This window comes from Pelodiscus sinensis, chromosome 1, assembly GCF_049634645.1.
Source record: "Pelodiscus sinensis isolate JC-2024 chromosome 1, ASM4963464v1, whole genome shotgun sequence".
NCBI classification, from domain to species: Eukaryota; Metazoa; Chordata; order Testudines; family Trionychidae; genus Pelodiscus; species Pelodiscus sinensis.
In genome coordinates, this window is record NC_134711.1 from 1,760,747 (window position 1) to 1,829,558 (window position 68,812).

The 68,812-nt window shown below is 56.5% G+C and overlaps 3 protein-coding genes across 3 annotated transcripts in view; 1 reads left to right on the plus strand and 2 right to left on the minus strand.

Moving 5' to 3' along the window:
• Positions 1 to 6,927: 6,927 nt before the first annotated feature.
• LOC142827862 (uncharacterized) lies at positions 6,928 to 48,677 on the plus strand. The gene is made up of 10 exons (XM_075924033.1): positions 6,928 to 6,968; positions 8,059 to 8,137; positions 9,494 to 9,630; positions 10,847 to 10,984; positions 12,442 to 12,556; positions 13,511 to 13,565; positions 45,126 to 45,579; positions 45,856 to 45,993; positions 47,241 to 47,355; positions 48,364 to 48,677. The coding sequence occupies exons 2-10, from the start codon at positions 8,071 to 8,073 to the stop codon at positions 48,429 to 48,431; spliced, it is 1,287 nt and encodes a 428-aa protein (XP_075780148.1). The 5' UTR covers positions 6,928 to 6,968; positions 8,059 to 8,070; the 3' UTR covers positions 48,432 to 48,677.
• Positions 25,964 to 33,818, minus strand: LOC142827937 (C-type lectin lectoxin-Thr1-like). The gene is made up of 5 exons (XM_075924564.1): positions 33,034 to 33,818; positions 31,429 to 31,565; positions 31,040 to 31,177; positions 29,499 to 29,613; positions 25,964 to 26,251 (listed from the first exon to the last, which is right to left on the minus strand). The coding sequence occupies exons 1-5, from the start codon at positions 33,185 to 33,187 to the stop codon at positions 26,184 to 26,186; spliced, it is 612 nt and encodes a 203-aa protein (XP_075780679.1). The 5' UTR covers positions 33,188 to 33,818; the 3' UTR covers positions 25,964 to 26,183.
• A 15,473-nt stretch (positions 48,678 to 64,150) lies between the features above and the next one.
• The window catches only part of LOC142818229 (C-type lectin BfL-2-like), a 5,549-nt gene continuing 887 nt past the window's right edge, over positions 64,151 to 68,812 (minus strand). The window contains exons 2-6 of the mRNA XM_075918956.1: positions 67,999 to 68,077; positions 66,637 to 66,770; positions 66,272 to 66,406; positions 65,445 to 65,559; positions 64,151 to 64,488 (exon numbers count right to left, since the gene is read on the minus strand). Coding sequence (XP_075775071.1) covers positions 64,418 to 64,488; positions 65,445 to 65,559; positions 66,272 to 66,406; positions 66,637 to 66,770; positions 67,999 to 68,065 — 522 coding nt within the window. The 5' untranslated portion in view covers positions 68,066 to 68,077 and the 3' untranslated portion in view covers positions 64,151 to 64,417. The remainder of the gene's footprint in view (positions 64,489 to 65,444; positions 65,560 to 66,271; positions 66,407 to 66,636; positions 66,771 to 67,998; positions 68,078 to 68,812) is intronic.

The following is a 68,812-nucleotide window of genomic DNA, read 5'->3' on the forward strand; positions in this document are numbered from 1 at the left end:
GCTCCTTACAGTCCCCAGACTGGTGACCTCTCCAAACAGGCCACAAACCAGTCCCACAGAGCACTTCAGCTGCCGACCTGAAGCCTCCCGAGCAAAACCCCTCCGACACCCCAGCAATATCCGTGCCCCAGATGGCCCCGGGCATGGATATTGCTGGGGTGGGGGGGTCCTAGCACCCAATCCCACCTACCCCGAACAAGTTCTGTCCGGTTCCAAGAAACCAGCCACAGATCCCTGGTCAATTTACCCTCTGGACCTTACCCACAAATCACGCTGGGCCAATCCTTTAGAATCTAAAACTAAAGGTTTATTATCACAAGAAAGAAAAGCCTGAGAGTCAGGTTGTTAAAGAATAGTACGTTACATGCACCGAATCTCCCAGTCCTCGATGCAGGCTCTAGCAGAGATGTTACAGCTGCTGGTTTAAAAGTTCTTGTTGCACATCCTACGATCAGGATGGGTTCACAGGTCTTCCAGGCTCTTCGATCCCTGCAATGCTGCCTCTGGGATGAAGTGCTGAGCTGAGAACAAAATGGCATCAACCACATGGCCTCTTTATACCCCCTTCCTGGCCTCTTCTAGTATGTAGCAGGTCACCTGGACAGAGGCCAATCCCTGTGTTTCCTGCTGGCTGCTCTCAGGTGACAGCCCCCATTCTTTAGGTGTGTCCATAGCCCATTGAGAGCCATTGTTCCACAGGGCCTCGGTAATTAGCATGTCCACAGGCTCGGCCCTGCCCAATGCTTAACCACATGCAGGGAAATCTTCAGTGTCCATACAAGTACATGCTAATAATTGCACACACAGACATTATACAAACACAAGAACAGCATACATAGGACTATCAGATAATAAGCTTCTATTCAATACCTCACATGGCCCCCTACTATACCATTTTTGGGGCCAACACCCCCACCTATGGGTGCAGCAGTGATCTGGCTGCTCCCCTCAAGATCATAGAATCATAGAATAATAGGACTGGAAGGGACCTCAAGAGATCATCGAGTCCAGCCCCCCGCCCTCAAGGCAGGACCAAGCTCCGTCTACACCATTCCTGACAGATGTCTGTCTAACCTGTTCTTAAATATCTCCAGAGAGGGAGATTCCACCACCTCCCTTGGCAATTTATTCCAATATTTGACCACCCTGACAGTTAGGAATTTTTTCCTAATGTCCAATCTAAGCCTCCCCTGCTGCACTTTAAGCCCATTACTCCTTGTCCTGTCCTCAGAAACCAAGAGGAACAAATTTTCTCCTTCCTCCTTGTGACACCCTTTTAGATATTTGAAAACCGCTATCATGTCCCCCCTTAATCTTCTTTTTTCCAAACTAAACAAGCCCAGTTCATGAAGCCTGGCTTCATAGGTCATGTTCTCTAAACCTTTCATCATTCTTGTCGCTCTTCTCTGTACCCTTTCCAATTTCTCCACATCTTTCTTGAAATGTGGCGCCCAGAACTGGACACAGTACTCCAGCTGAGGCCTAACTAGTGCAGAGTAGAGCGGCAGAATGACTTCACGAGTTTTGCTTACAACACACCTGTTGATACAACCTAGAATCATATTTGCTTTTTTTGCAACAGCATCACACTGTTGACTCATATTCAACTTGTGGTCCACTATGACCCCTAGATCCCTTTCCGCCATGCTCCTTCCTAGACAGTCGCTTCCCATCTTGTATGTATGGAACTGATTGTTCCTTCCTAAGTGGAGCACTTTGCATTTCTCTTTATTAAACCTCATCCTGTTTACCTCTGACCATTTCTCTAACTTGCTAAGGTCATTTTGAATTCTGTCCCTATCCTCCAAAGAAGTCGCAACCCCACCCAGTTTGGTATCATCTGCAAGATCCAGCCAACGTGACAGGAAGGTAGGGGTGTAACAGGGGCAGACGGGAGGAGACGCCCCAGCCGGCATGTCGGTTGGGGTAGTTGTTGTATGAGGCAACGGCTGTTGGCATGGCGACCGGTGGTCAGCCGAAGGGGTCCGTAGGCCCTGAGGCAGGGGACGCCAAGCCAAGGGGCCCAGCCAGGCACAAGCCAGCGGCACTGCTGTGTCGGCCGGGCAGCAGGCCCCCCACGAGTCCTCAGGGGGGTCCCGAGACATAAGACAAGCCAAGAAGGAGTTTGAAGAGTCGCGAGCCAAAACCTCCAAAAGCAACAGCAGAATGTTCTCTACGTCCATCGGAAGCAGGAGCCGGCTCGACAGCCAGCGGGGCCCTGGACGCTGGAGATGCTAAAGGAGATGATCCAGTCCTGGCAGAGAAGCTAAATGAATTCCTTGCTTCGGTCTCCACGGCTGAGGTGTCAGTAGAGGAGGTTTTGGACCGATCGATAAACTAACAGTAACACGACACCGGGGCCGATGGCGTCACCCAAGAGTTCTGAAAGCACCCAAATGGGAAAGGGAAGAGAACGTGGCAGCCGAGGCCTCAGCATGAATCCGTGACTAACCCGCCTGCCCTGAGCTGGGGGGGACGGTCTGACGCTCTGCACCCCACAGCAACACCCCTCGACCCCGGCCACCAGGGCAGGAGGACTGTGGTGTAATTCTGAGGTGGCTCGCGCAAACCACGTCCTGCCAGGTGTCCGGAGAAGGGGACGGTTCCCTGAGCAGGATCCTCCTGTTGGGAGGCAGGTGACGTGGCTGCCAGGGGATTTCGGCCTGTCGCCGATGTGCCCGTATTTCCAGTGTGTTTTCTCTTGTGCAAAGTCTCAAAGGGGGCCTGGTAGTCTGGGAGGCATTTTCGACCCTTCGGATGCTCTTGGCAGGGCTGGGTTTCCTGTTTTGTGCTGCGGTTTGACTTTGTGTTTTTCCATTCCTGGCCAAAGGGCCGTGGTTTGATCTTGCAAGGTATTAGTAATAGTAATAATATTATCTGAAGTGATGGCTTGCACACGTCATCGGAAAGGCTTTGAGCTGCCAGAACGGCCCCACATCTCAAAACGGGGTGGGCTCAAGTTGCTTAGCCCCCTCGATTCTCCCAGGCTGAACCCTTGAGCTGCCTGCCTCAGTTTCCCCCAACTGTTTGGCAGGTCCCAACAGGGGAATAGCCTTTCAATCAGCTAAGAGCCATCGAGGGAAGAGAGCGGGAACTCGCCCCCAACCACTCGCCTGTTTTCTTTGGGGATCATTGAAATAAGTGTGAACACCGGTTTGGGGTGTTAATTCCTGTTTGTTTCTCTGAAGAGACGCCTTCAGTTTGAGAGTTTGAAGTGGAGGAGAAGTGTAGCGCACACACAGTTAATGACAGTGCCTAGCCAACGCCACAGTTTTAGTTTTGAAATTAATTCTATTCCACTTAAGAATATCAGACTGGGTCAGACCAAGGTTCATTTAGCCCAGTTCCCCGTCTGCCCTCTGTGGTCAGAGGGAGGGACCAGAACATAGAATCGTGAAGTGTTCCCTCCTCTGTCGCCTATTCCCTGCTTCTGACACACAAAGGCGAGAGAAGCCATTCCTACCATCCTGGCTAATAGCCATTGATGGACCTAACCTCCATGAATCTATCTAGTTCTTTTTTGAACCCCATTAATGGTCCTCACAACATCCTCTGGCGAGGAGTTCCACAGGTTGACTGTATGCGGCATGAAAAAAAATCTTCCTTTTGTTTGTTTTAAACCTGCTACTTACTAATTTCATTCGGTGACCCCCTAGCTCTTATATTGTGAGAATAAGTAAATAACTATTTCTTGTTCACTTTCTCCACACCACAGATCTCTTAATGGTTCCCTGTTCTGTTCCCTCCCTCTGGGGCATCTGGCACTGGCCACTGTCAGCCGACAGGACACTGGGCTGGATAGACCTTTGGTCTGACCCAGTCTGGCCGTTCTTATGTTCTTATGTTCACCCACCTGCAGAGGTGACTGTAAATGAAGTGGGGAGCAATATCTCCAGACACTTCAGGACAGAGGCTAAGGTGATGGGCACAATGAAGTGCAGGTGAGCAGACACCCAGAAAGGCACCTACATGGGGAATCAGGCTGCTGCTGTGTGAGGTCCATGGTAGCTCTGGATGGACAAAGGTCCAAGGTGGCATCATGGGGCATTCTGGCTGCACAAGCTGGCTCTGAACAGCTCCTGGACCATCAGGAGACAAAGGCTTTTGCTCTGGCCACTGGACTGGTCGGCGTAGGGGCCTGGGTACCACGGTGACGGGCACTAGAGAGAGACGTTCCCCCAAAGGGGCACCCAGAGACACTCTGCTCCTGGCGAAATCGGCGGTGTCAATGCCTGCACAGGTGCAGCTCAGATTAATAAGGGTTTGTCGGGCTGGGATGTGGAATGTTGCGGGTCTCGCTCTATCAATGTACAGGTGGAGGTACAGGCGCTGGGATTCACAGTCACTGGGAAAGCTTCAGTGTAAATGTTGATGCCGGCCCATATATGGAGGTTGGTGGAAAGGGGGCGAATGCACCTCCCCTCCCACTCCCATGGGGCTGATTCTGGATCCCCTCCCCGATGCTCCAGCCGGCCGAGGGAAGACTGGGGCTGATCTCCCCTGCCCAGAGCAAGGCCAGGGGTGGGGCTAGGCCCTGCCCCCTCTGCAGGCTGCCAGCCACAGGGGCCAGTCAGAGGCGACAGAGAACGGCTCCCACCGCCAATGCCCGGCTGGCACTGAGGGGAAGGGCCCCAGCCCTCTGGGAGCTGTAGTCCCCCCCTCGTCCCCTGCATCCTCCAACACGGGGAGGGAAGCAGGAGAGGCAAAAAAGGACTCCAACTCCCAGCATGCCGTGCAGCTCTCCTGTGGTGCGTATGAGAAGCCTGCCCGGTGGGTGGGATGGGGTAGGGTATGGACCAGGCCTGGGCAAAACCCCCTTGGCCCGCGGGCGCAGCGGGGAGCCCCAGACAGACTCCTTGCCTGCTCCCCTCCTGGCGCTGCTGAGAAAAGCTGCAGTGGGGCTTTGTTTGAGCCACCGTGAGCCTTCCCACACTGCACCCACCCCCAGGGGTCTGGCCAGTGGGAGCTGCCTGTTATCAACTGGCACCTTGCAAAGCCCCCTGCTCCCTCCCCTCAGGCTCGTAGCTGCTCAAAAATCACCTGGCCCCTGGGCCAGGGCAGGCAGGGGTCTGCTTGAGAAGGCTGCTGGCTGGGAGTCAAGTAGGTAAGGCTCCCAGCCAGAGCCTGCCTCTAGCATCCTAACCCTTTGCCCCCTACCCCACAAAACCCCAAACCTCTGCCCTCTCTTACCCCCATAGCCCACCCCAGATCCTGCACCCCAATCCCCTACCCCAGGTCACAACCCAAACCCTTGCACCTCCTCCTGCACCCCAGTTCCCTGCTCCAGGTCACAACCCAAATCGCCCGCTCCCAAACCGTCTGCCACCCTCCTGCACTCATATCTCTTCCTAGGTCCTGCACCAGGGTTCCCTCTAACATTTTCCATCCATGAGCGGAGCGGGTTTTGTCTTGTGCACCAATACTGAGGTCATGGGCGCTTGTTCATCCCCCCCCACCCATAATAGCCAGATGATTCATTTATATAATTAAAATGTGATGGAAGGAAGAACACAAACACAGGGATCGTTAACAAGGTGCAGGACTTTCAATGTTTAGTTAATATGAAGTCAAATCAAAAGAAAACGCTGCCGAGTTGTCAGCGCGGTCGAAGAGCCGCAAAGCTGCTCTGAATCTGCTCTGTCCACACTTCCAGGGGACTCCTAGGGGGCCAAGAAGAGCCAACGGCAGCATTGCTCAGACTGTGGCAGCGGTGGCGCGAGCTCCAGGCCGGTTGGAGTCACTGAGGGGACGTCTGCACTGCGGCGCTATTTCGGGATACTTCCCGAACCCCCAGAGAGCGTATTCTGCGTCTTAACAGCGCCCGGTATTGGGAAATACCCTCCGAAGTAACTGGTGCGCTATTCCGACGTCCCTGTAAGCCTCGTTCCATGAGGAGGAAGGGACGATTCGGAATAGCGCTCTATTTCGAAACGCGCTCGAAACGAGCTAGGCCATTTGCAGAGCCTCACTGGAGGGGTGCGTGGGAGGGTGGGGGACGGAGGTAAGGGTTTGCAGAGCCTCACTGGGGGGGGGCATGGTAGCTTGGTTGCGTGTGAGTAGAAAGTTGGCAACCTTAGGCAGGCTCTGGGCCACTGCATCTTCACTGCTTATTTCTGTTCTTCCATAGAAGCAACAGCAGGCCTGGTTATATTTTCCTGAGCTACACACCCTTGGGCCTGCCGTCCAGCCAAACCCCTAGGCCTGGTCTCCACTACCAAATTTTGTCACCCAAACCTGCCTTCAGCAACAAAACAGGGGGACCGTTCGCACTGCGATTCGATTGCTGTTGGGGAAATGGCCGGTTTTGGCGACAAAATACTTCCACCCTACGAGAGAATTTTTTTCTTTTCCACTCCCTTTATTGTCGACGGAGAGCCAGTGTGGCGTCCGCTGTTTGTTTCGTGGGGAGAATTGGTTTCTGCCAGTATCCCACAATGCCTGCCTGAGCCCTCTGCTCAGTGTTCTGTGACCTCTGCTGCCCTGCAGGCCTGTGCCCCTCCTCCCCTTTCAAAGCGCCAGGAAGTATCAGTAATGGCCAGTAACTACCATTCCCCATGCTGTACTGTACCCCCTGGGGTCTGATGCAAGTAACCCCAATAGGTCTGACCAGATAGTCCCCACTGGGGTCTGACCCCAGTCACCCCAATAGCACTGCCCCATGTATCTCAACACTGTCAGGGGGAGATAGGAGGACCAGCTTTCACTGTTTCTCTTGGCTGAGCCCTGACAAGCACGTCCGCCTGGCCACAGCCCAGTTGGCGGGTGGATTGTGGCTCCTCTTATCTCTGCTTGTGTAGGCAGGACGTGACTGTATCTGCCATCTTCACAGATTTACATGTTCACTATTGATAACTGCTCCCCTCTCGGCCCCTCCCCGACTGGTCTATAAATGCCCAGGCAGGGCCAGTGCCCCTTCAGGCTGCACTTGGACCGACCCGGCACCAGAGCAGCTCCCCAGCAACAATCAGGTGAGTCCCCGGCTCCCTCCCGCGTCTCCCCCCTGCACTGGTGGCTGGTGGCAGTGGGGCCATTGCTGGGCTGGTGCCTTGTGTGTGCCAGGAACCCCTCTGGGTCTCACTGCTTCCCGTGAACAGCGAGGCCCAGCCCCTGGCCCCGTGCCCAGTCCCTGCTGGACCAGCACTCCGCAGGGCGGCTCCCCCATTGGGCCCTTCTCCCCGTCACGGTGCCAGGGGGATCCAGCCCCTCCCCGGGGCGCAGCAACTATCCCCCCTCCGCTCTCCTTCCCCACACACACACATGGTGTCGGCTTCCCAGACACTCAGGGTCCATGGGGGGAAATGAGTGTGGTTCACACACCTGTGAGGGGGAAAAGGCCCCGGGGGGGGGGGGGGGGGTCAGTGGGTGTTTGGTGCCCCGGGCGCTGGGTGGAGACAAGAGGCTCTGTGCTCCCGGCACTCACCCCGCTCTCTGGCCAGAGGACTGTGGCCGAGGGGCTGCCCCTGCTGCTGCCATTCCAGCCATGTGCACACAGACCGGCCCCCCGCCTGGCCCTGGGGCCCTTCCAAACTCCTCCCTCCCGCCGCCTGCTCCCCCCTCCCGGTCCCATGGGGGGGGCTGCGTGGGGCCCTGCCAGCCCAGCACTGGGGGAGGGGCAGCGGGGGATGGCAAATGCCCCTTCTGAGAATCACTGTGCTGAGGATCCGGTTCCTGGGGCCCCTGAGTGATCCCGGCCTCCCTGCTGCCCTCTGGGGTCCCCCCTGCAGCCCTGGTGTGGGGGTCCCTGGCCGTGCGGCTTGCAGAGCCCAGGCCCTGCGGAGCTGGGACCCGGCTCCCTGCTGGGTGTCCGGTTCTGTCCCTGGGGCGCGGCTCAGCGAGGGGGAGAACCAAAGGGCCCTTTGGAGCCAGGGAGACGGGCTCTGAGCAGGGACCCCGAGGCTGGGGGCTGGGATCCCCTGGGGCCCTTCAGCCTGGCCAGGCTCCTTAGCGCACAGCCCCACCCAGAACCTCTCACCGGGAAATGCCCCATGGGGGGGGTGGAGTTTTTCCAGGGGGGTGTCAGGCTCCCCCGCCCATCCCCCTTGTGTGTTTTCTCCCCAGGGAAGCGAGACAATGGGCCCAGTTGCCTTCTTCAGCCTCTGCCTCCTCGGCTGCCTGATCTTTAACCCCTCGCTGGAAGGTGAGTCCCTGCCCGGCCCCTCGGCCTGGACACCCCAGGCTCTGTTTGCCCCCATGGGACGTGAAGTCATTTCACTCAGGGGCCCAGCCCCACCGTGGGGGAGCAGCCACCAGAGCTGGGTCCCCCGAGATCCTGCCCCACCCGACCCATCGATCCAGACCACGGCCAGAGCTCAGCCCCTGCGTGGGGAGAATGCGCCGTTGCACCTTTAATATCGTCTCTTGGAGACACGGCCAGCTCTGAGGAACTCCCTTTTCTCCTCGACTTTCCTCCCATGAGCCCTCACCGGCCAGTTCTGAGCTTATTAAATAAACCTCGTTCAATGCCATTGCTGTTGCTGCCAATGCTCACTCCTTCCCTTCCCTCCTTCTGTGCGTTCAGGGGCACTTTCTCCTCGCTGCCTTAAAACCTCAGATCCACAACCAATTTCTCCTTGTGAGTCAGAATTAACCCTGAGGTGACTGTTCCCCTCGGACCTTCTTCCCCTTCGCTCCTCATACGGCCCAAGGACATTGTGAAATGTTCACGTTTTCCCAACCAAGAGCCGGGAAACTGGAGTCCCCCCATTCCGACCGGCTCCTCTGCTTTCTATTGATAGGATATTTCTGTGAATATTTCTATAGTTTCTCCTGGAAATACCTCCTGTGGGAGTTGGCATCACTGCTGTCACAGTTTCCCCCTCTTTTTAGGGAGCTCCTCCTTGCATTGGTGTGCAGACGTCTGAGAGGCCGTTCCCGCACGGTTCTCCCTCCTGTTGCTCCCTCCTTCCCCTCCTCCCCTTCTCCAGCTTTTGCAGTTTTCTGTTTCCCACCCCACACGTACCCTCTGTTAAGGTCACCTCTGGGATTTTGCCACCTGCCTCTTTTCAACCTAGTTTCAAGCCCCGTCCCTAGGTTGGCAAACGAGCACGTGGGGTCCCTTCAGCCTGTGCTGTACCCCTGTGCCCCAACTTCCCTTCTGCTCCCTGCCCCACCAGTGTCGCCCTGACACCCAGTGCTCCCCACCCTCACCCCACAGTCCCTGTTTACTCTGACTCCACCGCCTTGCTTCCCCTTTGTGTCGACCTCCCCAGCGCCCTGGCACAGAAGACAGGAGGTGGCCATATTCCTTGATGATACCCCAGGGCATGTCCCCTGGGGGAGGGGACACCGGTCATTGTCGGTAGCGCAGCCTCACTGCCACAGGGAATGGGGGCGAGGGGAGGCAGCTCTTTTAGCTGAGGGGTTTCAGCCCTGCTGAAAGCAACAGGAGAGAGGGGCCATTTTGGAAAGGGTGAAGTTTGACAGCGTTTTTGGAAGTCTGGAGAAGCTGGACGGGCGGGTACTGACAGCTCCGCGCCCTCTCCCCCCTCCACAGCAGCCTCTCCCCGACGTGAGCGCTCTCTCTGGCCTGGATCGGGGATAAAAGCTGCAGCCTGTCGCCGTGGCTGGTTCCGCTACAGAGACCACTGCTTTAAATTCTTCCCTGAGCAGGTGACCTGGTCAGCGGCTGAGGTAGGAGGCTCTTCTGCAGGATCCATGGGGCGGGGCAGGTTAGTGGGCAGGAGCTGAAGGGGTCTGGTGGCTGGTTCTGGGAGTGGGGGTTGAAGAGGTGGGGGGGCCGAGATGAATTGTTTGGGGCCCGGCCATGGGGCTCAGGATCAGGCTCCGAGAGGGGACTCTCTCTCCTCTCATCGGCCCCTGCCCCACTGCAGCCTGGAGGGGCAAGGTCCCACACCAGGGCAATGTAGGGTTACCAGGTAGGCTTAAAAAAATATCAGACACACACCATGGCGGGGGAGGGCGGCTGGGAGGGGAGCGGTGCTGGCCAGGAGGAAGGGGGGGGCAGGAAGAAGAAGAGGGACTGGGAAGCAGAGCTGGTGGGGAGGGGTTGGGGGCTGGCCGGAGGAGATGAGGGGAGAGGCGGCCTATGGGGAGCAGAGCTGGTCTTGGGGGGACGGAGTCAGGGGCTGGCTGGGTGAGATCGGGGGAGGCGGCTGATGGGAAGCAGAGCTGGTCGGTGGGGTCAGCGGGTCGGGGGGAGTGGGGCTGGTCGGGGAGTATCGGGGGGGGGTGGCCAGCAGGAGTGGGGCTGGCCGGGGGAGCTCAGGAGGAGGAGGAGAGAACAGGCTGCCGGATGCAGCGCTGGTGGGGGGCGCAGTGGGGCTGGCCGGGGAAGATCAACCGGCTGGCAGGAGGTAGAGCTGGTGGGGGCGGGGTTTGGGCACAGCGGGGTTGGCTGGGGAAGGTTGGGAGGAGACGTGGGGGAGACCCAACCGGCCGGCCCCGAGGGGACGGGGCGGGCACAAATCGTCCAGCGGGGAGCAGGACTGACCCGGGCAGTGCAGATCCCTGGGCGGTCTCGTCCCCCGCACGGTCCAGCGAAGCGTGAGTCAGTCCGGCTGCGGCTCCCCCAGGCGCTTCACCAGCGCGCAGGAGCACGGACTGGGCTGCCCCTCCTCCCCTTACACGCAATCAGGGCCCCCAGCGCCAATCAGCCCCCACCTCCCAGCCCCTCCCCTCGCCCCCGCCAGGCTTCTGGGCACGCAGCCAGAAAGCCAGGAAATACCGGACATTGCACATTGCACAGGTCTGGTATTTTCTGAATTTTTTTACCAGACAGAGCCCAAAAAAACCAGATTCTCCAGTAGAAAACCAGCTCCCTGGCAACCCCTGGGGCAATGAGCATCCTCCCCCAGAGTGACAGGCCTGACCCATGTCCCTGCTGCAGGTGCAGTGTCAGCGTCACCACCCGGGCGCCCATCTGGCCTCAATCCTCAGTGACGCAGAAAGGGACGTAGTGGCCGACTACGTCACCAAGTCGACCCCCAAGAATCATGTCTGGATCGGACTCCACGACCCCAACAAGGTGAGCGCCCGGCCCGGCTTGGCCTCTGGCAGCTGCCCCGCCCCACGGCTCTGGCTCCCAGGGGCTGGGCACATCCCAAACCCCACAATCCCTTCTTGTGGCTACCAGGGTCTCCCTCCCCCACTCACGGGCACCAGTGTGTCCCCTCTGCACTGCCCCTGTCTCCCCTGCCCCCTGCTCCCTTTCCATCCCCATCCTACTGTAACCTCCCCCTCCCCTCTGGCTTCTGCCCCCCAAACACAGCCTAGACCTGGTCCCCCCAACCTCAGGCTGACCTTTGACCTGCACCTGCCTCCTCAACTACTGCCCCGTCTCCCTTCCCCCTCCCAGCCCCTACCAAGCCCCCCCACTGTGCCCAGTAGCCCCCACCCTTCCCCCTCCTAGCCCACACACTGTGCCGAGCCCTCTCCCTCCCTCCCACAGCCTGTGTCCCATCCCCACCCCACGTTTTCCAGCCACTTTTCCCTGCCCAAGACTTGAGCCTCGGAACACCCCCGACTGCTGGTCGCTCCCTCGGCCTGGGGGTTCCCGCCCTGGCCTGGTTCTCTGTAGGGGAGCCCCAGCTCCACCGGGCAGGGAGAGGCAGGGGGACCCATCACCAGCCAGGAAGGAGCTCAGGCAAGAACCTCTGGGGGGGGGGGGCACTGAGCCAGCCTGGGATCTGGCCGGCAGCCCCCCCACAGTTCCCCTGTGTAACCACATCGACCGGCATCCGAGCTCTGCTCCATCCGTTTCCCACCCCTGCTCAGCGTGGTGCTGGGCCAGTGGGGGGCTCCTGGGCAGCTCCCGCAGACTCGGGCCTTGGCTCCCTGCCCCAGAGCAGAGGCTGGGCCGGGCCCCATGCGGGAGGGGGAGGCGCTGTGAGCCGTTCTCCAGCCTGCTCAGCCATCCAGCTCCCCCTCCCCCGGCCCTGCATGGAGCTAGTTCTGTGCCCCCCAAACCCAGCCAGTCCCCCGAGAGCCGAGGCCAGGCCAGAGCCAGGCCCCTAAAGTGACCGGCCCCTTGTCCCCTGCTCTGAGTGTCCGGAGCTCCCGGTCCTGCTGCCTTGGGGCCAGGCTGGCGCTGAGCCCTCGAGAGGGAAACGGCCCCGAGTCCCCTCCCCCGACCCCCAGCGTCTCCATCACAGACACACGTCGATTTTGCTCCCACCGGCTGAGACCAGCACAGGAAGCCCCCTGCCCCCACCGGCAGGCCCTGGCCCCTGGTGACTGGCCCCCCCGAGTGACTGCAGCTTGGTGCGGGGATTTGGTCCGTCGGCGAAGGGCTTGGGGGGCAGAAGGGAAAGTTGAGGGGCTGAGCGTTACTGTGACGTCCGTGTCTCTGGGCTGACCCTTCCCCCGCCCTCGCCCCGGGCTGAGCAGGGCCCTGCTGTATGCGGGTTTGGTGTGTCTACGGTGCAGCATCACCAGGGTCTCTTCTGCCCGGCTCCCCACAACCTTTCTCCCCTGGCTCCGCAGGACAAGACCTGGGTGTGGACAGATGGCTCCGTCTATTGCTACAATGCTTGGAATGTCGGGGAACCAAACAACAGTGGAGGCAGGGAGTACTGTGTCGAGCTGTGGACTTCCACTGGTAAGGCAGAGTCTCAAACACACCTGCACCCAGAAAGGAGCCCCGTCAGCCCCTGTGCACACCACAGAGCCCACTTAGGGCCTGGCCTCCTGTCCCGTCTCCCTGCCTCTCCCCCGGCTCCCCCAGCTGATCTCTGTGACACAGGAAATGTCTGTTTCCATGGTAGCATCTCTAAGGTCCAAGTAGCCACATCCAACTAGTCTTCCCTCTAATTCACTGTCCATGTGCCTCCCAGCCCTGGCCGGTCCTACTTGTCACTGGCCAACTGCTCCCACACGCCCGGACAAGTTCACTCCCAGCCGTTTGGCCTGGGATTGTTTAACCCCTTTCTGGCCACGGCTCACCCGTCCGGGAGAGGGGCTGTTCTAATCCCATCACTTCACATCAACAAGTGCCACACGGCTGCCAAAAACAGAAAACCTCCTTCTGGGCGGCATGAACCGGAGTGTTGGGAGCCAGACCCGAGAAGCGATTCTTCTGCTCTGCTCTGCCCCAAATTGGCCTCAGCTGGAATAGTGTGTCCAGTTCTGGCACCACATTGCAGGGAAAATATGGACAAACTGGAGAAGGTCCAGAGCAATGAAACTGATGAACCTTCTCGGACACATGAGCTGGGAGGGAAGGTTGACAAAATGGGGTTTGTTCCTTGTGGAGAGGAGAAGACGGAGAGGGGGCAGGAGAGCAGCTTCCAAATACCTAAAGGGGGTTGCAAGGAGCAGGGAGAAAACTTGTCCCCAGTAACCTCTGGTGGCAGGACAAGAAGCAAAGGGTTTGAATTGCAGCAAGAGACGCTCGGGCTGGACAATAAGAAAAACTTTGTCAGAGGCTGGGAGTGGGTGACACTGTCGTGGGGTCGTCTCTCCGCACGATGCCATCGGGGGAGGGGGCACTGCCAGGGCAGGCACCACCCACTTGCCCTTCCCCCATCCCACTGATTTCTGTCTTGCCTTCTAGGTTATAAGAAATGGAACGATGTTTTCTGTGATATGAAAAGGCCCTACCTTTGCAAGTACAGATTCTAGCGAGGGGGCCACTCGCCTGCGCCTGATGGGGAGCTCAGCGCCTGGGCTGCAAAGAACCGGGCCCCTCGGGCACAATCAGGCAACGTCCCAGACTTTCGGCTGCTTTTCTGCATCAGGGGCCAGTCCTGTCCCACCCTGAGGGACTGACTCTCAGGTTCCCAGCTGCAAACTACCTCCCCCCCCCCAGTGTCTCTGTACTAGCTACACCCCTGCTCCCTCCCTCTCTCCCCCTCCACGGCTGCAGCCGCTACAGCAATAAACTCTCCTGAGCATGCAGGTCTGTGTGTGTCTCCTCTGCCCCATACGTGGCCCCACTCGAGGGGAGGGAGGGGACCCCTGAGGGAGGCAGGTTGGGCCTAGGCTTAGGGGCAGGACTGGGTCTCCACCCAGAGCACTAATGGAGGCATGATACGGCCCCGGGCTGAGAGCGGATCCATGTCAGCCCCCAACAACTGCGCCCGCTGGATACCGCATCCCCATGGACTGTTGCTTCGTGAGATCTCTCTGGTAGCCGAGTCAGAAGTCCTGTCCCTGGCCACACAGATCTGCACAGTTCACCCTTTAAGCTGAATTTCAAGCGGAGGAATAGAGAGGATTTGTGGGAAGGAGTCTGGGGTCACAGTCACTGGTGGGAAAAGTCCCCAAAAAAGTCACTCGAGTAAAAGTTCTGCTGCTGTGAAACAAACATCACTCAGTAACAGTCAAAGTATCCTTCTGGAGAACTACTCGAGTAAAAGTACAAAAGTATCACATCTCCATTGTACTCACGTATCCAGAAGTAAAAAGTAGCCGTCCCAGGGAAATCTGTGGGTAACCAACCGTGTTATTGTAGGGCAGCTTTATTTTTCACACATATACACACACACACATAGATATACATATTCATACACACACACACATATTGTAGGAAAAAAGGTGCCGGTATTCCAGGCTCAACAGAGGCATAGCGAGGGTGTTACGCGCCCGGGGGCGAAGACAAAATTGGCACCCTCCTTTCCCCCTACCAAATGGTGGGGCCCTGAACCTGGCGCACAGCTGAGCCCGACCCTGGAAGGAGTGGGGAGAGCTTGTACTCCATCTTATCCGGCCCCCTCCAGTTTGGGGCTGGGTCCCGCACGCACTAACCCTCTGGGGGTATTTCTACACTACAGCATTAATTCGAACTAATTTAATTCAAATTAGTTAATTCGAACGAACGTCTGTTAGTTCGAATTAACTTTGTAGTGTAGACAGACCCTGGCAGAGATGGGGGGGCGGGCTGGGGGCAGAGAGGCGGAGAGGAGGTAACTCCAGCCGGTGGCAGCGGGCAGAGAAGGAGCAGGTGAGCAAAGGGATGACAGGGGGAGTGTAAGGGGACTATACTGACACCTCACTAGTGTGGCACCCAGGGGCCACTTCCCTTCCCCCCACCTTCCTCACTACACCACTGTAAATAATCCACCTCTTAGGATATTTATTGTTTAATGAATTACTTATTTTACTAACTACATACATAGAAATTATAACGTTTTGTGGTTTGCATTCTGGTAAATAATTTTTTCTCTTTAATTTGTTCATATCCCATTCTCATTAGGTTCATGTCTTTTACATAAAAAATGTCAAATTCTTAAATATGTAAGTTTTATAAAACACGAGAGAAATGAATGTTATACACCCTAAATACATACTTCATCACTATATTTCATTGAAGCATTTAAAACCACTGTTATAGCAAATGAGTAACACATTGCTTTAATGAAAAAAAAGTAAAAAATATTATGAGCATATCAAATTTATGGTAATAGAGAGGGAGCCGTGTTAGTCTGATCTTGGTAAAACAAAAAGAAAAAAAGTTATGTAGCACTTTAAAGACTAACAAGATACTGAATACATCTATTGTAAGCAATCTGTAATACTTCCTAACTGCCCATTTACTTACCTATTTAATCTAATGGTTTTTCACATTATTGCACAGCGAAAAACTACATGAGAGTTATGAACGTAAGGGTACATCTACACTAGCCCCCTAGTTCAAACTAGGGAGGCTAATGAGGGCGACCAAAATTGCTAATGAAGCGTGGGATTTAAATATCCACGAGGAGTAACAGTTAATTCGAATTAAGGGTTTATCTCGGAATCCAGCTTCTCTGCTGCCTTTTGGGCAAGTCAGTTTCCAAAATGGCGACTGGCCGGGAATATGCTAATCAAGCGCGGGATATTTAAATCCCACGCTTCATTAGCAATTTCGGTCACCCTCATTAGCCTCCCTAGTTCGAAGTAGGCAGGCTAATGGAGGCATTCGAAGTTGCAAATGAAGCCCAGGATTTAAGTATCCCGGGCTTTATTTGCATCTTCCCGTCTGGTCGCCATTTTTAAATGCCACTAGTCCGGACTAACTGCCCGCGGCTACATGCGGCAGGGACCCGGTAGTTCGAATTAAAGCTCCCAATTCGAACTACCTGTTATTCCTCCTGCAAGGAGGAATGAGGTGTAACAGTTAACTCGAACTAAGGATTTAGTTCGAGTTAACGTTTGACTGCCGCGTGTAGCTGCAGGCAATTACTTCAGACTAAGGGGATTTAAAAATGGCGCCCGGACGGGAAGATGCAAATAAAGCCCGGGATATTTAAACCCCGGGCTTCGTTTGCAACTTCGAATGCCTACATTAGCCTCCCTAGCTCGAACTAGGGGGCTAGTGTAGACATACCCTAAGGCTGTGTCCAGACTCAGGGGTTTTTTCGGGAAAAGTATCCTTTTCCCGAAAAAACTTCCCCTGCGTCCAGACTCAAGCCGCGTTCTTTCGAAATTATTTCGAAAGAACGCGGCTTTTCTTTCGATGGCGGTAAACCTCGTTTCACGAGGAAGAACGCCTTCTTTCGAAAGTTCCTCTTTCGAAAGAAGGCGTTCTTCAATGTAAATAGGGCTTCCTCGAAAGAGAGCATCCAGACTCGCTGGGTGCTCTCTTTCGAAAAAGTGGATTGCTCTTTCAAAAGATCCGCCTGCAGTCTAGACGCGATCTTTCGAAAGAACCTCTTTCAAAAGAAGCCTGCAGTCTAGACATAGCCTAAGAGATTAACTTACCTGTTAAAATAACACTCCGAAAAACTTTTAAATAGAACTAAGACACAACACAAGAATCACCCTCGCTTTCTTGAAGGAACTTGAAGCAATAAGTAGCCTAAGGCTGAGGATACCCTGCAAGTGTGGCTTTCTGTCTGCCATGAGGACTTTTTCCTTCAGGCTGCCATGAGATTCTATGCTCAGTAAAGGAGAGAGGTTTGAGCTGCTCTTCCAAATTTCCCACAAGCCATTCAACTGAAGCCATCGATGTCAAGACTCAAGGCCAACTTCATCTTGAGCAGACTGCCTCGCCAGGTGTTCACAATCCCAACATCCCAACAGGCAGAAGACTTTTAGTTGAGAAAGCCACGTTAATCCCAAGTCTCGGCTAGGTCTGGGAGATGGAAAATCGGCAACTAAACGTGGGGCGATCTATCACTTCAGTAATGCCAACTCCTTTAGAGTCGGGGCTCTGATTACCCAGCACCAGCTGAGGTCGAGCGGGCGCTGGGTCCGCGTCTGATGCATTTTTACCAAAACTCCTGCCTGCCCAACTTACCAAAGGAGAAGGGACACAGGGAGGCCAAAAGGAATGGTAGAGTATAGGAACTTTTTTATAAGCTTCAGAGGGGTAGCCGAATTAATCTGTAAGAGGAAGAAGTTAAAAACCAACAAACCAGTCTAGTAGTACTTTAAAGACTAACAAACATGTAGATCAGGGGTGGGCAAAAAGGCCTCCATGGGGTGGATCCGGTCCACAGAGGCCCTACTGCTCCCCCGCCCCCAGGGCCATTAAGGACATGGGGGTGGGGGAGCACGTGACACTTTCTCGGCTCTGCCCCCACCCTGCGAGCAGCACCCAGTGCTTCCAAGCACCACGTACTCCTCGCAAGGCAGGCGGAGGCTTCCCGCGCTCCCCTGCCCTCCAGCCCTGATTGGCCTGGGGGTGGGGGAGCTCCCGAAGACTCCTCCTGCCCTACCAGAGACATGGTGCCTAGTGGGAAGGAGGGGGCAAAGGGGCTCCCCCACCCCAGACCAATCACATCTGGGTAGCCCCACCCCTTCCTGTTTAGGCCACGCCCCTTACGTGGTGACTCAGGCAAAAATGATTGCCCACCCCTTATGTAGATGGGATCATGAGCATTGGTGGGTGGAAGTGGGTCGTGCTCACAAAAGCTCATGATCCCATCTACATCGGGCATGTCAAACAGGCTTCCGGCGAGCTGCATGTGGCCCAATCAAAATTTTTTGTGGCCTGCCACTACGTTTGATAAAAGAATAAAGTGTGGCCGGCTGGCCACTCGGAACACGTGGCCGAGTGCAGATCACGGCTGGCTGGGCTGCTCTGCACAGGCATCAAGTGCCTGCTCACAGCTGGCTGCTGTACTCACGCCTCCCCAGAGCCTGAGGAAGAAACGTGCAGCGGTGGTGACACTGGCTCCGGGACCCACACATTAGGTATGGGGGGAGGGCCTGGGAGTGTCTGGGTCTGGGTCTGGATCTGGGTCTGGGTCTGGGGGAGGGAGGGAGTGTTGGGTTACAGCGGGGGGGGGGGGAGGGTGCTCTGGGGGAGCGGAGGGGATTGGGTGAGAACAGGGATATGGGAGTGCCTGGCTCTGGGGCAGTGAAGGTTTTGTTAATGTTTTGGGTTTTATTTATTTATTTCCAAATAAAATCACAAAATGCATATTAACTTTATATCAAATATATGCCATTTTTTTTTTGCAATTGCATGAATAATTGCAAAGGGCAACTAAAATGATTAGGGGTTTGGAACGGGTCCCATATGAAGAGTGGCTAAAGAGACTGAGACTTTTCATTTTAGAAAAGAGGAGATGGAGGGGGGATATGATAGAGGTCTATAAAATCATGAGTGGTGTGGAGAGGGTGCATAAAGAAAAGTTCTTCATTAGTTCCCATAATAGAGGAACACCAAATAAAATGAAAGGGTAGCAGGCTTCAAACTAATAAAAGAAAGTTCTTCTTCACAAAGCAAATAGTCAACCTGTGGAACTCCTTGCCACAGGAGGCTGTGAAGGCTAGAACTATAATAGAGTTTAAAGAGAAGTTAGATAAATTCATGGAGGTTGGGTCCATGGAATGCTATTAGCCAGGGGGTAGGAACGGTGTCCCTGGCCTCAGTTTGTGGAAGGCTGGAGAGGGATGGCAGGAGACAAATGGCTTGGTCATTGTCTTCGGTCCATCCCCTCCGAGGTACCTGGTGGTGGCTGCTGTCGGCAGACAGGCTACTGAGCTAGATGGACCTTTGGTCTGACCCAGGACGGCCATTCTAAGCTCAGGGTTCAGGGTCGGGGGTCTCACTGGACCAACTTGATTTTCATGCAAACCTGCTCCTGTGTTCTCAAGTGGCCTTTGGTGGCCAGGCTGGCAGCCATGCGGCTGTAGATGGCCACGTTCCTCTGCGTAGTGCGGAGGTCATGGGCGTTGGAGGACTCCCCATATACCTTGATGAGGTCCACGATCTCTGCACTAGACCAGGCAGGCGCCCACCTCTTGCGGCCCCGGGCAGGCTCCTGGGAGCCACCATCCTGGTCCCGGGAACAGGCGGAGGGCTGGGTGGCAGTGAGTGGCTGGCTCGTGCCGTGCCAGGTGCAGGGTCTGCTGGCTGGGTGCCGGTAGGCTTGCAACTGGCACAAACACTGTAGCCAGCCCGTGCCCCTTTAAGGGCTCCGCGGCCGGGAGGGGGGCAAAAAAGTTTCCCTGGTTTGGCCCAGAGTCTTCACCAGGGCAAGCTGGGGAGGGCTAGCCTCCCACTAGTTCGAATTAAGTGGCTACACAGCCCTTAATTCAAACTACTTAATTTGAACTAGGCGTTAGTCCTCGTAGAATGAGGTTTACCTAGTTCGAATACAGGGTGTGTCTAGACTACAGAGTTTTGTCGACAAAAGTGGACTTTTGTCGACAAAACTATACCTGCGTCCACGCTACCACTGAGTTCTGTCGACATAACGTCGACAGAACTCAGCAGTTTTGTCGACGCTGGTAAACCTCATTTTACGAGGCATAACACCTTCTGTCGACAGAGTTTCTGTCGACAGAAGGTGTTATTGCATGTAAACTGTCCTTTGCGTCTACACTACCATGTCGACAAAGCAGCTTGCTTTGTCGCCAGAACTGAATGTAGTGTAGACGCTCTTTGTCGACAGAAGTTTTGTCGACAGTATCTGTTGACAAAACTTCTGTCGACAAAAGCCTGTAGTCTAGACGTCACCTGAGCTTACTAAAATCTGCCTTCCTGAAATCCATTGTGTCCATGTTGCTGTTCTCCCTCCTACTCATCCTTAGAATCATGAACTCTAGGATTCCACGATCACTTTCACCCAAGCTGCCTTCCACTTTCAAATTCTCAACCCGTTCCTCCCTATTGGTTGAAATCAAATCTAGGACAGCTCCCCCCTCGTAGCTTTCTTCACTTTCTGAAATAAAAGGTGGGGAAAGCTACTAAGGGGAGGCTATTCTACAGGGCTGATGTTTCAGAAATGCACATTCCTAAGACGTGCTCTATCATTTGTAGTTTGTTTGTTTCTGTATTTCTAATCAAAGGTTAAAATATTGTTCACATTTGTCCTAGTACCAGGTGAGAGAGTGAATGATAATTCCTTAATAAGGAGCAGCAGTGAGTCGTGTTAGCCCAATTACGCCATTTACATTCATACAGTATTTCTGGAGTTCTGCTTAGTACCTGGGAAACTGGGGTGCAGGGACTAGGGGCTGGGTCCCAGAGATCCCCAGAGGGCTGCCCCCTTCTGGGGCAGAAGGGCTGTTATCCTACAGGTTGCTCAGTGCACTCTGTGGGGTTCTTCAGGGATCCATGTTGGGACCAGCGCTGTTCAACATCTTTATCAGTGGATGAGATCATGGCGTAGAGACTCACTTCTAACCTCTGTGGAGCAGACCAAGCAGGGAGCGGTGGCAAGTGCTTTGGGGGACAGGAATAAAATTCCGAATGATTTGGACAAAGCGGAGAAATGGTCTGAGGTAAATGGGATGACATTCAATACGGACAAATGCAGAGCGCTCCACTTAGGAAGGAACAACTGCAAAATGTAGGATTTTAGGGTTTGTATAAGAATATAACAAGTATAATGAAGGCTCTAAGTTCTGTATGTTTGGCTTATAAACTCTGTATCCTTCTGTCTCACATTCCCAGCTGCCCTTCCTGATTAGCGGTAGGAATGGCTTGTGCTGTTGGTAGATATGTCTCGGGTACGCTCATAAATGCAGACCCCCGTGTTAAGGCTGGAAGAGACCATGGCTTCTATGGAAATTTAGTCTATCTCAGGACATGGATTTACTGCAATGTTTGCTATTAGGTTTTGCTTCTTGTCTGCATCATAAACTAAGCTGTGCTTGGGAGTGTTGTGAGCCAGACACGAGAAGTCATTCTTCCACTCTACTCTGTGCTGATTAAGCCTCAGTTGGAGTCTTGTGTCCAGTTTTGGGTTCTGCATTTCAAGAACGATGTGGAGAAATTGGAGAAGGTCCAGAGAAGAGTAACAAAAATTATTAAAAATCTAGAAAACATGAGCTAGGAGGCAAGCTGAAGGATTTGGGCTTGTTTAGTTTGGAAAAGAGAAGACGGAGAGGGGACATGACAGTAGTTTTCAGGTATCTAAAAGGGTGTTACAGGGAGGAGGGGGGGATACATCTCTGTGGCCTCTGATGACAGGACAAGAAGCAATAGGGTTAAACTACAGCAAGGGAGGTTTAGGTTCCTACCTGCCAGGGGGTATGCCTACACTAGCCCCTAGTTCGAACTAGGGAGGCTAATGGAGGCATTTGAAGTTGCAAATGAAACCCGGGGTTTAAATATCCCAGGCTTTATTTGCATCTTCCTGTCCAGGCACCATTTTTAAATCCCCTTAGTCCGAACTAAATGCCCGCAGCTACAGCGGCAGTCAAACGTTAACTGGAACTAAGTCCTTAGCTTGAGTTAACTGTTACACCTCATTCCACGAGTTCAGACTAAGGGGATTTAAAAATGGGAAGGAGTCAACCCCCAGAGGCCAGGCTGCCCCTGCCGGGTTTTCGCTTTCTCAGACCACAAGCTAAACATCACAGGAGGGACGGGCGGACAGACGGAACTGGATAAGGACACCGCGAGACAGAGGGACTAGCTAGAGCCCTGCGAGGGGGGTGAGTAGGTGGGTGGGTGGAGTCTTTTTCCTCCCCCCAAAGTGGCCTGGAGAACACCCCCGAGGATCCAGCTGTGGCCCTTTTCCCAGCCCAGTTGGCAGCGGCTCCCTCTGCATTTCCCTCCTCCATGAGCTCCAGCTGCTGCCTGGATCTCGGGGACCCCGGTGAGCTGTGAGGCACAAGACCCCCCCCAGTGCAGTGCGGGGCCCAGAGCTGCTGCCTGGATCTCGGGGACCCCGGTGAGCTGTGAGGCACAAGACACCCCCCCAATGCAGTGTGGGGCCCAGAGCTGCTCCAGCTCTGATCCACCTGGGGCCCTCACAGCCGGAGATGGACCGTGGGCATGTGGGGGCGCAGCGCCACCTACTGGCTGTCAGAGGGGATGCAGGGCCGGGTTTCCCTTTCCTATGCATGGGTGTTGCACAGATCTCAGCCCACAGACCTGAGGGGTAGTTCGTTCTCCACCCACGGGGAGAGGGGAATCGGCACCAGTGTGTGGAAACTGGCTTCTCTGCAGGGCACGTTGGATTTGGAGTCTCCGAGGCCCGGTGTGACGGGGACTCGAACCCCCGCACTAAGCACAGCGCCACTTCGGCTCTGGGGAGCGGGCTCTGAGCCGCGCTGGGTCTGCCGCCCATGCACAGCAGTGCACCGAGATGCAGCGGGGCGTAGAACCCAGAGGAGAGGGAAGGCGGGGGATGCCGCAGAGTCGCCCCGACACCATGCTGAGCACGGGGAGCTTAAAAGGAGGTTGGGACGCACAGAATGGGGAGAAAGAGCCGGGAAGAAGCGGCGTGGAGGCTGGCTGCATTCTCCCCAGCAGGAGACTGGCCGTGGGGAGCCGAGAGGACCCCGACCTCGACCCCAGCAACCGGCCTCATCCAGAGAAGAGTGGAGAGGCCAGAACCCCAGAGAGGAACCCCGGCCGGACGTTGAGTGATGGGGTCAACTGGAACTCAGGGGCATGGCCAGTGAGGGTTAATCATAGAATCATAGAATAATAGGACTGGAAGGGACCTCGAGAGGTCATCGAGTCCAGCCCCCCACCCTCAAGGCAGGACCAAGCTCTGTCTACACCATCCCTGACAGATGTCTATCTAACCTGTTCTTAAATATCTCCAGAGAGGGAGATTCCACCACCTCCCTTGGCAATTTATTCCAATATTTGACCACCCTGACAGTTAGGAATTTTTTCCTAATGTCCAATCTAAACCTCCCCTGCTGCACTTTAAGCCCATTACTCCTTGTCCTGTCCTCAGTAACCAAGATGAACAAATTTTCTCCTTCCTCCTTGTGACACCCTTTTAGATATTTGAAAACCGCTATCATGTCCCCCCTTAATCTTCTTTTTTCCAAACTAAACAAGCCCAGTTCATGAAGCCTGGCTTCATAGGTCATGTTCTCTAAACCTTTAATCATTCTTGTCGCTCTTCTCTGTACCCTTTCCAATTTCTCCACATCTTTCTTGAAATGTGGCGCCCAGAACTGGACACAGTACTCCAGCTGAGGCCTAACTAGTGCAGAGTAGAGCGGCAGAATGACTTCACGAGTTTTGCTTACAACACACTTGTTGATACAACCTAGAATCATATTTGCTTTTTTTGCAACAGCATCACACTGTTGACTCATATTCAACTTGTGGTCCACTATGACCCCTAGATCCCTTTCCACCATGCTCCTTCCTAGACAGTCGCTTCCCATCTTGTATGTATGGAACTGATTGTTCCTTCCTAAGTGGAGCACTTTGCATTTCTCTTTATTAAACCTCATCCGGTTTACCTCTGACCATTTCTCTAACTTGCTAAGGTCATTTTGAATTATGTCCCTATCCTCCAAAGAAGTCGCAACCCCACCCAGTTTGGTATCATCCGCAAACTTAATAAGCGTACTCTCTATCCCAATATCTACATCATTGATGAAGATATTGAACAGTACGGGTCCCAAAACAGACCCTTGCGGAACTCCACTTGTTATCCCTTTTCAGCAGGATTTAGAACCGTTAACAACAACTCTCTGACTACGGTTATCCAGCCAATTATGCACCCACATAGAAGAAACATAGAAGAGGCAGAGCGGGGGATACAGTGGCAGGGTGGACCCCGGAGGTGGCCCCTGGACTCTGTTACTCCCCTCTCTGTGAATTACGAGCCTGTAACTCATGATACGTCCCCAATTACTGCTCCCCACCGGGGGTTGTGCTGTCTTGCTAGTTTATGGCTGGTTAAACAAACATGTCTGTTTCTTGCTGATCTCAACCTCCCTTAGCCATGTTGTCCACTGTTAACTAGGCCTCATGCCTCAGACCAGGCCCGTGGAGTTTGGGCATTTGGGAGAGATTCCTAACAGAGACTGTGGTCAAGATCTTACATACCTGTTCTTGGGATTTTGGCCTTTCAGTGCTCTGTAAGCGAGGGGAGCCAAGCGAGGCCAGAACCGGCAGTCCCAGCAGAAAGGGTGGAGGCAGGAGACCCACAAGGGCCCCCGGAGACCATTCAGGGCGTGAGCCAAACCCGGAGACTCACAGCAGGGGTGAGACGGGTCGGAGAGGGACTGAATCCTGAAGCTTTGCTTTGCCTTGCTCTGCCCCTTGTGCCGTGCGGGCAGCGTGCAGGTGTGTGTGTCCGTGGGGCTTGGCAAAGGAACTTGGGTCCTTGTTCTAATGGGATACGGCTCCCAAACTGTCAAACTCGGATCTCGAGAGCCTCTGGGGCCAGACAGCGGGAGAGGGCCCAAGCCACGGAGTTGGCTGGGGAGGCTGACAATGGGTCTCTGGGTGCAAGGAAGGTGGGATGCTCAAGTCTTCATGGCGAAGACGGGTGCCAGACCCTGAATCTGCTTAGCTGCCCACCCAGCTCCCTCCAGCCCCGGCTCCCTGCAGCTAGATTCAAAATTGCCTGTTTCCCTGTGGGTCCCAGCCCCCTGCAGCCAGCGGACGAGCCGCCCATGTCCCTCCAGGCCCAGGCCCAGCTCCCTGTCCTGGAAAAAGCTTCACCTGCCGGCAGCCAGAGCTGAGCTGGGATCTGCAGCCGGCACAGGCCGGGAGAGCTTCTGAACAGGCCTCCTGCCAAGCAGCTGATGTGGAGATGGGCTTCCTGCCAAGCAGCTGACTGGCCAGCTGGGGGGAGCTGATTGGCTGCGGCACCTGCAAGCTGCTGACGGGGCCGACCAGGCGGTAGCAGATCGGTGCCAAGGGCTGATCCTCGCCCGGTGCTGAACCCTAACTCTCGGGTCCCAGGGGTGCCCCCGTCTCGTACCCCCAGTCCCAGCCCCTCCCCTGACAGCTGTCACCCGGCTGGTTCACCCGCCGAGCCGTCCCGCCCAGTCGGTCTCCATGGGGGGCCACGTCTCTGCTTCGATTCCCAACACTCCCGTTTTGGTTCGCTGGTTTCCTGTCCCGCATGGTCTCATCTGCCAGGCCGGGTCTGAACACCGCCCCGGGGTGGCATCAGGAAGCCCCTGGGATTCCATCATTCCGCCTGTCTTATTTCTGAACCCTCCCCCGCTCACACCCATACTTACAACAGTCTGAGTGTGTCACAGTCGTGCCTGGCGTCACCCTCGCCCCGTCGTGCAGTGGCAGGTGGGTGTCGTTAGCTGGGGAGGCCACACAAGAGGCCACTGGTGGCCACGCCGGGAAGGGAACCCAGAGGTCCTGGCCCAGGCCGTCGGTGTCAGGGACAGGACGTGGTTTCTAGAGCCCTGTCGACGTGCCTGGAGCCCGAACCCGCTGGGCAGTGCTGGCCAGAGAGCAAGTGTGAGCAATTGGGACACGGGGGCGGGGCTAAAGGGTTGTAGGAGCAAAGCCCCAGACATTGGGACTGTCCCCATGAAATCAGGATGGGTGGTGACCCTGGTGCGCCCCTCTCAGCGCCCCATCCCGGGAGTTTGCGATGGCTCCCAGCTCCGGCTCCGCGTCCTTCTGCTCCGGTTCGGCGGGCTCCGGACACATCGCAGCTCTGGGGAGCTCAGGGTCAGGGGTGGGCCGGACGAGAGAGGAAATGCTGGTTGTCACAGAGAGCTGGGGGGGAGACCGAGTCCTGCCCCTTAGCCCAAGGGCCAGACCCAACCTGCTTCCCTCCGGGGTCCCCTCCCTCCCCTGCAGTGGGGTCCGGGCTGCTCAGGACCAGAGGGGTCTGGATGGACCAATCTACATGGGACAGAGGAGACACACACAGACCTGCATGCTCAGGAGAGTTTATTGCTGTAGTGGCTGCAGCCGTGGAGGGGACAGGGGTGTCACTAGCGCGGAGACACTGGGGGGAGGCTGTTTGCAGCGGGGGACTGAGAAGCGCTCTCCCAGGGAGGGGTAAAGTGCGTGAAAGTCTGTTGCCTGATCGTGCGCCAGGGGCCCGGTTCTTTGCGTCCCAGGCGCTGAGCTCCCCGTCGGGCGCAGGCGAGCGGCCCCCTCGCTAGAGTCGATACTTGCAAATGTAGGCGTTTTTCGTGCTACAGGTTTTATCGTTCCAGGTCTTATAACCTAGAAGGCAAGAGAGAAATCAGTGGGGCGGGGGAAGGGCACGTGGGTGGTGCCTGCCCTGGCGGTGACCCCCTCCCCCGACGGCATCGTGCGGAGAGACGACCCCGCGGCTGCGCAGGAGGCCCGAGAGCAGAGCACAGAGGCCGGGTCGGGGCCTGTGGGGAGACACGCTGCGGATGAGGGACCCAGCTCGCTCGGGGCTGAATGGGCCGGCCCGACCTCCATCTCCTCCACGTTGGGGTTTGGGCCTGGGCCAGCGGCAGCATCTCCCCCCACAGGGCAGCGCTGCGGTGCCTGGCTGATGAACGGCTCCGTTCCCAGCGCCCAGCCACCCCGGGAGCGTCACTCAGGGTATGTCTACACTACCCTCCTAGTTCGAACTAGGGTGGTTAATGTAGGCATACCGCACTTGCAAATGAAGCCCGGGATTTGAATTTCCCGGGCTTCATTTGCATAATCCGGGAGCCTCCATTTTTAAATCCCGGTTAGTTCGAACCCCGTGCCGCGCGGCTACACGCGACACGGAGTAGCTAGTTCGGATTAGGCTCCCCGGGAGCGTCACTCAGAGACAGGGGCCCACACATGTGGGGCAACGTTTTCCCCGCCTCCATTCCCCGCGTGTGTGATTGGCCGGGCAGGTCACGTGACGTTGTTCCTGCTCAGTGACTGGATGAAGGACAGGTTTAAGTAGGAGATGATGGGGGGGATCCTCCCCCGTGTGCATGGGGGGAAGGAGCATTGGTGCGGATCCGTGCGACGGGCCCGGCCCACGAGGAATGAGTCCCTCCGGAATTAGCGCGTGAGCGTCCCCTGGTCAGCCGGGGCTCTGTGCGATCGCCAGCCAAAGGGACTAGCCCTGCTCCACCGCCTGCGCCACGCCAGCACACAACAGCAAGCGGCGTGATGGCCAGCCGGGCTTCCCCAGCAGACAGCTGCCCTGCTAAGTCCTGGCCTCCGCAGCACCGGGGACAGCGGGAGTGTGGCTGACGCCCCTGCGCTCTAGGCATCCTATTTGTTACTGCCTCTGTCAGAGCAGCCCTGAGGCAGCTCTCAATTGCCCTAGGGACAAAATAGCCCCCGGCTGCCTCTGAATCAGGGTGGCAAAACCCACCCATGGGCCACCTGAAGATCTCATACCCCACCTGCATATCAAGAAGTGAGCAATAACTGTAGACAGGCCTTGACAAATGGCAACAAAACCTACTTGCCTGCCCCGCACTGCGCATGCGCAAGATCCGTGAACGGGGCGCCACGGGCGAGTAGATTCAGTGATTTGTCGAGCCCTGACTATAGTTATAGGTTTAAAACTAATAAAAGAAAGTTCTTCTTTACACAGCGTGTAGTCAACCTGTGGAACTCCTTGCCAGAGGAGGCTGTGAAGGCTAGGACTATAACAGAGTTTAAAGAGAAGCTAGATACATTCATGGAGGTTAGGTCCATAAAAGGCTATTAGCCAGGGGATAAAATGGTGTCCTTGGCCTCTGTTTGTCAGAGGCTGGAGAAGGATGGCAGGAGACAAATCGCTTGATCATTGTCTTCGGTCCACCCTCTCTGGGGCACCTGTCGGCAGACAGGATACTGGGCTAGAAGGACCTTTGGTCTGACCCAGTACGGCCGTTCTTATGTTCTTATGTAGATCTTGAGAGCTCTTTTAGCCCAGTCCCCGGCACTCAAGGCAGGACCAAACACCAACTAGAGCATCCCCATTTGTCTATAATCTACTCTCAGAAATCTCCAGGGAGGGAGATTCCACATTGCCTTAGGCTATTGTTTCCAGCGCTTAACTTCTTAACAGTCAAGCTATGTCTACACTACAGAGTTTTTTCAGAAAAAAAAGTCGTTTTTCAAAAAAACCCTTCACTTACAGCCACGTTGCCATCACGTTCTTTCGAAAAAGAATCGAAAGACCAGACGGGTTTTCCTGACATTGCTAAATCTCTTCCTAGGAGGAAGAAGCTTTTTGCGGAAGAGCACGTTCAGAAAGGGGCGTGTGTGGACAGGGCAGAGGGAGCTCTTTCGGAAGAAGGGGAAAGGGGAAAAAGCACAGGTGCCCTGGTGGCCACTCCGCCCATAAAAATCACAGCTTACATGCGAGAGAGCGTCCATTCAGTGTGGACGCTCTCTTTGGAAAAAGCAGATGGCTTTTTCGATGCGCTTTGGCAGTGTGGGCGCGTGCTTTCGGAAGAAGTTTTTCGGAAGAGCTCTTTCGGAAAAGCTTCTTCCGAAAGAAGCCTGCAGTCTGGACCATGCCTCAGAGTGGTTACGAACATAAAAACAGGAACAGCCAGATTGGGTCAGGCTAAAGGTCCATCTAGCCCCGTGTCCTGTCTGCCCACAGTGGCCAATGCCAGGTGGCCCAGAGGGAGGGAACACAACATAGAACCAGCATGTGATCCCTCCCTTGTTGCCCAATCCCAGCCTCTGACAAAAAGTTTTTCTTATTCTCCAACCTGAGAGTCTCTTGCTGCAATTCAAACCCTTTGCTTCTTGTCCTGCCACCAGAGGTTACTAAGAACAATTTTCTTCCCTGCTCCTTGCAACCCCCTTTCAGGTATTTGGAAGCTGCTCTCCTACCCCCTCTCCATCGTCTCCTCTCCACAAGGAACAAACCCCATTTTGTCAACCTTCCCTCCCAGCTCATGTGCTCGAGAAGGTTCATCAGTTTCATTGCTCTGGACCTTCTCCAGTTTGTCCATATTTTCCCTGCAATGTGGTGCCAGAACTGGACACACTATTCCAGCTGAGGCCAATGTGGGGCAGAGCAGAGCAGAAGAATCGCTTCTCGGGTCTGGCTCCCAACACTCCGGTTCATGCCGCCCAGAAGGAGGTTTTCTGTTTTTGGCAGCCGTGTGGCACTTGTTGATGTGAAGTGATGGGATTAGAACAGCCCCTCTCCCGGACGGGTGAGCCGTGGCCAGAAAGGGGTTAAACAATCCCAGGCCAAACGGCTGGGAGTGAACTTGTCCGGGCGTGTGGGAGCAGTTGGCCAGTGACAAGTAGGACCGGCCAGGGCTGGGAGGCACATGGACGGTGAATTAGAGGGAAGACTAGTTGGATGTGGCTACTTGGACCTTAGAGATGCTGCCATGGAAACAGACATTTCCTGTGTCACAGAGATCAGCTGGGGGAGCCGGGGGAGAGGCAGGGAGACGGGACAGGAGGCCAGGCCCTCGGCAGGCTGTGTGGTGTGCACAGGGGCTGACGGGGCTCCTTTCTGGGTACAGGTGTGTTTGAGACTTTGCCTTACCAGTGGAAGTCCACAGCTCGACACAGTACTCCGTGCCTCCCTTGTTGTTTGGTTCCCAGTCATTCCAAGCATCGTAGCGATAGACGGAGCCATCTGACCACACCCAGGTTCTGTCCTGCAGATCCAGGGGAGAAAGGTTGTGGGGAGCCGGGCAGAAGAGACCCTGGTGATGCGGCACCGTAGACACACCAAACCCGCATACAGCAGGGCCCTGCTCAGGCCGGGGCGAGGGCGGGGGAAGGGGCAGCCCAGAGACACGGACGTCACAGTAACGCTCAGCCCCTCAACTTTCCCTTCTGCCCCCCAAGCCCTTCGCCGACGGACCAAATCCCCGCCCCAAGCTGCAGTCACTCGGGGGGGCCAGTCACCAGGGGCCAGGGCCCGCCGGGGGGCAGGGGGCTTCCTGTGCGGGTCTCAGCCGGTGGGAGCAAAATCGACGTGTGTCTGTGATGGAGACGCTGGGGGTCGGGGGAGGGGACTCGGGGCCGTTTCCCTCTCGAGGGCTCAGCGCCAGCCTGGCCCCAAGGCAGCAGGACCGGGAGCTCCGGACACTCAGAGCAGGGGACAAGGGGCCGGTCACTGGAAGGGCCTGGCTCTGGCCTGGCCTCGGCGCTTGGGGGGACTGGCTGGGTTTGGGGGGCACAGAACTAGCTCCATGCAGTGCCGGGGGAGGAGGGGCTGGATGGCTGAGCAGGCTGGAGAACGGCTCACAGCGCCTCCCCCTCCCGCATGGGGCCCGGCCCAGCCTCTGCTCTGGGGCAGGGAGCCAAGGCCCGAGTTTGTGAGAGCTGCTTGGGCTCCCCCATGGCCCAGCGCCGCCCCGAGCAGGGGCGGGAAACGGATGGAGCAGAGCTCGGCTGGAGATCGATGCGGTTACACAGGGGACGCTGTGACGGGCCTTTTGGCCAGAGTCTGGGCTGGTTTGGTGCCTCCCCCCCTCCTCCAAGGTTCTTGCCTGGGCTCCTTCCCAGCTGGTGACGGGTCCCCCGGCCCCTCCCTGCCCGGTGGAGCTGGGGTCCCCTACAGAGAACCAGGCCAGGGCAGGACCCCCAGGCTGAGGGAGGGACCAGCAGTTGGGGACAGTGCAGAGGTCAAACGAGAGCAGAACCTTGAGTCTCGGGCAGGGAAAAGTGGCTGGAAAATGTGGGGAGGGGAAAGAGAGAGGGGTTGTGGGGGGCAGGGGAAGGCTCAGCACAGTGGGGGGCTTGGAAGGGGAAGGGAGGGGGCAGTAGTTGGGGTGGTAGGTGCAGGTCAAAGGTCAGCCTGAGGCTGGGGGGGACCAGGTTGGGGGGACCAGGACCAGGCTGTATTTGAGGGGGAGAAGCCAGAGGGGAGGAGGAGGCTACAGTAGGATGGGAACAGAAAGGGGGCAGGGGAGATAGGGGCAGTGCAGAGGGGAGACACTGGTGCTCGTGAGTGGGGGAGGGAGACCCTGGTAGCCACATGAAGGGATTGTGGGGTTTGGGATGTGCCCAGCCCCGGGGAGCCAGAGCCGTGGGGCGGGGCAGCTGCCAGAGGCCAAGCCGGCGCTGGGCACTCACCTTGCTGGGGTCGTGGAGTCCGATCCAGACATAATCCTTGGAGCCCAACATGCTGAGATACTCGACCACTATGTCCCTTTCCGCCTCACCAAGGATGGAGGCCAGATGGGCCCCCGGCTGGTGATGCTGACACTGCACCTGCAGCAGGGACATGGACCAGGCCTGTCACTCTGGGGGAGGACGCCCATTGCCCTGGTGCAGGGTCCTGCCCCACCCGGCTGCAGCGGGGCAGGGGCTGCTGAGTGGGGAGAGAGAGTCCCCTCCTGGTGCCTGTCCCTGTCACCTCGCCCGCACCTCCCCAACCCTGCACCCGGGGCCAATCACCAAACTCCTTCTGCCCTGCCCATTAACCTGCCCCGCCCCATGGATCCTGGAGACGAGCCTCCTACCTCAGCCGCTGACCAGGTCACCTGCTCAGGGAAGAACTTCAAGCAGTGGTCTCTGTAGTGCAGCCAGCCACGGTGACAGGCTGTGGCCTTTACCCCCGATCCAGGCCGGAGAGAGCGCTCACCTCGGGGCGAGGCTGCTGTGGAGGGGGGAGAGGGCGCGGAGCTGTCAGTACCCACCCGTCCAGCTTCTCCAGACTGCCAAAAACGCTGTGAAATTTCGTCCTCTCCCAAAATGGCCCCTCTCTCCTGTTGCTTTCAGTGCGGCTGAAACCCCTCAGCTAAAAGAGCTGCCCCCTTTTGCCCCCTTTCCCTGTGGCAGTGAGGCTGCGCTACCGACAATGACCGGTGTCCCCTCCCCCACAGGGGACAGGCGCTGGGGTGTCCTCAAGGAAGATGGCCACTTCCCGTCTTCTGTGCGAGGACGCTGGAGAGGTCGACACAAAGGAGCAGCAGGGCGGTGGAGTCACAGCAGAAGGGGACTGTGGGGTGAGGGTGGGGAGCACTGGGTGTCAGGGTGACAGTGGTGGGGCAGGGAGCAGAAGGGAAGTTGGGGCACAGGGGTACAGCACAGGCTGAAGGGACCCCATGTGCTCATTTGCCAGCCTAGGAACGGGGCTTTAAACCAGGTTTAAAAGAGGTAGGTGGCAAAATCCCAGAGGTGAACTTAACAGAGGCTACGTGTTGGGTGGGAAACAGAAAACTGCAAAAGTGGGGGGAGGTCGTAGGAGCAACAAGAGGGAGATCCATGCGGGAACGTGCTCAGCCTCTCAGATGCCTATACACCGATGCAAGGAGTAGCTCTCTATGGATTTGAGAAGTTTCTTGTCTTTCTGTTTGTTCAAGAACTCCTGCTAAATGGTAGGATGAGAACCACCGAATCTGGTAGGCAGCTTCCTCTCCTCTAACTTAAAGCAACGTCGGGGTACGGTGGTGCCAGGGCAATGGGATGTGTGTGGAACTGGATTGTTTCTCATAAAATGGAAAGGGAGGGGGCTGGTAGAAGGGAGTTATGCTGCAGAATGCCCACAGGGGGCAGCAAGGGGCAGAGATGGGACCAGGACAGCAGTAACCGCACTGGGCCAGCAGGGGGCAGGGGCGGAGAAAGGGACAGCTCTCTGCTATAGATTTCTGAGAGTCTGTCTGAGAATCTGGGGCCATGCACTTCTCCCCCGACTGGGCCCACTGGGGCTACAGCATCCAGGGAGAGGCGCGTCTCACCTGGCCCCAAGCTGCTGGGGTGAGAGAGGGCTGGGGTTGTCCTCTCTCCCCAGAGCAGCCTGCACCCTGCACCCCTCCTCCCCAGCCCCACCCCAGAGCAACGATTCAAATGAAGAAACAAGAACTTATTTAAGTATCCGGGCAAGGCCGGGTAAATCTTCTAGTGGGGAATAAATGGAAGCACTGGAAGTATTGGTGTAGAAACTACATGATGAGCTCTGGCCGGGGTCTGGATCGATGGGCTTGGTGGGGCAGGGGCTATGGGGACCCAGCTGTGGTGGCTGCTCCCCCACGGTGGGGCTGGCCCCCTGGGTGAAATGACTTCACGTCCCATGGGGGCAAACAGAGCCTGGGGTGTCCAGGCCGAGGGGCCGGGCAGGGACTCACCTTCCAGCGAGGGGTTAAAGATCAGGCAGCCGAGGAGGCAGAGGCTGAAGAAGGCGACTGGGCCCATCGTCTCGCTTCCCTGGGGAGAAAACACACACGGGGGATGGGCGGGGGAGCCTGACACCCCCCTGGAAAAACTCCACCCCCCCCCCATGGGGCATTTCCCGGGAAGGATTCTGGGGGGGGCTGTGCGCTAAGGAGCCTGGCCAGGCTGAAGGGCCCCAGAGGGATCCCAGCCCCCAGCCTCGGGGTCCCTGCTCAGAGCCCGTCTCCCTGGCTCCAAAGGGCCCTTTGGTTCTCCCCCTCGCTGAGCCGCGCCCCAGGGACAGAACCGGACACCCAGCAGGGAGCCGGGTCCCAGCTCCGCAGGGCCTGGGCTCTGCAAGCCGCACGGCCAGGGACCCCCACACCAGGGCTGCAGGGGGGGACCCCAGAGGGCAGCAGGGAGGCCGGGATCACTCAGGGGCCCCAGGAACCGGATCCTCAGCACAGTGATTCTCAGAAGGGGCATTTGCCATCCCCCGCTGCCCCTCCCCCAGTGCTGGGCTGGCAGGGCCCCACGCAGCCCCCCCATGGGACCGGGAGGGGGGAGCAGGCGGCGGGAGGGAGGAGTTTGGAAGGGCCCCAGGGCCAGGCGGGGGGCCGGTCTGTGTGCACATGGCTGGAATGGCAGCAGCAGGGGCAGCCCCTCGGCCACAGTCCTCTGGCCAGAGAGCGGGGTGAGTGCTGGGAGCACAGAGCCTCTTGTCTCCATCCAGCGCCCGGGGCACCAAAACCCACTGACCCCCCCCCCTCCCACCGGGGCCTTTTCCCCCTCACAGTGTGCACGGGAAGCAGTGAGACCCAGAGGGGTTCCTGGCGCACACAAGGCACCAGCCCAGCAATGGCCCCACTGCCACCAGCCACCAGCGCAGGGGGGAGACATGGGAGGGAGCCGAGGACTCGCCTGAGTGTTGCTGGGGAGCTGCTCTGGTGCCGGGTCGGTCCAAGTGCTGCCTGACGGGGCACTGGCCCTGCCTGGGCATTTATAGACCAGTGGGGGAGGGGCTGAGAGGGGAGCAGTTATCGATAATGAACATGCAAATCTGTGAAGATGGCAGATGAGTCACTTCCTGCCCAGACAAGTGGCGATAAGGGGAGTCACGACCCATCTGCCAGCTGGGCTGTGGCCAGGTGGACGTGCTTGTCAGGGCTCAGCTAAGAGATATGGTAAAAGCTGGTCCTCCCCTCTCCCCCGGCAGCGCTGAGATCCATGGGGCTGTAGGGAACCCTCTCAGTGCTATTGGGATCACAGCCCAGTGGGTACAGTCAGGGCAGGGTTATTGGGGTCACTAGCATCAGACCCCACTGGAGACAGTCCGGGCAGGGCTATTGGGGTCAGACCCCAGTGGGTACAGTCTGGGCAGGGCTATTGGGGTCAGACCCCAGTGGGTACAGTCTGGGCAGGGCTATTGGGGTCACACCCCAGTGGTGACAGTCCGGGCAGGGCTATTGGGGTAAGACCACAGTGGGGACAGTCCGGGCAGGGCTATTGGGGTCAGACCCCAGTGGGAACAGTCGGGAAGTGCTACTGAGGTTGCAGGGGTGCACGTGGAATGAGGAGTACAGCTAGTTCGGATTAGCCGCGCGGCACGGGGTTCGAACTAGCCGGCATTTAAAAATGGCGCCGGCCGGCTTCATGCAAATGAAGCCCGGGAAATTCAAATCCCGGGCTTCATTTGCAATTGCGGATGACTACATTAACCCCACTAGTTCCAAGTAGCGGGGTAGTGTAGACATACCCTTAGAGTTCTTTGCAGAGGTTAACAAACATGCGGACAAGGGGGATCCAGTAGATATAGTATACTTGGATTTTCAGAAAGCCTTTGACAAGGTCCCTCACCAAAGGCTCTTGTGTAAATTACATGGCCATGGGATAAGAGGAAAGGTCCTTTCTTGGATTGAGAACTGGTTAAAAGACAGGAAACAAAGGGTAGGAATAAATGGTAAATTTTCACATTGGAGAGGGGTAACTAGTGGTGTCCCCCAAGGGTCAGTCCTGGGACCAATCCTTTTCAACTTATTCATAAATGATCTGGAGAAAGGAGTAAGCAGTGAGGTGGTAAAGTTTGCGAATGATACTAAGCTGTTTAAAATAGTCAAAACAGAAGCAGACTGTGAAGAACTTCAAAAAGATCTCACCAAACTGAGTGATTGGGCAACAAAATAGCAAATGAAATTTAATGTGGATAAGTATAAAGTAATGCACGTTGGAAAAAATAACCCCAACTATACGTACAGTATGATGGGGGCGAATTTGGCTACGACAGATCAGCAAAGAGATCTTGGAGTTATCGTGGATAGTTCTCTGAAAACTTCCACACAGTGTGCAGCGGCGGTCAAAAAGGCAAATATGTTGCTAGGAATTATTAAGAAAGGGATAGAAAATAAGACCCAGAATATCTTACTGCCCCTGTATAAAACTATGGTACGCCCACATCTTGAATACTGTGTACAGATGTGGTCTCCTCACCTCAAAAAAGATATTTTGGCCTTGGAAAGGGTTCAGAAAAGGGCAACTAAAATGATTAGGGGTTTGGAACGGGTCTCCTATGAAGAGAGGCTAAAGCGACTGGGACTTTTCAGTTTAGAAAAGAGGAGACTGAGGGGGGATATGATAGAGGTCTATAAAATCATGAGTGGTGTGGAGAGAGTGAATAAAGTTATTTATTAGTTCCCATAATAGAAGAACTAGAGGATTCCAAATGAAATTAATGGGTAGCAGGTTTAAAACTAATAAAAGGAAGTTCTTCTTTACAAAGCGCATAGTCAACCTGTGGAACTCCTTGCCAGAGAAGGATGTGGAGGCTAGGACTATAACAGAGTTTAAAGAAAAGCTAGATCATTTCATGGATCTTAGGTCCCTGGAAGGCTATTAGCAGGGGATAGAAATGGTGTCCTTGGCTTCTGTTTGTCAGAGGCTGGAGAGGGATGGCAGGAGACAAATCGCTTGATCATTGTCTTTGGTCCACCCCCTCCAAGGCACCTGGTGCTGGACACTGTCGGCAGACAGGCTACTGGGCTAGATGGACCTTTGCCTCTAAAAAAACTACCCGGTCACACCCTCTGTCAACGTACAGGTTCCCTGGAATACACTGTTTGCCTCGTAGGTAAATAGTACTGTGATAACAGCTAGAGAGACAACATCGGCCCCGTGCCTTTTATGTAACCCTGCTCCCTCATGCCAAGTGTCCCGTATCCGCTTGCACTCCTGGATAAGTGCCTAGGCCCAGGGCAGAGGAGGGAGTTCCCACAGCAACAAATGCTGCTCTGGAATGGGCCTACAGAAAAGGACCAGCCGTGGGCCGATTCTGTCTCTGCACAGACCTCGATGGAGCCTTCGCCCCCTTTGGCCCCAGCCCTGCACGTGCGCACAGCCAACAGGTGCGGGTGCACGATGGTGCCAGAGGAACAAGGGAGCAAACTGTCTCGCTAAGTCCAGTTTCAGATGCCGAGCACAGTGGCTTTGCCTTGCAAACGGGATAGGAGACGGGGTCAGGGATGTGATTTCAGGAGCCCACCTACCATGTAAGGGGAATGTAACAATGATCATTCTCAGCGGTTTACATAAGAACATAAGAGCGGCCAGACTGGGTCAGCCCAAAGGCCCATCCAGCCCCGTGTCCTGTCTGCTGACAATGGCCAAGGCCAGGTGCCCTAGAGGGAGTGAACAGAAAAGGGAACCATCAAGAGATCCCTCTCCTGTCACCCATTCCCAGCCTCTGCCAAACAGAGGCGAGGCCAGTGGTCACCAACCAGTCGATCGGGATCTACCAGTCGATCTTGAAGCCTCTGACAGGGGAACCTGACTGGTTTGGCAGGAAGCTCTCAAGTGCTGGCACTTTACTTGCCCTCCTGCCACAGTCATGCTGCTCGTGCTCTCTGCCTTGGAGCTGCTCCCCGCCTTGGAGCTGCTTCCCGGGAGCCTCCTGCTTGCTGTGCAGGGTATGGGAAGGAGAACCTGCCCTGGCTGGAGTCATTATCCCCATGGTGACGGCTGCTCCTGGAAGTGGCTGGCGTGTCCCTGCAGCCCCTGAGAGAGGCAGAGCAGGGGGTCTCCACACACTGTCCTTGCCTGCAGACACTGCCCCTGCAGCTCCCAGTGATCAGTAATAGGGAACCGTGACCAGTAGAAGCTGTGGGCTCAGGGCCTGTAGACAAGGGGCAGCACATGGCGCCATGGAGCCATTCTGTCCATTTCCTTATATCCGGAGCCACCGAGTTGCTGGCTGCATCCCCTGACTGTGTATTTAGTCCTTGACTCCAGATTCCTCCTTCACTCACCCACTGGATAATCCATTTGGGGGGGGGGGGAGAACAATAATGTTTGATGGGGGGCCACGCTAGGAATTTGGAAAGTGGTGCAGGCTGCATTCTTCCACAGTATTAATGGAGGAGGTGCGGGGTCTGGGAGGGAGGTTGGCGCAGTGGGGAGCTTGGGGTAAAGCGCTGGGGTACAGGAGGCGGGGTGGGGTCGGGGAGGGAGATTGGATGAAGGAGGGGACTGTGACATGGGACAGGGGCCTGGGATACAGGGGGGGTGCAGGGTCTGGGAGGGGGTATGGTTGCAGGAAAGGATTCTGGCCCAGGGGAGGGAATCAGGAGGTTGTGACCTGGGGCAGGGGAATAGGAGGGAGGCAAGGGATGGGGGGAAAGGTTTTAAGAGGGGAGTACAGGAGGCAAGAGGGTTGGGAGAGGGAGGGGCTGGGATGCCAGATGCAGGCTCTGACCAGGAGGCATTTACCTGGATTGCTCCTGGCCACCAGCCCACCAGGTTCCTCAGCTGGACTCCTGGCTGTGACGGACCGGGCCGTGTCTGGGCACAGCTGAGGGCGTCCGCTCAGGGCGAACTGCTCAAATCCGGGGCTACTTACAGCCCCCGACTGGTGACCTCTCCACACAGGCCACAAACCAGTCTCACAGAGCGCTTCATCAACCTGCCTGAAGCCTCCCGAGCAAAACCCCTCCGACATCCCAGCAATATCCATGCCCCAGACGGCCCCGGGCCTATACACAGGTGGGGGGTCCTAGCACCCAATCCCACCTACCCCAAACCAGTTCTGTCCGGTTCCAAGAAACCAGCCACAGATCCCTGGTCAATTTACCCTCTGGATCTTACCCACAAATCACGCTGGGCCAATCCTTTAGAATCTAACAACTAAAGGTTTATTATTACAGGAAAGAAAAGCATGAGAGTAAGGTTATTAAAGTACAGTATGTTACATGCACCGAATCTCCCAGTTCTCGATGCAGGCTCTAGCAGAGATGTTACAGCTGCTGGTTTAAAAGTTCTTATTGCACATCCTACGATCAGGATGGGTTCACAGGTCTTCCGGGCTCTTCAATCCCTGCAGTGCTGCCTCTGGGATGAAGTGCTGAGCTGAGAACAAAATGGCATCGACCGCATGGCCTCTTTATACCTCCTTCCTGGCCTCTTCTTGTATGCAGCAAGTCACCTGGTCAGAGGCCAATCTCTATGTTCCCTGCTGGCTGCCCTCAGATGACAAACCCCATTCTTTGGGTGTGTCCATAGCCTATTGAGAGCCATTGTTCCACAGGGCTTTGCTACTCAGCCTGTCCATAGCCATGCTTAACCACATTCAGAGAAATATTCAGCTTCCACACAGATTACAGATTCCTACCTACACACACAGACATTATATACTCACATAAATAGCGTACATAAGATTAACAAACAATAAGCTCCCATTCAATACCCCACATGGCTCCCTTTCATACCAATTTCTGGGGCCAACACCCCCACCTAGGGGTGCAGCAGCGATCTGGCTGCTTCCCTCCAACTCAGTAATGTGACACTGGCCTTCCATGTGCCCACAGGCCACGCAGAGCAGTCGGCAGGAGCCATGTGCTGCTCTGAATGATGCGAGCCTGGAGGCGGATTGGTACTTTGCATGCTGCCTGTCCTGCAAACAAGCAGCTCCTATTGTCCAGAAAGTGGCCAATGGGAGCTGCAAGATTGTGCTGGGGATGAGGGAAGCACGTGAAGCCTTCCCCCAGGTGCTCACAGCAGTCTGACGAGCATGCAAGGACTGGAGAGGCAGGGAGCCTGGCTGCGGCTCACACGAGCCAGATACAATTGCTTGGGGGGCTGAATCCGGCCTGTGGGCTGCATTTGACTCACCCCAGCATTAGGATAGTGACAGAAATGTAGCCGTGTTAGTCTGGTGTAGCTGAAACAAAATACAGGACTATGTAGCACTTCAAAGACTAACAAGATGGTTTATTAGGTGATGAGCTTTCGTGGGCCAGACCCACTTCCTCAGATCAAATAGTGGAAGAAAATAGTCACAACCATATATACCAAAGGATACAATTAAAAAATGAACACATATGAAAAGGACAAATCACATTTCAGAACGGAAGGGGGATGGGGGAGGGGGAAGTAAATGTCTGTGAGCTAATGATATTAGAGGTGATAATTGGGGAAGCTATCTTTGTAATGGGTAAGATAATTAGCATCTTTATTCAAACTTGAGTGTAAAGTGTCAAATTTAAGCATGAATGACAGTCCAGAGGATTCTCTTTGAAGTGAAGTCTTAAAAGGCTTTTGAAGCAGGATGCAGGTAATTAAGTCGTTGAGACAGTGTCCTTTCTGGATGAAACGGCAAGAAACTGATTTTTCTTTGTGATCCTGTCTGATATCTGTTTTGTGGGCATTGATCCTTTGACGAAGTGTCTGAGACGTTTGTCCAATGTACATAGCAGACGGGCACTTTCAGCACATGATTGCATATTCTGAAATTTGATTTGTCCTTTTCATATGTGTTCATTTGTCCTTTGTAGCAAGGACCAGATTTTACCAACTGCTTGGCCCTGGAATATGGAAAGAACTGTGGGAATCAGCAGTTCTGGGACTCAGCTGAAAACCCAAAAAGTCTGAGGGAACATCTTTTGTTGTGAGCCAAAGAAACATTTTGTTTCATTCTCGAGGGTTTCAAACCTACGGAAGTAGGTTTTAAATACAACTCAGTGACATGCCAAAGTTTTTCTTCATTCAGCGCACAGTCAACCTGTGGAACTCCTTGCCGGAGGATGCGGTGAAAGTTAGGACTTTAACAGGATTCAAAAAAGAGCTAGATAGGTTCATGAAGTTTAGGTTCATCAATGGCTATTAGCCTGAATGGATAGGAATGGTGCCCCTAGCCTCTGTGTGTCTGGAGCTGAGTGACAGGGGAAGTATCACGTGAGTATTAACTGTTGTGTTCCCTCCCTCTGGGGCATCTGGTACTGCCCACTGTCTGTTGGTCTGACCCAGCCTGGCAGTTCTTATGTATTGTTTGCTTGCGCCCAGGTTCCCAGGAAGTCTGTGTCAATGACCCATCCCTTCATTATGTCCCTACTCCTTTCACATTCATTGAGTACAATTAACATTCTTGTCTTCAAAGACTCACTTAAACATTTCCCTCTGCAAACATTGATTCACAGGATAAACTTAAAAGACAACCAATAGTCTGGTACGTACTAAATGGTGGATTCTATATTAGCTGTTAGCACTTAGGATGTGCACCACCAAGAGAAACACAAGCTGCCAGCTATGGACACTGCGGTGCTCTGCTAATTAGCTGAGGGCATCTGAATCTGCCCCAGACGGTACCCTCTGGGGGTGGACCCCAGTCACCCCAATAGCTCTGCCCAGACTGTACACTCCGGAGTCTGTCCTAAGTTACCCCAATAGGGCTGCCCAGACTGTACCTGCTGGGGTCTGTCCCTGACTCCTGCACCCCCACATCCCCAGCTTCTTCCATAACACCCTTGTACTCCCACACACCCCCAAACCTATGCCATGAGCCCATCATGCACCCCAACCCCTGACCCTGAGCTGCACATACACACCAACCCTGACTCCTTCACCCCCATGTCCTCAGCTCCCTGCCATAAGACTGGCACAGGGCAGCCTGACTGCGCATGAAGCTGGATTTGACCAGCTAGGATGCAAACGGCAAAGAACCGTGAGCCGTTGCAGCAGCAGACGTCCCGTGAAAGGAGGTCCGAGAGTGCGATGTTTTATTGGTGTTATTGTTAATCACCACGTCACTGATCAATAATACTACGTTGCATATTTTCAGAGCGTTCTTCTGCGGCTCTTCATGGACCGTTTCTGGGCAGTCTCTGGCGGGAAGAACCGGATGGGACTGGTTCCCGCGGGCGCAGTCCAGACTCACGGTGGCTGGTGCCATCACAAGATGGGTTCATGGTTCACCACCCCGGACTCCATGTTGATTTCACAAAGGCGCGATCGTCGTATACGGAAACCCCAACAGCTAACACTGGGAACAGATTGACAGTGATCAACAGAAGAACGTATTTAATCCCAGCACCCCCCTAGCGCTGCCCAGACTGTGCCCAGTGGGGTCTGACGCTCGCCACCCCGACAGTGCTGAGACGCACCCTACAGCCCCACGGAGCTCTGCGCTGGAACAGGGGGAGGCCAGGGAAGGGACCAGGCTGATTGTATCTGTTATTTGGGCCCTGATGGCACTTCCACCTGACATGTGGATTGCGGCTCCCCTTATCTCTGCTTTTCGGAGCAGGAAATGGCTCTATCTGCCATCTGCGCAGATTTGCATGTTCACTATGGATAACTGGGCCCCTTCCCTCCCGACCGGTCGATAAATGCCCAGGCAGGGTGTGACGGACCGTGCCGTGTCTGGGCACAACTGAAGGCGTCTGCTCAGGGCGAATTGTCAAATCCGGGGCTCCTTACAGCCCCCAGACTGGTGACCTGTCCAAGCAGGCCACAAACCAGTCCCACAGAGCGCTTCAGCTGCCTGCCTGAAGCCTCCCGAGCAAAACCCCTCCGACATCCCAGCAATATCCGTGCCCCAGATGGCCCAGGGCCTCATACACAGGTGGGGGGTCCTAGCACCCAATCCCACCTACCCCGAACAAGTTCTGTCCGGTTCCAAGAAACCAGCCACAGATCCCTGGTCAATTTACCCTCTGGACCTTACCCACAAATCACGCTGGGCCAATCCTTTAGAATCTATATCTAAAGGGTTACTATTACAAGAAAGAAAAGCCTGAGAGTAAGGTTGTTAAAGAATAGTACGTTACATGCACCGAATCTCCCAGTACTCGATGCAGGCTCTAGCGGCTCCCTGCAATGCTGCTTCTGGGATGAAGTGCTGAGCTGAGAACAAAATGGCATCGACCACATGGCCTCTTTATACCTCCTTCCTGGCCTCTTCTAGTATGTAGCAGGTCACCTGGTCAGAGGCCAATCTCTGTGTTCCTTGCTGGCTGCTCTCAGGTGACAGCCCCCATTCTTTGGGTGTGTCCTTGGCCCATTGAGAGCCATTGTTCCACAGGGCCTCGGTAATTAGCATGTCCACAGGCTCGGCCATGCCCAATGCTTAACCACATGCAGGGAAATCTTCAGTGTCCATACAAGTACATGCTAATAATTGCACACACAGACATTATACAAACACATGAACAGCATACATAGGATTATCAGATAATAAGCTTCTATTCAATACCTCACATGGCCCCCTCCTATACCATTTTTGGGGCCAACACCCCCACCTATGGGTGCATCAGTGATCTGGCTGCTCCCCTCAAGATCCAGCAACGTGACAGGCTGGCTGCGGGAGATGGCGGGGGGGGGGAACTGGCCGGCAGGGAGTGGAGCTGGCTGGGAGGGGAGTGGGGGGAGCGGGGAGTAACATTAGTTCGGACTAAGGGCTTTAGTCCGAACTAACGCGTCCCGGCGCGCACTTCCTGGTTCGAATCAGCTGTGATTCGAACTAGCGCGCCGGCGAGATCATGTTAATGGAGCGCGGGATATTTAAATCCCCGCTTCATTAACTAGTTCGATTGTCTCCATTTGCATCCCTAGTTTGAACTAGGGATGCAGTGTAGACATACCCCCAGTTCTCAATGCAGGCTTGGAGCAGAGATGTTACTGCTGCTGGCTTAAAAGTCCTCGGTGCACATCCTATGTCCGGATGGATCCACAGTTCTTCCTGGCTCATGATTCCCTGCGAGGCTGCATCTAGATTCAGGAGAATTTCTGAAGACAAAATGGAGGCTGCCACGTGGCATCTTTATCCCTCCTTCCTGGCCTCTTCTTGGCTGCAGCAGGTCACCTGGCCAGTGGCTTGTCCCTGTGTTCCCTGCTGGTAGCCCCTAGGTATCAGTCACCATGCTTGAGGTATGTCCTTGGCCTATAGAAGGCTGTTGGTCCATGGAGACTTGCTCATTAGCATGTCCATAGGCTGAGCATTCTTCGTCTACTGCTCAATCCCATACAGAGAAACCTCCAGTATTAACACAGAATACATATTCCTAACTCCACACACAGACATACAGGTGTATGAAGAGCAGATACAGAATCGGTAGAAGGCAAGCTTTCGTTTGACACCTCCCATGGTCCCTTTTGTACCACTTTTGGGGCAACCCCCCCCCCCCCCCCGATGGGTGCAGCAGTAATCTGACTGCTTCCCTAAAATCCAGTAACGTGACACCCGGCCAGCAGCTCAGCCCCTGCCTGAGGGGAGAGGCTGCGTCCTGCTGCCCCGGCTCTCAGAGCAGGGGGAATCTCTGAGCCCGACGGGGCTGAGTGTGGGAGCCAGGCTGGGAGCTAAAACCCTCCCCCAAGGCCTGCTGCTGCCTAGGGGTGACTTGGGGGGTCCCACCCCAGCAGGGAACAGAAAGCACCAATAACGTCCCGAACGGGTCCCTCCACTCTTTATTTTGGGTTCACACCCACGCCCACCCCCATCTCATCTGTCGGTAGCTCCCCGCCTTCCCGCTCCCTCCCTTCTGTGGGCCCTCAGCTATTGGAGACTCCTAGCCCTGTGGGGGCTGGCAGGAGCCTCCAGACGGCCCTAGTCCAGCCACCCCCAGGGAGCCAGGGCCAAGCCACAGTATCTGTGAGAGGAGTTTGTCAACCTGTTCCTTAACCCCCCCACGACAGAAAACCCACAGCCTCCCTTCAGCGCCTCTGCCAGGGCCCCACTAGCCACCGCACCCCAGCTGTGGCGTTTCCAGCGCTAACCCCTGGGCTAGGGCCACTTGGTCCCGGCCTTCAGCCCTGCAGCTTCAGGGTCTCAGCCCTGGCCACAAAGCAGGGGATACAGGGGATGAGGAGCTGGAGATGAGTCAGCAGGGCGCCCTTGTAGCCAAGAAGGCGAATGGCACGTTGGGGCGTTAGGAGGAGCATTGCCAGCAGGTCTAGAGAAGGGATTCTTCCCCTTTAGTCGGCTCTGGCGAGGCCACATCTGGAGTATTGTGTCCTCTTCCGGGCCCCCGCCTACAGAAAAGACGTGGACACATTGGAGAGGGTCCAGCGGAGGGCGACCAAAATGATTCCGGGGCTGGAGCACACGACCTACGAGGAGAGGCTGAGGGAGTTTAGTCTGCAGAAGCAAAGAGTGAGGGGGGATTTGGTAGCAGCCTTCAACTCCCTGAAGAGGGGTTCCAAAGAGGTTGGCGAGAGGCTGTTCTCAGTGGAGGGTAGGGGGCAGAACAAGGAGCAATGGGCTCAAGTTGCAGAGGGGAAGGTCTAGGTTGGAGATTAGGAAAAACGATTTCCCTAGGCAGGTGGGGAAGCCCTGGGCTGGGTTCCCTAGGGAGGACTGGAATCTCCATCCCTACAGGTCTTTAAGTCCCAGTTGACCAAGCCCTGGCTGGGACGACTGAGTCGGGTTGGTCCTGCCTTGGGCGGGGGCTGCACTCGATGGCTCCCGAGGGCTCCTCCAGCCCCAGGATTGCAGGGTTCGATGCCTCCCACTCGGCTGGGGAGAATACTCCGGGGAAGTGCGTCAAACACTTGACTGAACCCAGGACCCGTCACGTGTGCGGCTCCCCCAGCTCCACGGGGCCAGAGGCTGAGGCCAGGAATGCGGGGGCTTGGCACGGCACAATTGCCTCAGCTCCATGTTCGTTGGGCTCAGAACCCAGTGATCCCCCTCGGGCTTCCAAACTGCTTCAATCTCCCCCAGTTTCGCAGTCAGGCTGCTGGTCGGGCACGTCCCAGATCTTCGTTGTCCCCCCGTTATCAGGCAGGCTCTGTGTTTGCCTTTCCCTAGTCCACTGGGTCCTCCAGGAATTCTCCCCGTCCCCACCCCCAGCCCCCTGCGGACTCTGGTTCAGCCGCCTCCCCTCCCTGCCGAGCTCCCTGCTGCCAGGTGCCCATCCTTCCTCGGCGAGGAGACAGCGGTGCCTGTCGGTAGCACAGCCCCACGGCCACAGCCAACGGGGCCAGGCAGCGGCCGCTGCAGTTTGGGAGCGGCTGCAGCCCCACAGAACGTCACAGGCGGGAGCCGCCCTTTGGGGAGAGGGCAAAGGCTGACAGGGCCTGGGGAGATGTGGGGCAGCTGGACGGACGAGAGCCGGCAGGTCAGCTCCCAAATCCTCTCTCCCCGGCCCGGCCCCTCTCTCGGACCAGGCGTGTGGGCGGCGTCCTGTCCCAGTGACTGGCTGTCCTACCGAGGACACTGCTATGCCTACTTCGCCGGTAAGAGGACTTGGAACGACGCAGAGGTAGGAGGCTTTTCTCAGGAATCTGTGGGGCAGGGTGGGGTGTTGGGAGGGGCTGGGGGGGGTTTGTTGAGATCCCCACAGACCCGGGCTGTATCCCTAGAGAGGTTTGTGTGGAGTGGGGGGGAGGGAGGAGGCGGGGGGCTGCAGAGCTGACGTGGCTAGTGCCCGGCTCTGGGGCTCAGCCGCCCCTGCCCTGGTGCAGCCAGGTGGGGCAGGACCCCACACTGGGGCAATCAGCATCCAGGGTGACAGGCCTGGCCCACGTCCCTGCTGCAGGTGCAGTGTCAGTACCACCGCCCCGGGGCCCACCTGGCCTCCATCCTCGGTGAGGCAGAAGCGCAAAGGCTGGCCGTGTACATCTCCGCGGCGCGCTTGAAGGACGACGTCTGGATCGGCCTGCACGACCCCCAGCAGGCGAGTGCCCAGCCCGGCTCTGCCACTGGCAGCTGCTCCCCCCACTGGCTGTTTCCCAGGGGTGGGGCAGGTCCCACGCCCCACGATCCCTTCATGGGGCTGCCCAGATCTCCTTCCCCCACTGCTACGCCCTCCCCCACCCCATGGGCACCAGCGTCTCCCCTCTGCACTGCCCCTTTCGCCCCCGCCCCCTTCCCGTCCCCATCCTACCATCCCCTGCCCCTCCCCTCTGGCTTCTCCCTCCCAGATACAGCCTGGTCCTCGTCCCCCCAGTCCTAACGCTGACCTTTGACCTGCACCTGCCTCCCCAACTACTGCCCCGTCTCCCTTCCCCCTCCCGGCCTCCGCACTGTGCCAAGCCCTCCCCCTCCCCCCACAACCCCTCTCTCTTCCCCCTCCCTCATGTTTTCCAGACCCTTTTCCCTGCCCAAGACCCCTGGTTCTTCTGCCCCTCGACCTCCGCACGGCCCCGCGGTGCTGGTCACTCCCAGGCCGGCCCACAGCGTTTTGGCACTTGAGGCGGGGAGCTCAGATGATGCCCCCAGATGCACGTCTGCACCCGCAGCAGAGACAATGTTCTGCACCCTGGGTCCTAGTGGCGCCCTATGCTAAGGCCAGTCCTGGTCGCTCCCTCGCCTGGGGATCCCCGGCACTGCATGGAGCTAGTTCTGTGCCCCCCAAACCCAGCCAGTCCCCCCGAGCGCTGAGGCCAGGCCAGAGCCAGGCCCTTCCAGTGACCGGCCCCTTGTCCCCTGCTCTGAGTGTCCGGAGCTCCCGGTCCTGCTGCCTTGGGGCCAGGCTGGCGCTGAGCCCTCGAGAGGGAAACGGCCCCGAGTCCCCTCCCCCGACCCCCAGCGTCTCCATCACAGACACACGTCGATTTTGCTCCCACTGGCTGAGACCAGCACAGGAAGCCCCCTGCCCCCCATGGTGCCCCAACAACCAGGAAGATGCCTGGCCTGGTGGCCTGGCGCCCACACAGCTACCCAGAACTGGCATCCCTTCTCCAACCAATTCCCTCCCCGAGCCTTGGGCAGCTGGAAGGGAGGGCGACTGGGGGGGGGGGTGGTGCAGGTGCTGGGCACCCCCATTATTTCTGCGCCCTGGTGCCAAGGTTCATTCGGGCACAGGGCTTGGCAGGTGCCCGGCCTGTGCCCGACTCTCCCCCGGGCTGGGCAGGGCCCTGCTGCATGGGGCGCAGGTGTGTCTCTCCTCCCCGAGACCCACAACCTCTCCCCTGGCTGCAGGCCCGGCGCTTCCGGTGGTCGGACGGCTCCCAGTTCGGCTACAGAGCCTGGAACGCCAAGGAGCCAAACAACCAGCGTGGCAAAGAGCACTGCGTCCAGCTGCTGAGGAAGAGCGGTGAGCAGACCTCTCGCCGGGACCCTGCGCACACCCTGCAGCCCGCTGCGGGCTGGCCTCCTGGCCCCTCTCCCTGCCTCTCCCCCGGCTCCCCCTGCCCCCCCATCTCAGCCGGTGAATCCTCCCCCGCGTGCCCCAGGGCGAGGGCGGCTCCGGTCAGATGGTCAGTTACAGGGACGGCAGGAGCCCGGCGACTCCCCCTGGCTGATCCGGAGGGGGCAGGTGGATTCTTTGTTCGGTCTCTTGGTGGTTTTTGCCCCGTGACGCAGGAGACAGCAGGGGGCTGCTTTGCCCCCCTGGCAGGTTAGAGGCACCTCAGGGCGGCTCCGACAGTGGTGGTAACAACTTGCATGGCCAGAGCATCAGCTGCGCCTCCCCCGCCCCTCGCGCAGGGATGTCAGGCCTGGACAGAGCAGATCTTGGACTCCCCAGCTGCCCATTGGAGCTTCCTGCCTCCAGCTGCTGGTTTGGGCGCAGGGGGTGGGGCGGGGCAGAAAGCCTCGCCCCATTCACTGGCGACAGCACAGACCCGGCTGACCAGAGGAAGCCCCCTCGCCAATTTGTGAGTGACTCACTCTTCAGGGCCATGCTACGGCCTCGCCCTGCCCTGATGCGCCTGAGTCTGAGCGTTCTATCCCCAGCCCTGCCACTGCTCTGCTGGGTGACCTTGGTCAAGTCACTTCCCCGCTGTGGGACTCCTTTCCTTTCCTGCCTCTTTAGGCTGGGCTCTCCCTGGGGCGGGATGGTCCGGCAGTGTGTGCGTGGGCACAGTGCCTAGCGCTACCCGGCCCCGTCGGGCTCTCAGCACAATAGCCAGAGTCTCCCGCTGTTACACTGACACCCAGCGTCCCTCAGGGAGTCTGGCCCTGTCTGAGCACATGGGGCTTCCCCTCCAGCCTCGTAAGCAGCCGCGGGGTCTTCCCTCCACACTGTGCAATGTGGGGGGGGGGTCTTCGCAAGGGCAGGAATGGCCCCACTTGCCCCAGGGATTTCTGTCTTGCATTCTAGGTTATAAGAACTGGAACGATAAAAACTGTAGCACGAAAAACGCCTACGTTTGCAAGTATCGACTCTAGCGAGGGAGCTGCTCACCTGGGCCGGACGGGGAGCTCAGCGCCTGGGCTGCGAAGAACCGGGTCCCTGGGCACGATCAGGCAACCTCCCAGACTTTCCGCTGCTTTGCTGCATCTGGGGCCAGTCCTGCCCCTCCCTGAGAGTGGCTCTGAGGTCCCCGGCTCCAAACTGCCTCCTCCCAGTGTCTCTGTGCTAGTTACACCCCCGCCCCTTCGACGGCTGCAGCGGCTATAGCAATAAACTCTCCTGAGCATGCAGGTCTGTGTGTGTCTCCTCTGCCCCCTCTGGTCCTGAGCAGGCTGGACCCCACTGCAGGGGAGGGAGGGGACCCCGGAGGGAGGCAGGTTGGGCCTGGCCCTTGGGCTAAGGGGCAGGACTCGGTCTCCCCCCCCCCAGCTCTCTGTGACAACCAGCATTTCCTCTCTCGTCCGGCCCACCCCTGACCCTGAGCTCCCCAGAGCCGCGATGTGTGCAGCTGTTGTGCAAACATCAGCCCCTCCCCCCCCCCCCCCCGAGCCGGAAGCCGGAGCCTGCCGAGCCGGAGCGGAAGGACGCGGAGCCGGAGCTGGGAGCCGTCGCAGACTCCTGGGGTGGGGTGCTGAGAGGGGCGCACTAGGGTCACCACCTGTCCTGATTTTATGGGGACAGTCCCAATGTCTGGGGCTTTGCTTCTACAAGTCCCTTAGCCCCGCCCCCGTGTCCCAATTGTTCACACTTGCTCTCTGGACACCCTAGACAGGCAGCCTGCACTGCCCAGCGGGTTCGGGCTCCAGGCACGTTGACGGGGCTCTAGCAACCACGTCCTGTCCCTGACACCGACGGCCTGGGCCAGGACCCCTGGGTTCCCTTCCCGGCGTGGCCACCAGCGGCCTCCTGTGTGGCCTCCCCAGTTCCCAGGCTGTGCCGGGGCTAACGACACCCACCTGCCACTGCACCATGGGGCGAGGGTGATGCCAGGCACGGCTGTGACACACTCAGACTGTTGTGCACACGGGGCACCAGGGTGAGGGGAGGCGCCCCAGCGTTGCATGGCGAGGGGAGGCCACACCCAGTCTCTGGGGCTCACCGGCTGGAGGGGTGTCTGGCCAGCTGTGCCCCATTGGCTCTGGGGATGGGCCTCCCCTGAACCCTGGCAGTACAGAGCTGCAGCCAGCCTGCTCCGCCCCTGTGCCGGGGATTAGAACCAGGAACGTGCGCCGTGTGTGGACGCTGTGAGATGCCGGCGACTGTCCGCCCAGGTTCACCTCCTCTGTCTCCTGTTTGCTCCGTCGCAGGGCAGGGGAGACACACCGCTGGGTGTGAGCCGGGGAGGGTTCAGAAATAAGACAGGCGGAATGATGGAATCCCAGGGGCTTCCTGATGCCACCCAGGGGTGGTGTTCAGACCCGGCCTGGCAGATGAGACCATGCGGGACAGGAAACCAGCGAACCAAAACGGGTGTGTTGGGAATCGAAGCAGAGACGTGGCCCCCCATGGAGACCGACCGGGTGGGACGGCTCGGCGGGTGAACCAGCCGGGTGACAGCTGTCAGGTGAGGGGCTGGGACAGGGGGTACCAGATGGGGGCACCCCTGGGACCCGAGAGTGAGTGTTCAGCACCGGGCGAGGATCAGCCCTTGGCACCGATCTGCTACCGCCTGGGCGGCCCCGTCAGCGGCTTGCAGGTGCCGCAGCCAATCAGCTCCCCCCAGCTGGCCAGTCAGCGGCTTGGCAGGAAGCCCATCTCCACATCAGCTGCTTGGCAGGAGGCCTGTTCAGAAGCTCTCCCGGCCTGTGCCGGCTGCAGATCCCAGCTCAGCTCTGGCTGCCGGCAGGTGAAGCTTTTTCCGGGACAGGGAGCCGGGCCTGGCCTGGAGGGACACGGGCGGCTCGTCCGCTGGCTGCAGGGGGCTGGGACCCACAGGGACACAGGCAATTTTGAATCTAGCTGCAGGGAGCCGGCGCTGGAGGGAGCTGGGTGGGCAGCTAAGCAGATTCAGGGTCTGGCACCCGTCTTCGCCATGAAGACTTGAGCATCCCACCTTCCTTGCACCCCGAGACCCATTGTCAGCCTCCCCAGCCAACTCCGTGGCTTGGGCCCTCTCCCGCTGTCTGGCCCCAGAGGCTCTCGAGATCCGAGTTTGACAGTTTGGGAGCCGTATCCCATTAGAACAAGGACCCCAAGTTCCTTTGCCAAGCCCCATGGACACACACACCTGCACGCTGCCCGCACGGCACAAGGGGCAGAGCGAGGCAAAGCAAAGCTTCAGGATTCAGTCCCTCTCCGACCCGTCTCACCCCTGCTGTGAGTCTCCGGGTTTGGCTCACGCCCTGAAGGGTCTCCGGGGGCCCTTGTGAGTCTCCTGCCTCCACCCTTTCTGCTGGGACTGCCGGTTCTGGCCGCGCTTGGCTCCCCTCGCTTACAGAGCACTGAAAGGCCAAAAGCCCAAGAACAGGTATGTAAGATCTTGACCAGTCTCTGTTAGGAATCTCTCCCAAATGCCCAAACTCCACAGGCCTGGTCTGAGGCATGAGGCCTAGTGAACAGTGGACAACATGGCTAGGAAAGCTTGAGATCAGCAAGAAACAGACATGTTTGTTTAACCAGCCATAAACTAGCAAGACAGCACAACCCCCGGTGGGGAGCAGTAATTGGGGACGTATCATGAGTTACAGGCTCGTAATTCACAGAGAGGGGAGTAACAGAGTCTAGGGGCCACCTCCGGGGACCACCCTGCCACTGTATCCCCCGCTCTGCCTCTTCTATGTTTCTTAACCCTCTATGGCCTCCCCTCCCTCACTGGCCATGCCCCTGAGTTCCAGTTGACCCCATCACTCAACGTCCGGCCGGGGTTCCTCTCTGGGGTTCTGGCCTCTCCACTTTTCTCTGGATGAGGCCGGTTGCTGGGGTCGAGGTCGGGGTCCTCTCGGCTCCCCACGGCCAGTCTCCTGCTGGGGAGAATGCAGCCAGCCTCCACGCCGCTTCTTCCCGGCTCTTTCTCCCCATTGTGTGCGTCCCAACCTCCTTTTAAGCTCCCCGTGCTCAGCATGGTGTCGGGGCGACTCTGCGGCATCCCCCGCCTTCCCTCTCCTCTGGGTCCTACGCCCCGCTGCATCTCGGCGCACTGCTGTGCATGGGCGGCAGACCCAGCGCGGCTCAGAGCCCGCTCCCCAGAGCCGAAGTGGCGCTGTGCTTAGTGCGGGGGTTCGAGCCCCCGTCACACCGGGCCTCGGAGACTCCAAATCCTGCAGAGAAGCCAGTTTCCACACACTGGTGCCGATTCCCCTCTCCCCGTGGGTGGAGAAGGAACAACCCCTCAGGTCTGTGGGCCGAGAGCTGTGCAACACCCATGCATAGGAAAGGGAAACCCGGCCCTGCATCCCCTCTGACAGCCAGTAGGTGGCGCTGCCCCCCACATGCCCACGGTCCATCTCCGGCTGTGAGGGCCCCAGGTGGATCAGAGCTGGAGCAGCTCTGGGCCCCACACTGCACTGGGGGGTGTCTTGTGCCTCACAGCTCACCAGGGGTCCCCGAGATCCAGGCAGCAGCTGGAGCTCATGGAGGAGGGAAATGCAGAGGGAGCCGCTGCCATCTGGGCTGGGAAAAGGGCCACAGCTGGATCCTCGGGGGGGGGAGTGTTCTCCAGGCCACTTTGGGGGGAGGAAAAAGACTCCACCCACCCACCTACTCACCCCCCTCGCAGGGCTCTAGCTAGTCCCTCTGTCTCGCGGTGTCCTTATCCAGTTCCGTCTGTCCATCCGTCCCTCCTGTGATGTTTAGCTTGTGGTCTGAGAAAGCGAAAACCCGGCAGGGGCAGCCTGGCCTCTGGGGGTTGACTCCTTCCCATTTTTAAATCCCCTTAGTCTGAACTCGTGGAATGAGGTGTAACAGTTAACTCAAGCTAAGGACTTAGTTCCAGTTAATGTTTGACTGCCGCTGTAGCTGCGGGCGTTTAGTTCGGACTAAGGGGATTTAAAAATGGTGCCCGGACAGGAAGATGCAAATAAAGCCTGGGATATTTAAACCCCGGGTTTCATTTGCAACTTCGAATTCCTCCATTAGCCTCCCTAGTTCGAATTAGGGGGTAGTGTAGACATACCCCCTGGCAGGTAGGAACCTAAACCTCCCCTGCTGTAGTTTAACCCTATTGCTTCTTGTCCTGTCATCAGAGGCCACAGAGATGGATCCCCCCCTCCTCCCTGTAACACCCTTTTAGATACCTGAAAACGACTGTCATGTCCCCTCTCCGTCTTCTCTTTTCTAAACTAAACAAACCCAAATCCTTCAGCTTGCCTCCTAGCTCATGTTTTCTAGATTTTTAATAATTTTTGTTGCTCTTCTCTGGACCTTCTCCAATTTCTCCACATCTTTCTTGAAATGCAGAACCCAAAACTGGACACAAGACTCCAACTGAGGCCTAATCAGCACAGAGTAGAGTGGAAGAATGACTTCTCGTGTCTGGCTCACAACACTCCCAAGCACAGCTTGGTTTATGATGCAGACAAGAAGCAAAACCTAATAGCAAACATTGCAGTAAAACCATGTCCTGAGATAGACTAAATGACCATAGAAGCCATGGTCTCTTCCAGCCTTAACACCGGGTCTGCATTTATGAGCGTATCTGAGACGTATCTACCAACAGCACAAGCCATTCCTACCGCTAATCAGGAAGGGTGGCTGGGAAGGTGAGACAGAAGGATACAGAGCTTATTAGCCAAACATACAGAACTTAGAGCCTTCATTATACTTATTATATTCTTATACAAACCCTAAAATCCTACATTTTGGCTGCAGTTGTTCCTTCCTAAGTGGAGCGCTCTGCATTTGACCTTATTGAATGTCATCCTATTTACCTCAGACCATTTCTCTGCTTTGTCCAAATCATTCGGAATTTTATTCCTGTCCCCCAAAGCACTTGCCACTGCTCCCTGCTTGGACTGCTCCACAGACGTTAGAAGTGAGTCTCTACGCCATGATCTCATCCGCTGATGAAGATATTGAACAGCGCTGGTCGCAACATGGATCCCTGCAGAACCCCACAGAGTGCACTGAGCAACCTGTAGGATAACAGCCCTTCTGCCCCAGAAGGGGGCAGCCCTCTGGGGATCTCTGGGACCCAGCCCCTAGTCCCTGCACCCCACTTTCCCAGGTACTAAGCAGAACTCCAGAAATACTGTATGAATGTAAATGGCATAATTGGGCTAACACGACTCACTGCTGTTCCTTATTAAGCAGTTTTCATTCGCTCACTCACCTGGTACTAGGACAAATGCGAGCAATATTTTAACCTTTGATTAGAAATACAGAAACAAACAAACTACAAAGGATATAGAGCACGTCTTAGGAATGTGCATTTCTGAAACATCAGCCCTGTAGAATAGCCTCCCTCTAGTAGCTTTCCCCACCTTTTATTTCAGAAAGTGAAGAAAGCTACGAGGGGAGAGCTGTCCTAGATTTGATTTCAACCAATAGGGAGGAACTGGTTGAGAATTTTAAAGTGGAAGGCAGCTTGGGTGGAAGTATCGTGAAATCCTAGAGTTCATGATTCTAAGGATGAGTAGGAGGGAGAACAGCAACATGGACACAATGGATTTCAGGAAGGCAGATTTTAGTAAACTCCGAGAGCTGGTACGTAAGGTCCCTGGGTAACAAGTCTAAAGAGGACAAACAACTGAAGATGGCTGGCAGTTTTTCGAAGGGGCATTATTAAGGGCAGACGAGCAAACTATTCCATCGCAGAAGGAAAGATAGGAAGTACGGCAGGAGACCACCTTGGCTTAACCAGGAGGTCTCAAATGATCTAAAATCCAAAAGGAGTGCCACAAAAAGGGGAAATTAGATCAAGTTACAAAGGATGAATACAAATAACGTAAATACGTAGGGGCAAAATTAGAAAGGTCAAGACACAAAACGAGCTCCAATTAGCTAAAGACATAAAAGGGCGAGAAGAAAATGTCACCAGGGCAGCTTGGGAGGAAAATTCTAGCCACAGGGTAATCCCCACTTACTTGCCAGATAGTTGGAGACCTCCAAGAAATAACACAAACACACACAATACATCCAACACAATAATTATATTAAACAGGAGACAAATAGAACATAACAGGGTAAAACACTATTTTTAGGTTCACCGGTGCCCACGCTGTGGTTGCCCCAGTCATGTGACTCGATGTAGTGAATGTAAGATCAGTGTCCCGTTGGTACGCGTACTTTGTTGGGGTCCTTGATGACCTATGACCACAACGTTCTTCTCTGCCGTGGTTTCGCAGGGTGGCTGACTGGCTTCCGCGCAGCCCAAAGGACTCACAAGCGGGAGACGGTGGTAAATCCCTCCACAGGTTTCATGTGCAGCAGGTTATAACATCCCAAAGCCTTCCTCCCTGGCTTGAGGACACCGTTCAGGGAGTAGGAGGTCCCCAAAACAAATCCCTCGACTGACTCACTAAGAGATGGTTCACTCACAAAGTCCATGAATGATCCTCAGGTTCAGAGATGACTCTGGACTCCTCAGTCACTGCAGGGGGCTGGTCTCTGCTGGCAGGGATCCTCTTCAGGCAGGAATCGGGCAGCTTCGGTGCCAGGATTTCCCCTCTCCACAAAGGGGTGCAGGGCCCAAGGTGCAGATAACACAACTGTACTAACATCCAACCTGCAGTCTCCTCGCCCCGCGCCCAGACACACACCCAGCCGGCAGCAGCCCGGAACTAGCCACAGAGCAGAGCTGACCATGTGGTGACCGGTCTCACTAGGGAGCTGGGGGCTAACTCAGCCTGGCTGGGGACGTTTCCCAGCAAACTCTCCAAACTGGGAATCAGGAGTGGAGAAGGAAAAGCCCAGTGGAGGGATCTTGCTTTCAGGTCCCTAGAGGCCAGTCTCAGGGGGGACCCTGTATGCAGGCCTGGGGCTTACTAGCTCCCCACACAGACAGTCCTGCCCTTGCTGTGACTGGCTTCAGACTACCTCAAAAACGGCTTCTCCTCTTTTCTGAACTCCCTGGGAGGGGCAACTCACTCCCTATTGGTTGTCGGGCAGACTCTGAGTTTGCCTTGGCTCCCCCTCCCTACCAGCGACACTGCGCCCCTCTCTGAGCTGCCAGCCGACAGAGCCCCAGGAATCTACGTCATCTCCTTGGGGGTTCCAGTGGCTTTATGCTCAAAAGCTTATGCCCAAATACATTACTTAGTCTTTAAAGGCAAATCTAGTTGCCCATCTATAAAAAGGGAAATACGGACAACTCACGAAACTACAGATAAGTCAGCTTAATGTCAGTTCCAGGAAGATAATGGAGCAAATAACAAAAGGACACTGTCTGCAAAGATCTAAAAGATAACAAGGTGATAAGTAACGGTCAACATGGATTTGGTAAAAACAAATTATGTCAAAGCAACGTGGTATCTCTCTTGGATAAGATAACAAGCTGTGTGGAGAAGGAGGAAGTGGTAGATGTGGTATAGACTTTAGTAAGTTATTTAGAATAGACTCCCACGGCCTTCTTGTTAATAAATTAGAGAAATGCACCCTAGATGAGGCTGTTATAAGGTGGGTGCATAGCGGGTTGAGTAACTGCTCCCAGAGAATAGTTCTCAATGGGTCACAGTTGTGCCAGGCAGGACTAAAGCGTGGGGTTCTGCAGGGGGCAGTTTTGGGACCGGTTCCATTCAGTATCTTCATCAATGATTTAGATGCTAGCCTAGAGCAGGGGTGAGGTATGGACCCTGTCTTGCCTGGGCACATCACATGGAGTTCCTCATGGAAAAGCAATGATTCTTCGACCACGGGATGCGGATTCAGGCACAAGGGTTGCTAGGGTAGTTGGGATATTAACGGAAAGGGAAGAGCATCTTTGCAGGCAGGCTCCAAGCCGAGACTGTACCGCAGAGCAGTGGTGCATCTGTCCACCCTCCTGTGTAGCCGCTGGATTAAACCATCCCCTAGAACTGGGGCGTTTTTCTCCCCAACGCTCGGCTGACAAAGGTGCTGGTGCCGACACGGCCCTAGTAAGAAGGGATTTAAACTAGGTTCATCGGGGGATGAGCTAAGCCCTGAGGTAAGTGGGGAAGTGAGATACTGGGAAGAAACACAAGGAGGAAGGAGCAACAAAGGAGGACCCCGATTCGAATGGAGAAGGTCGGGCAATCGGACGGTTATCTCAGGTGTCTGTACACGAATGCAAGGAGCCTGGGAAACAAACAGGAAGAACTGGAACCCCTGGTGCAGTCCCAGAGCTATGATTTGACTGAACGGAGGCTTGGTGGGATGACTCGCATGCCTGGAGAGCTGTCATGGAAGGGTATGGACTGGTCAGGAAGGACAGGCAGGAAGAAGAGGAGGAGGACTTGCTCTGTATGTAAGAGAGCACTAGGATTGCTCGGAGCTCCAGTATTTAGAGGGAGAAAAGCCTGTTGGGAGTCTATGGGGTAAGTTTAGAGGTGGGAGCAACAGGGGTGATGTCGTGGTCGGTGCTGTCCTGGGCAGAACTGACAGGGAGCCTGGCACATGCTCACTGAGGTGCCGGTTGCTGACTCTATAAGCCGTGGTCAATTCCGGGATGTGGTTTTAAAGCTGCTTCAGATCACCCCTGGCACAGGGCCCGGCTGCGCAATGTGGCGGTCGAGAGCCGACTGGCAACGCTAGAGAGACAGAATCAGAGAACTGTAGAATCACAGGCACTAGAACAGGCAGGGACCTGGACAGGTCATTGAGTCCCGTCCCCCGCCCTCCTGGCAGGACCCAGCACCATCTGGACCATCCCTGCCCGGTGTCCATCCAACCTAGATAGATTCAGCCACCCCGATAGGCGGCCCAGAGGGAAAGGTGTCCCAGGGCAGGTGTGAGGTGGCAGGTCAGGAACGGTTCCCAGACGGGGCTCACAAGGTGCCATTCGGCTCTGAAGGACCAAACGGCCTGGCCGGCGGAAGCTCTTGCTGGTTGGGCGGCCCTGTGCGAGCAGGGGAATCACTAGGTGTCACGTTTCTGGATTTTAAGGGGAGCAGCCAGATCCCTGCTATGCCCACGGGGAGGTGGTGACCCCAAAGTCGGTACAATGGGAGGTGTCCAATGAAAGCTTGTGTGCTACTGATTCTGTGTGTGCTCCTCATGTACTTGTGTGATGTCTGTGTGTGGAGTTATGAATGTGGCCTCTGTGATGATGTCAGGGATGGTACTTGGTCCTGCTGTGAGGGCAGGGGACTGGACTCAATGACCTTTCAAGGTCCCTTTCAGCTCTAGGAGACAGGCAATCTCCATTAATAAAGATGATACTGTGAGTGTTCTCCACACAAGACAGAGTGATAGCCTGGATTGCCTGCTGTGAGGAAGGACTGTCCAGTCAATGACTATGCTCATTAGGGACCATGGCTCTCAAGGTGCCCAGTACACACCTGAGGAAGGTGTCTGGTATCTGCAAACCAGCCAATGTCATGGCTGCTGCAATGGGGCACAGGGTTAGGTCACTGGGCCATGTGACCTGCTCCAGCTTGGAAGGTACCAGATGCAGCCTTGCGAGGAACAGAGAGCCAGGAAGAATTGTTGGCCCATCCTGACACAGGATGTACAGCAGAGACATTTAAGTTAGCAGTTTGTAACATCTCTGCTGAGAGCCTGCATCAAGAGCTGGGAGATTCAATGCATGTCATGTATTCTCCTTAACCACTTCACTCTCATGCTTTTCTTTCTTTTGTTAATCAACCCTGAGATGCTAGATTCTAACGGATCGGCCCAGCGTGATCTTGTGGGCAAGATCCAAAATGTAAATTGACCGGAAACTGTGGCTGGTTCTTTGGGACTGGGGGGACCTATCTGGGATTGGTGAGATTGGATCCTATAACCCCTCACCTGTGGGCAGGCCCAGGGCTGATGGTGACACAGGGAGAGCTGGGGTGTCTGAGGGGTTTTGCTCGTGAGGTTTCCTGCTGGCCAGATTGACAGCTGAAGCGCTCGGTGTGACTGGTTTGTGGCCTGTTTGGAAAGGTCTCCAGTCCAGGGGGTAAGCAGCCCTGAATTTGAGCAATGTGCCCGAGCAGACGCCCTCAGCAGTGCCCAGATCCAGTCTGGTCCTTCGCAGCAGCAGAGGGAGTAAGTCTGGGGGGAGGCAAGGTCCCTGCTTTGCCCCTGGGGAGGAGGGTGGCCGGGAGGCCGGGCGTTCTCCTCCCCTCCCGTTACTCGTCCCACGCCCCCTGCACAGACGGAGGGGCCCGTGGGATGCTGTCGCTGTCATTCCACTGAACCCCAGGAACACATGTCCAATGCGGGGGAGGGGGTTAGGGTACCGCATGGTCCTGCTCCTCCCCAGACAGCGGCTCCTCATCACTCGGGGCCTGCGAGTGACCCACGTTCATCACAGCCGGGCAGCAAACATGTGGAGTCTGTCGGGGGAAGCGCCAGGCAGCCCTTAATGGGAGAGGCTGGGGCAGAGGTGTCCATCCAGAGGCCTCGGCCAGTGAACCAGACACGCCCGCTGGGCATATGGCTGAATTAGCCTCGGTTGGCGGACAGACGGCCCTGGCAGCTTTGGCCTGGGCAGGTGCCAACTGGACAAGGCCGAGCCAAGGTCACTGTTGTGGCTGTGGCAGAGACTGTCGCTGGAAGCTGACTTTTTCCAGGCAGCCAAGTCCAGCGCCGGGTTAGCAGCAGCGAGAAGGACTTGGACAACCATCCCACCGGGGAGCAAGAAGCCACCAGGGTCAGGAGGAAAACCTGCAGGGGGCTAGGCAGGGGGCTAGGCAGGAGGCAGGGGGTTAGGCAGCCGCTGCACGGCTGGAGCACAGAAGGTAAACACAGGCTCCTAATTGCAAGTGATCTGGCCACGCTGGAGACGTGGCCCGAGGCCAACAGGATGGAGGAGAAATGCGAAGGACCCCGCTAGGGAGGAACACACGGAAAGGGCAGCGACTGGCTTGGATGGAGTCCTGCCGCAAGGGATCGGGGTTCAAGGGGCATCAGGCCGCAGTCAGAGTCAGAGGGAACTGGTCACCCGAAGAGTAATGGGACAATGGACCGGTGACCCCTCCATGGTCTGAGCCGGGGAGCCCTCGGCCTTGCCCTGCGCCCGCACTCCGAGCCGCGAGGCAGTGCAGGGCCGGCTCCTTGGGGGATGCTGCCAATGGGTCGGGGGCATCTGAGCGGAGGAGCTGGACCCATCGCAGGTAACAGAGGGGTTGTGTTTAAGGGGGGCTCTGGATCATCTGGCCCCTTTTGAGTGGCACCCGGCACTAAACACCCCCCGGCCTTTGGCTCTCGTCAGCGCTGTGGGACTAGTCCCTTCATGAGGAGATTGTGGTGATGTGACGATGGTTGTATTAGGCGCAGGATGGGTCACGTGAGGTGTCACGGCAGAGGCTACAAGTTCCTGGCTACGGCTGTTCCATTGTCTGCATGAACCACGTCTGCGCCTTGTGCTAGGAACGTGGACGAGACACCAACCACCAACGTGCAGAGCCAGGCAAAGGGCCACAGTCTGGCTGGTGAGTCGATGGGCCGTTAGGGGGAAGAGTGACCGTGAAGGAGCTAATCGCCCACCTTCCCCAGACGGCTTCTGAGCTGCTGCATTAACACTGCAGGGTCATGTGATCATGCCCCCTGGTACTAGCCTCTATCTTAGACTGCTAGTCGTTTTCCACAAACAGAGGCTGGGAGCTGTGGAGACGGGACAGGACGGGAACTCCAGCCCAGGGCAGAAAATATCGCAGCGGGCAGTGGAAATCACGGACTGTGAGACTTCCCTGACCCTCGGGACCTGCTCGTTGCTTTGATTATAATTATGTACAATTGATCTGTCTGCAGTTACTAAACCAGTCTGACATCTGATGAAACAGTGTGTTTTGGGTGGAATCTCAGCGCGGGTTAGAAAGGCCGGTGTGTCCTCTCCACACTAGGGAGGGGGGGAGAGCCAGACTGGGTAATGAACGTCCACTGGCCCGGGCCACAACAGCTCATGAAACCATCTACACGTTTTGTGAGTCTTCAGAGTGCTACCAGACCATTTATTGTTTTATAAGTTTATCTTCGTTTTTCTATTAGTTCTCATTCATTTATTTTCCAATACAGGTCCTGACCGCCTCAGACAAGAGATGGAGCCCCTGCTGGACCCGCCTGTGTAGCAGAACGGCTCCTCTAAGAACAGATCTTCTTCCTTCAATGAAGTCTTCTTGCACGTATGAAACTGCAAGGCAGCTTGAAGGGTATTCAGCCTGCTCGGCACACACCATGGGCTGTGTCTAGACTGGCAAGGTTTTCCAAAAAAGTGGCTGCTTTTGCGGAAAAACTTGCCAGCTGTCTACACTGGCCGCTTGAATTTGCGCAAAAGCACTGACGTTCTACTGTCTGAAATCAGGGCTTCTTGCGCAAATGCTTTGACGTTCCCATTCGGGCAAAAGCCCTTTTCCGGAAATGTTTTTGCGCAAGAGGGTCAGTGCAGACAACTAAAAACTGTTTTACACAAAAAAGCCGCGATAGTGAAAATGGCGATCGGGGCTTTCTTGCGCAAAACTATGTCTAGATTGGCACAAACGCTTTTCTGCAAAAAAAAAAAAAAAGTGTCCGTGCCAATCTAGACGCTCTTTTCCGCAAATGCTTTTAACGGAAAACTTTCCCATTAAAAGCATTTGCGGAAAATCATGCCAGTCTAAACGTAGCCCGTGGGTCTGCTGTGGTCTCTCCTGCAATCAGAGAGACGTCCATCTGGCCCCACACACCTCTGCCTGCCTCAGTTGCCTGCAGGAGACTGGTCAGTGTTGATGGATTCATATTTTGTCCTAGGAGAGCAAGGCTGGACTCCGATCCTTTTGAAAATCAGCTGCCTCTAAGGCTGAACAAATGTTTTTGTAAATAATCATTGCAATGGTAAAATGCTAGAAAAGGCCCACTTGTGACTGTGGACAAAATAAATACATTTCTGTCATTTGACTCCTGTATTTAATTTGGTCTCTCGTTAGATTTATAAATGAAGGTTGCGACTGCATCTACATTCCCGATTTGAAATATAAATGTGCAGTATATGTGTATATAATATATGTATATACACACACACACACATATATACAGGGCTCGACAAACTGCTGAATCTACTCGACCGAGACGACTAGATTTCAGCTGGTTGCTCCATGCTCCCCATGCACCGGCGCTTCATGCCTGTGCAGTGCCGGTCTGGCGCATGCGCGGTGCGGGGCTTGCGAGTAGCGCTCACCGGAGTTTGTCAAGCCCTGCATAGACACATATGCACACATACAAGTATATATTTGCATGCATATTATATATATATATATATATATATATATATATATATATATATACACAGAGGGTATGTCTACACTACCCTCCTAGTTCGAACTAGGAGGGTAATGTATGCATACCGCACTTGCAAATGAAGCCCGGGATTTGAATTTCCCGGGCTTCATTTGCATAAGCGGGGCTCCGCCATTTTTAAATCCCCGCTCGTTCGAACCCTGTGCCGCGTGGCTAGACGCGGCACGAACTAGGTAGTTCGAACTAGGTTTCCTAGTTCGAACTACCGTTACTCCTCATTCCACGAGGAGTAACGGTAGTTCGAACTAGGAAGCCTAGTTCGAACTACCTAGTTTGTGCCGCATGTAGCCACGCGGCACAGGGTTCGAATGAGCGGGGATTTAAAAATGGCGGAGCCCCGCTTATGCAAATGAAGCCCGGGAAATTCAAATCCTGGGCTTCATTTGCAAGTGCGGTATGCCTACATTACCCCGCTAGTTCGAACTAGCAGGGTAGTGTAGACATACCCAGAGTGTTTCTTTTGTGACGGTACGCCCCAGGACCGCATACCCGCTCCTATTTTCCCATCTTATTTGAATCGAATGGGATTCCCCTCTGGCGTACCAGCACCTGTTTCCTGGAATGGCTTGGCTCCTGATGGAAGTGCGCCTGGGACACACGGCTCTTAAAGGGACCGCAACAGCATTTTTTTTTCCTCAGCAACTTTGAGCCTGAAATGCCGACACCTTTTTGCCTACAATGTGTACATGTGGTGGTTTTCTGTGTGTGTGTATATATATATATACTAGCCAATTAGCCCGTCATAAGATGGGCTTTTCAGGTCTCTCCTCCATGTCGGTCTTCTCTCCTGAGCCTCCGGTCTCTCTCTCTCTCTCTCTCTCCCCCTCCTCCTACTGCCTCCCCCTCTCTCTCTCTCAGCTCTCCTCCCCCTCCTGCCTCTCACTCAGGGGACCGCGGAGCCCAAATGGCCATTTGGGCCTCGCACTCCCCGTGCTGCATGGGGGGTGGGGAGCCCAAACAGTCGCTTGCGCCGCTTGATCCCATGCGGTGACCTGACTGAGCAGCGCAGAAGTCAGCCGAGCGCCACGGCGGGAGGCCAAGGGGGACGGGCCGGTGATGTTCATGGCCGGGGGCGGGGCCTGGAGCCGCTGTCAGACCGCACGTCATCGCCCCACCCCTCTTTGCCTCCCCCCAAGGCACTCAGATGACTTCTGCACCGCTCAGTCAGGCCGCCACGTGGGAGCAAGGGGCGCAAGCGACTGTTTGGGCCCCGTGTCCCCCATGCAGCACGGGCCGCCCAGAGGGAACAGCCAGTATTTCAGGCAACAGCGCCCCCCCAGAGGGAACAGCCAGCATTTCAACAACAGCGCCCCCCAGAGGGAACATCCAGCATTTCAGGCAACAGCGCCCCCCAGAGGGAACAGCCAGCATTTCAGGCAACAGCGCCCCCCAGAGGGAACAGCCAGCATTTCAGGAAACAGCGCCCCCCAGAGGGAACAGCCAGCATTTCAGGAAACAGCGCCCCCCCAGAGGGAACAGCCAGCATTTCAGGAAACAGCGCCCCCCCAGAGGGAACATCCAGCATTTCAGGAAACAGCGCTGCCCAGAGGGAACAGCCAGCATTTCAGGAAACAGCGCTGCCCAGAGGGAACAGCCAGCATTTCAGGCAACAGCGCCGCCCAGAGGGAACAGCCAGCATTTCAGGAAACAGCACCGCCCAGAGGGAACAGCCAGCATTTCAGGAAACAGCGCCGCCCAGAGGGAACAGCCAGCATTTCAGGAAACAGCGCCGCCCAGAGGGAACAGCCAGCATTTCGGCATTACAGACTCTCAGACACTGGGCTGCTATATATATGATATATGTGTGTGAAAAAGAAAGTAATCCTACAATAATGCGGTTGATTAGCCACAGATTTCCATGGGACGGCTACTTTTTATTTCCTGATACGTGAGTACAATTGAGATGAGATATTTTTGTACTTTTACTCCAGTCATTTTCCAGGAGGATACTTTGATGTTTACTGAGTTACATGTTTCAAAGTAGCAGTACTTTTACTCAAGTGACTTTTTTGGGGACTTTTTCAACTGACTGATTGTGGCCCCCAGACTCCTTCCCACAAACCCTCTCAATTTCTCCACTTGTAATTCGGCTTCAAGGGTGAACTGTGCACAACCCGTGTGGCTGGGGACATGACTTCTGACCCGGCTACCGGAGAGATCTCACAGAGCAACAGTAAATGGGGATGAGGGATCCAGCGGGCGCGGATGTCAGGTTCTGGCATGGATCCCTTCTCAGCCCGGGGCCGTACGATGCCTCCCTTAGTGCCAAGGGTGGAGACCCAGTCCTGCCTCTAAGCCCAAAGGCCAGATCCAACCTGCCTCCCTCCAGGGTCCCCTCCCTCCCCTCCAGTGGAGTCCGGGCTGCTCAGGACCAGAGGGGGCTGGATGGACCAATCTACATGGGGCCAGGCATGAGACAGAGGAGACACACACAGACCTGCATGCTCAGGAGAGTTTATTGCTGTAGCAGCTGCAGCTGTAGAGGGTGAGAGAGGGAGGGGACAGGGGTGTAACTAGCACAGAGACACTGGGGGGAGGCAGTTTGCAGCCGAAGACCTGAAAGCCGCTCTTTCAGAGAGGGGCAGGACTGGCCCCTGATGCAGCAAAGCAGCCGAAAGTCTGGGACGTTGCCTGATCGTGCGCAGGGGCCCGGTTCTTTGCAGCCCAGGCGCTGAGCTCCCTGTCGGGCCCAGGCAAACAGCTCCTCTCACTGCGGCGTGTACTTGCAAACAAAGGTGTTTTTCTTCTCGCAGGGAATATCATTCCAGTTCTTATAACCTAGAAGGCAAGACAGAAATCACTGGGGTGGGAGAAGGGCAAGTGGGTGGTGCCTGCCCTGGCAGTGCCCCCCTCCCCCGATGGCATCGTGCGGAGAGACGACCCCGCGGCTGTGTCACCCATTCCCAGCCTCTGACAAAGTTTTTCTTATTGTCCAACCTTAGTTTCTCTTGCTGGAATTCAAACCCTTTGCTTCTTGTCCTGCCACCAGAGGTTACTGGGGACAAGTTTTCTCCCTGCTCCTTGCAACCGCCTTTCAGGTATTTGGAAGCTGCTCTCCTGCCTCCTCTCCGTCTTCTCCTCTCCACAAGGAACAAACCCCATTTTGTCAACCTTCCCTCCCAGCTCATGTGTTCGAGAAGGTTCATCAGTTTCATTGCTCTGGACCTTCTCCAGTTTGTCCATATTTTCCCTGCAATGTGGTGCCAGAACTGGACACACTATTCCAGCTGAGGCCAATGTGGGGCAGAGCAGAGCAGAAGAATCGCTTCTCGGGTCTGGCTCCCAACACTCCGGTTCATGCCGCCCAGAAGGAGGTTTTCTGTTTTTGGCAGCCGTGTGGCACTTGTTGGTGTGAAGTGATGGGATTAGAACAGCCCCTCTCCCGGACGTGTGAGCCGTGGCCAGAAAGGGGTTAAACAATCCCAGGCCAAACGGCTGGGAGTGAACTTGTCCGGGCGTGTGGGAGCAGTTGGCCAGTGACAAGTAGGACCGGCCAGGGCTGGGAGGCACATGGACGGTGAATTAGAGGGAAGACTAGTTGGATGTGGGTACTTGGACCTTAGAGATGCTGCCATGGAAACAGACATTTCCTGTGTCACAGAGATCAGCTGGGGGAGCCGGGGGAGAGGCAGGGAGACGGGACAGGAGGCCAGGCCCTCGGCGGGCTGTGTGGTGTGCACAGGGTCCTGACGGGGCTCCTTTCTGGGTGCAGGTGTGTTTGAGCCTCTGCTTACCGGTGGATGCGTACACCTCACCACAGTACTCCTTGCCTCCAAGGTTGTTTGGTTCATTGGGCACCCAAGTTGTGTAGTGAAAGCGGGAGCCATCTGACCACACCCAGGTCTTGCCCTGCAGATCCAGGGGAGAAAGGTTGTGGGGAGCCGGGCAGAAGAGACCCTGGTGATGCGGCACCATAGACACACCAAACCCGCATACAGCAGGGCCCTGCTCAGGCCGGGGCGAGAGCGGGGGAAGGGGCAGCCCAGAGACACGGACGTCACAGTAACACTCAGCCCCTCAACTTTCCCTTCTGCCCCCCATGCCCTTCACCGACGGACCAAACCCCCTCACCAAGCTGCAGTCACTCGGGGGGGGGGGCAGTCCCCAGGGGCCAGGGCCCGCCGGGGGGGCAGGGGGCTTCCTGTGCTGGTCTCAGCCGGTGGGAGCAAAATCAACGTGTGTCTGTGATGGAGACGCTGGGGGTCGGGGGAGGGGACTCGGGGCCGTTTCCCTCTCGAGGGCTCAGCGCCAGCCTGGCCCCAAGGCAGCAGGACCGGGAGCTCCGGACACTCAGAGCAGGGGACAAGGGACCAAGGGAGCGAGCAGGATCAAGTCTTGGGCAGGGAAAAGTGGCTGGAAAATGTGGGGTGGAGGATGGGAGACAGGGGCAGTGCAGAGGGGAGACACTGGTGCCCGTGAGGGGGGAAGGGCGTAGCGGTGGGGGAGGGAGATCCTGGTGGCCACATGAAGGGATCGTGGGGTTTGGGATGTGCCCAGCCCCTGGGAGCCAGAGCCATGGGGCGGGGCAGCTGCCAGAGGCCAAGCCAGGCCGGGCGCTCACCTTGCAGGGGTTGTGGAGTCCGATCCAGACATCCCCGGAGGTCATCTTGCTGAGGTACTGGCCCAACGCGTCCCTTTCTGCATCATTGAGGATGGAGGCCAGATGGGCCCCGGGATGGTGATTCTCACACTGCACCTGCAGCAGGGACATGGGCCAGGCCTGTCACCCTGCGGGAGGATGCTCGTTGCCCTGCTGTGGGGTCCTGCCCCACCCGGCTGCAGAGGGGCAGGGGCATGAGAGAGTCCCGTCTCGGAGCCTGTTCCTGATCCGCAGGGCCCCCACCTCTTCAACCCCCGCCCACCTTGGGCCAGTCCCCAACCCATGAACCTGCCCCACCCCATGGATCCTGGAGAAGAGCCTCCTACCTCAGCCGCTAACCAGGTCACTGAATCATGGTAGTACCCGTAGCAGTGGTCTCCATAGCGACCCCAGCCACGGGGACAGGCTGTGGCGTTTATCCCCGATCCAGTCCGGAGACCGCGCAGACTTCGGGGAGAGGCTGTTTTGGAGGCGAGAGAAGGAGCGGAGCTGTCAGTAGCCGCCCACCCCCCTCACCCTCTTTCCCTGTGACAGTGAGGCTGTGCTACCGACAATGACCGGTGTCCCCTCCCCCAGGGGACAGGCACTGGGGTGTCCTCAAGGAAGATGGACACCCCCTGTCTTCTGTGCCAGGGCGTTGGGGAGGTCGACACAAAGAAGCAGCAGGGCGGTGGAGTCTGAATACACAGGGGACAGTGGGGTGAGGATGGGGAGCACTGGGTGTCAGGGCGACACTGGTGGGGCCGGGAGCAGAAGGGAAGTTGGGGCACAGGGGTACAGCACAGGCTGAAGGGACCCCACGTGCTCGTTTGCCAACCTAGGGACGGGGCTTGAAACTAGGTTGAAAAGAGGCAGGTGAAGAAATCCCAGAGGTGACCTTAACAGAGGCTACGTGTGGGGTGGGAAACAGAAAACTGCAAAAGTGGAAGTGGAGGGAGCAGCAAGAGGGAGAACCGTGTGGGAAGGGCCTCTCAGACGTCTGCACACCATTGCAAGGAGGAGCTCCCTAAAAAGAGGGGGAAACTGTGACAGCAACTCCCACAGGAGGAGGAGGAGGAGGTATTTCCAGGAGAAACAAGAGAAATAATCTTTTAAATAGAAAGCAGAGGAGCCGGTCGGAATGGGGGGACTTCAGTTTCCCGGCTCTTGGTTGGGAAAACGTGAACATTTCACAATGTCCTTGGGCCGTATGAGGAGCGAAGGGGAAGAAGGTCCGAGGGGAACAGTCACCTCAGGGTTAATTCTGACTCACAAGGAGAAATTGGTTGTGGATCTGAGGTTCTAAGGCAGCGAGGAGAAAGTGCCCCTGAACGCACAGAAGGAGGGAAGGGAAGGAGTGAGCATCGGCAGCCACAGCAATGGCATTGAACGAGGTTTATTTAATAAGCTCGGCAGTGGCCGGTGAGGGCTCATGGGAGGAAAGTCGAGGAGAAAAGGGAGTTCCGCAGAGCTGGCCGTGTCTCCAAGAGACGATATTAAAGGTGCAACGGCGCATTCTCCCCACGCAGGGGCTGAGCTCTGGCCGGGGTCTGGATCGATGGGTCGGGTGGGGCAGAGGCTATGGGAACCCAGTTCTGATGGCTGCTCCCCCACAGTGGGGCTGGGCCCCCTGAGTGAAATGACTTCACGTCCCATTGGGACAAACAGAGCCTGGGGTGTCCAGGCCGAGGGGCCGGGCAGGGACTCACCTTCCAGCGAGGGGTTAAAGATCAGGCAGCCGAGGAGGCAGAGGCTGAAGAAGGCGACTGGGCCCATCGTCTCGCTTCCCTGGGGAGAAAACACACAAGGGGGATGGGCGGGGGAGCCTGACACCCCCCTGGAAAAACTCCACCCCCCCCATGGGGCATTTCCCGGGGGGGGTTCTGGGGGGGGCTGTGCGCTAAGGAGCCTGGCCAGGCTGAAGGGCCCAGAGGGATCCCAGCCCCCAGCCTCGGGGTCCCTGCTCAGAGCCCGTCTCCCTGGCTCCAAAGGGCCCTTTGGTTCTCCCCCTCGCTGAGCCGCGCCCCAGGGACAGAACCGGACACCCAGCAGGGAGCCGGGTCCCAGCTCCGCAGGGCCTGGGCTCTGCAAGCCGCACGGCCAGGGGCCCCCACACCAGGGCTGCAGGGGGGACCCCAGAGGGCAGCAGGGAGGCCGGGATCACTCAGGGGCCCCAGGAACCGGATCCTCAGCACAGTGATTCTCAGAAGGGGCATTTGCCATCCCCCGCTGCCCCTCCCCCAGTGCTGGGCTGGCAGGGCCCCACGCAGCCCCCCCATGGGACCGGGAGGGGGGAGCAGGCGGCGGGAGGGAGGAGTTTGGAAGGGCCCCAGGGCCAGGCGGGGGGCCGGTCTGTGTGCACATGGCTGGAATGGCAGCAGCAGGGGCAGCCCCTCGGCCACAGTCCTCTGGCCAGAGAGCGGGGTGAGTGCTGGGAGCACAGAGCCTCTTGTCTCCATCCAGCGCCTGGGGCACCAAACACCCACTGACACTCCCCTTCCCCCGGGGCCTTTTCCCCCTCAC

What these genes read in the sequence shown, in the direction of transcription:
- LOC142827862 (XM_075924033.1), top strand. Translation starts at nt 8,071, where the DNA reads ATGGGCCCAGTTGCCTTCTTCAGCCTCTGCCTCCTCGGCTGCCTGATC. An exon ending in CTTTAACCCCTCGCTGGAAG is followed by an intron (nt 8,138 to 9,493) that starts GTGAGTCCCTGC and finishes CCCCCTCCACAG; the next exon opens with CAGCCTCTCCCCGACGTGAG. An exon ending in GGACTTGGAACGACGCAGAG is followed by an intron (nt 45,580 to 45,855) that starts GTAGGAGGCTTT and finishes TCCCTGCTGCAG; the next exon opens with GTGCAGTGTCAGTACCACCG.
- LOC142827937 (XM_075924564.1), bottom strand. Translation starts at nt 33,187, where the DNA reads ATGGGGGGGGGGTGGAGTTTTTCCAGGGGGGTGTCAGGCTCCCCCGCC. An exon ending in CTTTAACCCCTCGCTGGAAG is followed by an intron (nt 31,566 to 33,033) that starts GTGAGTCCCTGC and finishes CCCCCTCCACAG; the next exon opens with CAGCCTCGCCCCGAGGTGAG. An exon ending in CGAGCTGTGGACTTCCACTG is followed by an intron (nt 26,252 to 29,498) that starts GTAAGGCAAAGT and finishes CTTGCCTTCTAG; the next exon opens with GTTATAAGACCTGGAACGAT.